The sequence below is a fragment of the Triturus cristatus genome, chromosome 5_2, assembly GCF_964204655.1.
Source record: "Triturus cristatus chromosome 5_2, aTriCri1.1, whole genome shotgun sequence".
In the NCBI taxonomy this organism is placed as follows: domain Eukaryota; kingdom Metazoa; phylum Chordata; class Amphibia; order Caudata; family Salamandridae; genus Triturus; species Triturus cristatus.
Genome location: NC_140588.1, coordinates 919,475,047 through 919,547,135, shown reverse-complemented (window position 1 = coordinate 919,547,135; position 72,089 = coordinate 919,475,047).

The window sequence follows — 72,089 nt, the reverse complement described above, 5'->3', positions numbered from 1 at the left end:
TAAAATGATATGTGAAAGAGAAACAACTCAAATCTATTCTGAAATCACAATATCGAATCCACATCCCGTGTCTGGAAAATGAGTATTAAAGTGGAACTGTGAAATGATCGATCAGTAGGTCACAAGAATGGAGGTAACAAAATGTACCTGTTTATTCAGTCTTATTTCTTACAATATTTGTAATAAAAATCAAAATCAAAATCTCTGTAAGTTTATTTTTTTTTTTGTCTATGATGCCTATATATCTTTCTCTGATTTATTGGGAAAATTCATTCATATACCAAATGGCATTTAGTTCAATTATTATAGTCCCATTCCCATTTGGCTTCTTGACAGAATATTCCCTCTGAGGTCCTAACAAAACACAGTCTGTCGAAGGAAGGACTTTATACCATCTACCCTATTCAGAGTAAAGCCATGCCTGGGAAAGGAAAAAATAGATAATGACGTTGTCACCCCAGGAGAAAACTCCCTGCATATGGGATCACTAGTATTTCAAAAACAAACTCCTGCATTGTGAGTTTTTTTTAAGTTTGCTTGCCAACCATCATGACTGACTGTACTATCCTTCAAATGTTTGAACATAGACAGAAACCACCATGACAGCAGTCCCTGTCAATTTAAAGAGCTGTCCACAGAACCAGCAGACTGCTCTAAATTTGGTGGGCTGAGATCCCTCAGGGTTTCCAAGGTATTGTCCTCCACCATTCTGATGGAGTTATTTCATTCTCAAAAATCGAAATCAGGCCCCTGGTTTTTCTTCAGTTCAGTCATGAGATTGAAATGAGGGGAACTATATAACTGTTTCTATTTTCATAAAATCCCCCTAAATATTAGATTTCCATTTCTAATTTTTGAAAATCATTGTTTTCAGGTGTTTTAGTCTGATTTGTTTACCAGAATTAATAGTTCTAGAAATTACTGATCTGCTGCAAAATAAGAGGTGTTCTTATAACATGAAGCCTTTTGGAAATCCTATAACTGGCCCTTGTGCATTCCCATCTGCAGGTAAATGTAAAAGAGTAAGATAATCTGTGAGGCATGAGACTGCTCCATAAAGGGCTTCCCAAGTCTTAGCCCAAGGTGTAATGGAGTGTTATTCTGCGCCATGTCTGTCAAAATAACTTGGAAACATTCAAACATTTGGGACCTTTAGACCTATAAGTTAGTTCCTGCATCCAAGCCTGTTTTAGCACTAAAGGCCTCATTTCGCAAAATTCCACGTTTTGTGACCACAAAAGTACTTCTCATTATGTAAAAACCCTTTTTATGAGTTAGACATTTCTTTAGACTAGTAAAAAGAACTTTTGCAATGTTTTTTATTTGAATTGCATATAGGAAGGTTCATGAAAGTGGTTTCACCCTCACCTTTCGAATTCGGAAAGGAATATATTGATAGTTTGTGACTGCAATTGCTGTCACAAACCACTGATGACCTAACGACCATCGTATTGGGGGGGGCTACTAATATGCAAAAGGGAAGGGTTCCCTTAGGACAGGATGTTGGCAGTCTCAGCAGCTGTAGAAAACTACTGACCAAATAGTGCAGATTCTCCACTATTCAGACAGCGACTGGGAAATAGTAAAGTTTTTCCATTATCTACATTGCTGCTGGCCAAACAGTTCAGTACCTCAACTGTTTAGCCAGTGGCTGTGTATATATTGAAGTTTTTCTGCTATTTGCACAGCTGCCTGCCGAACAGTACAGAATATTTACTATTCAGACTGCAACTAGGTAAATATTTAGGTGTTTGTTGGAAACGGCCCTTTTTGCAGGGTTATCCCCAAACTTTTTGCTTCTTCCTCCTTTATTTTTTTCTAAACCCGTGGTTGTTGGCAATAGGACTCTGAGCACTTTACCACTGCTGATCAGTGCTAAAGTGCATATGCTCTCTGTATAAATTGTTATATTGATTGGTTATCCATGATTGGTATATTTGTTTCACCTGTTAGCCCCTAGTAAAGTGCACTGAGTGTGCCAGTGCTGGTGATTCAAATGCTACTAGTGGGCTGCAGCACTGATTGTGCCACCCACAGGAGTAGCGCTAAAATGATGTCTTAGGCCTGCTTGCAGTGCCTATGTGCAGTCCAGGACTGCCATGTCGACCTGGCCAGTGCACCCACTGGCCAGGCCTTATACTTCCCTTTCTGTACATGTCAGGCATCCCTATGGTGGCCCTAGGTACCCCCCTGGGCTGGGTGCAGTGTATCTGAAAGGTAGGGCATGTACTGAGGTGTGTAACATGCCCTGGTAGTGAATTACAGCCATTTTCGTTTTTCACTGCTGAGAGGCTATCTTGCCCATAGGATAGAATGGGGAAGGCTGTTTACATGCCTCTCTTCCCATAAGGGCAAGATAGAAAATCCAAGTTTGGTATCTCTGTGTTCAGAATTTAATTATACATCTTTTTAGCAAGATGATTTTTAAATTCACTGTGTGAGAATAGCACTTTTTAGAAAGTAGCTATTCTACTGTTTAACCTTCCTGTGTGCCTGTGTGCTGGTTGGCTGACTGGTGTCATGTGATGGGCTAGGTGGCTCCAGGAGCCTGGATGAGTCAGCAGCAGGGTGAATAGGGAGATCTGCTTTAGATGGGTGGGAGGAGTAGTCCCTGGGTTTGAATAGGGCTGCCCCTGACAAACACAATGCTGGCTCCACCCCCTGCTGGCCAGGCTGAGGACTCTGCCTCTGCTGGCACAAAGAAGGCTCCACCTCCTGCTGAGCGTCTAACGACCCTGCCCCTCACTCTGAAAGGAACCAGGTGCTCCAGAGCAGAGCACACCCAGGAACCGGTTTGAGCAGGGGAATCCCCCCACTGGAACAAAGAGAGACAAAGACATGGAGGGGTATAAGAAGAGGACCCCAGACACCTAAAACTTTAGATCACTTTGGAACTAGGAAGGAACCTCTGCCAAGGAGAAAGCTGAAAAGAACTGAAGAGGAGAAGACTGTCTGCTTGCTGTTTTGCTTTGCTGCCAAGGAGAGGGGAAGGACTTTGCTGTGTCCCCTTCTTTTGATTCTGATCTCCAAGGGCCTGAGAAGAGCTGGCTCCCTGTTAAGAAGTCCCAGGAACAAAAGGACTTCACCACCAGCTCCCCTGGAACTCTGCTGAAGGAGTTCTGAGCTGCCTTGGAGTGTTTGCCCAGTCTTGGGGCCTCAGGAGGTCGTTTTGCTGTGTTTTGGGAGCTGGGAAGCAGAAGCGTGAAAAGAGTAACTGGTACCCAACGCATCATCCGATTGCGTGTCGCAAGAACGAGAGTGCGTGAAAAATTTAATCGCGGCACCATCGCAACACGCAGGGTCCCCGCATCGCCGAGTGCGTCGAGCATCGTCCCGAAGCGTGAAGATTCCTGACATTGCGAGGGTCGTCGCAGAACCAGTTTGCGGGCTGCACCACTGCCGGTATGTGAAAAGTCTCCAGTCATCGTGTGCGTCGACGCAGAGTCCCGTTCCGTGGCGCATCAAGAGTTGCGGCGCCGGAAGTCAACGCTGCACCGCGCATCATGCCACATCGAAGCGTGTCGCACCGAACCTGTGCATAAAGCTTCCCCCTAAGAAACCTACGCAACGAAAGCCAAAGTCATCGCATCCTCCCCCTACAGATCGGAGCCGGCGCATCCACCTCTGCTGCGTGAAGCAGGGCTGCTGCAAAGCCTCCCCAGGATCTCAGGAGTATCGCATCGCCTTTGCCATCTTCCTTGTTATAGCTTTTGGGAACCTTATCGCAACTACAGGTACTGTTGGGCACGAGAGTGTCGCATTTTGTGCATTGAGAGTCGCATTGTGCAGGACACTGACTTTTACATCCTGGAGTACTTTCTCCAAACTCTGAACTATTTTTAAAGTAACCTGTTTAATTGTATGTTGGTTTTTCTATAGTATTTGGTCTTGTGAAGTTTTTAGGAAAGATACCTTATTTTTCTAAAACTGGTGTGGAGTAAATCTGTGGTGTTTTCACTGTGTTACTGTGAGTGTTGGTACAAATACTTTACACATTGCCTTTGATAGCCTAGACTGCTCAGGCCAAGCTACCTAGAGGGTGAGCAGGGGTTATCTTAACAGTGTATCCCCCTTTCCCTGACTAGAAGCAAGGGTCCCTACTTGGACAGTGGTACCTACCCTGCCAACTAGAGACCCCCAGATCTAACATTGGTGGTCAGCGGTGAGGATTGAACTTGTATTTGTACTTGACCCACAGTAATTGGTGTACATCACTAGGAGTGCAGACCAATAGACAACCACATACTGCATTTCTATTTTTGAGTAACTCTTCAAGAGCATCATGTCTCAGGTGGCAACAAGTGAGAGGGCAGAATTGGAGTTTTCCATTGAGGATCTGTATTCGTACAAAGTTGAGGAGCTCAAGCAATTCTGCAAAGACCTTGGTTGCCCTGTGAAAAGCGGATCTAGAAAGGATGTGCTACAAAGATTATTGAAGGCCTGTTGGGAGGCCCAAGAGGAAGATGATGCAGATGAAGAGAATGGTTTTGTTCCCCCAGATCTGCCCGTGATCGGAACAGTCTCAAGGGCTGGCAGCTCCCATTCCAGTAGGGGGCTCACTCTAGAGGAGTTGGAGGAGAATCAAAGGGTGAGAGACCATGAAATGGAAAAAATGAAAATGGAAATGGCAAAGAAGGAGAGCAAGAAGATGTATGCCTTGGAAGAATTGAAATTGACCTTGGCACATGAATTAAGAAGGAGGGAGCTTGATTTGGAGCTAGAGAGGCTTGAGGCCATGAGTGTCTCAGCTGAAGAAGAATGGTTAGCTCAAGAAGTGAGCTTTGCTGAGTTGGAGGTGGAGTCCAGCTCAGATGGTGGCAGCAAGAGTGTAATATCCAGTGCTGAGGGAGAGGTACAAACACCCAGAGATGTGGCGCCTAACTTGAGGGAGGGGGTTGACATACACCAGGGGGTTCAGGTTTATGATGTAGTTCCAGTGGAGTGCAGTGTCCCTGAAGTGGATTGGGGAACTGGCACAGGGGACCATATTCCTAGTGGTGGGAGGGACACTCTACTGACCCTAGATGAGAGGTACAGGGAGAGGGGTTCCCCCATGGTAGAAACCTTGGTGTGTGAGTGTGAAGACCGCCCAGAAGAGTGTGAGTTGTGTGACAGAGATAGTCAGGTACTGTCTTGCCAATCTCAGGAGAGTGGTGTGGGGTACTTGTGTGAGGCACTGGAGGGTGAGGCAAACGGTAGCTTGGTTAACAACTGTGGGGGGCTGTGTGATTCATTTGTTGGAGAGCATATTTTAAGTCCCTGTTTTCCAGAGCTATGCCAACACCCGGTGGAGTGTGAGTTCTCTGGTTCCAGAGAGCTTGCGTTGGAGGCAGACCTTTGGTTGGATGCCAAAAGGTCTGGAGAGGCATTGGGGAGTGATCCCAAAAGGAGTGGCCCAGATATCTTCCAGACCTGTGAGGTGGAAGAGGTTCAGTGTAGCCCGGTTAGGTCCCAGTGTAGTGGGAGGGATGTAGGGGCTCACGTCCTGTCTCTGTGGAGAAGGGGTGAGTGTGGGACTGTGGGTCCCAAGGTGCCCGAAACCCAGTCTCAGGGCCTGGAGGGTTCCTTAAGGGAACACCAGGTTGGGGGCCTAGACAGTGCTAGTAGGCCATTTGAGGAGGATCTCCTAGTGTCCGGAGAACCTGGAGCCTCTGTAAACAGAGCTCCAGTGGTTCTGGTGTCTGGCGGTACCGCTCCAGTTGGGAGGGTACAGAAGTCCAGACTGCGGGGTGAGAGGGGGATGTGTTCCCCAGTGGGAGAACCAGTGGGTCAGGGACCAGCCAGAAGGGCTGAGTCCCCTAGGAGTGACCATGGTGACACCACTTCTGTCCTGGGGGATCTTCACGCACTGTCAGGTGGACAGGGGCCGGGAGATCTGCACCAGGCAGACTGTCACGAGACACATGAGTCATGTGTCACCCTCGGGGAGATACTGTGTGAGTCCCCAGAAGTCCTGGCATGCCAGGCAGGTGTGCAACCACAGGGTTTAGCCCCTGGGTTGGGAGGCCAGGTTCAGGATCTGCCTGACCTGGGGGGAAGGACATCTGTAAGCTGTGTCCTGACCGGTTTGGCTTCCAGGGGTACCACTCCAGTGGGGAGGGTGCAGCTCTCTGGAAGGGGGTGCAGAGGGAGAGAGTCCTCGCCTCTGACCCCGGTGCAACCTGAGGGTTTAGACCCTAGGTTGGGAGACCAGTTGCTGGAGAGAGATCCTGAACTGGAGGGAGGGACATCTGTAAGCAGTGTCTCTACCAGTTTGTCTTTGAGGTGTACCACTCCGAGTAGGAGGGTGCAGAATTCTGGAAGGGGGTGCAGAGGGAAGAAGTCCTCGCCTCTGACCCCGGTTCACCTGGAGGGTATAGACCCTAGGTTGGAGGGCCAGGCCCGGGGTGTCCCCCCTGACCTGGGATCCCAGTTGCAGGATAGAACCCCTGAACTGGTGGGCGAATGGTGCAGGACACCTGCCACAGGTGCCCTGACTATTCTAGAAGGGGGTACCGATCCAGGTGGGAGGGTACAGAGCCCCAAGGAAGAGGAGGACTGGGTATGGAAAAGCCTACCCCAGCCTCCTGTCCAGCCACGGGATACAGGCCCGGGGCTGGTGGGTCAGTGCCAGGTTGTCAGACCCGACCTGACAGGAAAAGAGAGTGGACAAAGGTTGCCAAGCACCTGGGGCTACTGCCCCCCACCTTCTGACGCCACAGGGGTTTGAGGGCCCTGAGAGGCATAAGGCCTGGGTCTCATCCCTGACCACTGTCACTGGTCACTGCGGCTTGCTGTCTGTCTGTTGGGACACACCTGTGAGCAAGTTAAGGCTAGGTGCTGCACAGGTGGTGTCCACAGGTGAGGAGAAGGGTTCCACATGGGTTGGCGTGGTGGACCCTGAGAGTATGGATGGAGAGATCCCACCGGGTTCAGGAAGGTGTAGAACAGGAATAGTGCCCTGCTGTTTGGGCCAGTTTCCGTGTTCTATCGCCCTAAGCAGGGAATCCCATCGAGGTATAGCTTGGTCTACCCTGGCTTTAGGCTGGAAGGGGGTTGTGTTGGAAATGGCCCTTTTTGCAGGGTTATCCCCAAACTTTTTGCTTCTTCCTCCTTTATTTTTTTCTAAACCCGTGGTTGTTGGCAATAGGACTCTGAGCACTTTACCACTGCTGATCAGTGCTAAAGTGCATATCCTCTCTGTATAAATTGTTATATTGATTGGTTATCCATGATTGGTATATTTGTTTCACCTGTTAGCCCCTAGTAAAGTGCACTGAGTGTGCCAGGGCTGGTGATTCAAATGTTACTAGTGGGCTGCAGCACTGATTGTGCCACCCACAGGAGTAGCGCTAAAATGATGTCTTAGGCCTGCTTGCAGTGCCTATGTGCAGTCCAGGACTGCCATGTCGACCTGGCCAGTGCACCCACTGGCCAGGCCTTATCCTTCCCTTTCTGTACATGTCAGGCATCCCTATGGTGGCCCTAGATACCCCCCTGGGCTGGGTGCAGTGTATCTGAAAGGTAGGGCATGTACTGAGGTGTGTAACATGCCCTGGTAGTGAATTACAGCCATTTTCGTTTTTCACTGCTGAGAGGCTATCTTGCCCATAGGATAGAATGGGGAAGGCTGTTTACATGCCTATCTTCCCATAAGGGCAAGATAGAAAATCCAAGTTTGGTATCTCTGTGTTCAGAATTTAATTATACATATTTTTAGCAAGATGATTTTTAAATTCACTGTGTGAGAATAGCACTTTTTAGAAAGTAGCTATTCTCCTGTTTAACCTTCCTGTGTGCCTGTGTGCTGGTTGGCTGACTGGTGTCATGTGATGGGCTAGGTGGCTCCAGGAGCCTGGATGAGTCAGCAGCAGGGTGAATAGGGAGATCTGCTTTAGATGGGTGGGAGGAGTAGTCCCTAGGTTTGAATAGGGCTGCCCCTGACAAACACAATGCTGGCTCCACCCCCTGCTGGCCAGGCTGAGGACTCTGCCTCTGCTGGCACAAAGAAGGCTCCACCTCCTGCTGAGCGTCTAACGACCCTGCCCCTCACTCTGAAAGGAACCAGGTGCTCCAGAGCAGAGCACACCCAGGAACCGGTTTGAGCAGGGGAATCCCCCCACTGGAACAAAGAGAGACAAAGACTTGGAGGGGTATAAGAAGAGGACCCCAGACACCTAAAACTTTAGATCACTTTGGAACTAGGAAGGAACCTCTGCCAAGGAGAAAGCTGAAAAGAACTGAAGAGGAGAAGACTGCCTGCTTGCTGTTTTGCTTTGCTGCCAAGGAGAGGGGAAGGACTTTGCTGTGTCCCCTTCTTTTGATTCTGATCTCCAAGGGCCTGAGAAGAGCTGGCTCCCTGTTAAGAAGTCCCAGGAACAAAAGGACTTCACCACCAGCTCCCCTGGAACTCTGCTGAAGGAGTTCTGACCTGCCTTGGAGTGTTTGCCCAGTCTTGGGGCCTCAGGAGGTTGTTTTGGTGTGTTTTGGGAGCTGGGAAGCAGAAGCGTGAAAAGAGTAACTGGTACCCAACGCATCATCCAATTGCGTGTAGCAAGAACGAGAGTGCGTGGAAAATTTCATCGCGGCACCATCGCAACACGCAGGGTCCCCGCATCGCCGAGTGCGTCGAGCATCGTCCCGAAGCGTGAAGATTCCTGACATTGCGAGGGTCGTCGCAGAACCAGTTTGCGGGCCGCACCACTGCCGGTACGTGAAAAGTCTCCAGTCATCGTGTGCGTCGACGCAGAGTCCCGTTCCGTGGCGCATCGAGAGTTGCGGCGCCGGAAGTCAACGCTGCGCCGCGCATCGTGCCACATCGAAGCGTGTCGCACCGAACCTGTGCGTAAAGCTTCCCCCTAAGAAACCTACGCAACGAAAGCCAAAGTCATCGCATCCTCCCCCTACAGATCGGAGCCGGCGCATCCACCTCTGCTGCGTGAAGCAGGGCTGCTGCAAAGCCTCCCCAGGATCTCAGGAGTATCGCATCGCCTTTGCCATCTTCCTTGTTATAGCTTTTGGGAACCTTATCGCAACTACAGGTACTGTTGGGCACGAGAGTGTCGCATTTTGTGCATTGAGAGTCACATTGTGCAGGACACTGACTTTTACATCCTGGAGTACTTTCTGCAAACTCTGAACTATTTTTAAAGTAACCTTTTTAATTGTATGTTGGTTTTTCTATAGTATTTGGTCTTGTGAAGTTTTTAGGAAAGATACCTTATTTTTCTAAAACTGGTGTGGAGTAAATCTGTGGTGTTTTCACTGTGTTACTGTGAGTGTTGGTACAAATACTTTACACATTGCCTTTGATAGCCTAGACTGCTCAGGCCAAGCTACCTAGAGGGTGAGCAGGGGTTATCTTAACAGTGTATCCCCCTTTCCCTGACTAGAAGCAAGGGTCCCTACTTGGACAGTGGTACCTACCCTGCCAACTAGAGAACCCCAGATCTAACAGTGTTTCTGCTATTTTCACAACTGCTGAATGAACAGTGCAGAATTTCTATTATTTAACCAGTGGGCGGGTAAATACTGAAGTTTTTCTGCTATTTACATGGCCGCCAGTCACTCGGTGCAGAAATTCTAGTGTTTAGCCAACGGTGGGGTAAATAGTGAAGTATTTCTGCTATTGGCAGGGCTGCTAGCCAGACAGAGCAAAATCCCTATTTAGTCAGCGGCCGGGTAAATATTTACATTTTTCTGATATCTGCACAATCAACCGCCAGGCAAACAGTGCAGAGCTTCTGCAATTTAACCAGGGGCAGGGGAAATAATTATATTTTTTCTGCTATTTGCACAGCTGTCGGACAAGCAGTGCAGAATTTCCACTATTTAGACAGTTACTGGGAAAATAGTGATGTTTTTCTGTTATTTGCATTGCTGCTGGTCAATCAGTGCAGAACATCTACTATTCAGCCAGCACCTGGGTAAACATTTAAGTTTTTCTGCCATCTGCACAACTGCTGGATGAACAGTGCTGAATCAGAACTATTTAACCAGCAGGCAGGTAAATACTGAAGTTTGACTGCTATTTGCACAGCCACCAGCTGCTCAGTGCAGAATCTCTACTGCTTAGCCAACAGTCGGATAAATAGTGATGTTTATCAGTAATTGGCAGGGCTGCGAGCCAGACAGACCAAAATCTATTATTTAGTCAGCAGCCAGGCAAATATTTACATTTTTCTGCTATTTGCACAGCTGTCGTCCAAACAGTGCAGAATCTCAACTATTTGCAAGTGAATGAGTAAATAATGATGTTTTGCTGCTATTTGCATCGCTACCAGCTGATCAGCACAGATGGGGATTGCCTTTGGAGTTTTGGGGGGAAGAAAAAAGGCAGCTGTTAGCTAGTCTGAGGAACTCATGGGAGCTCTTTAAAAAAAAAACTTGAAGTCGCCATTTTGGATTGTCCCAGAATGCTGTGCGGGGGGTTGGGCCTCGGATGGTGTGATGATGTGGCAACCTAGGATTGGCCAGATGCACCTGCATTTTAGAACATTACACCCCCATTCAAAAACCCCTGCATAAGGGAGAGACAATTGAGAAGACCCTGGACCTGGATTTGGCAATGGCAAAATAATTGCCCGCTGGAAGGAGAAAAAACCTGATGCCCTGAAAGGTTGGCATTTAAGTCTTTGAATGCAGCTGACCCCCAGGAATAGACAAGAGATGTGGATCTCTTACGTGCCCTGAGAAACAATCACTTATGTAAGTCAAGCAATGAGTGACAGAGATTCTAATACTCTAGACAGCACTCTAGTCAAGACCTACAGAATCATGTTTAACATTCCAAACTACTTAGCAGCAAAGATCCAACTGGGGTTTGGCCTATCTAAACAGTCCTTGGCAAGGCAAGGATCATTTATAGTCTGCTGGCATAAGATGAGGAGTTCCTAAAACTCTGAACCACCTGCTCTGGCAAGAGCTGCAGCACAGAAATACATCACCTGCCCAAAGCTTCCATCAAAAATCCCTTGCAAGTACCAGGTAGTCCCAACTTTGGGACATCCCAACTAGTCATGCAGTTTTTAAAAAAGTGGTCTGGAAACCAATCAAAAGTCTCTCATTGGTAGAGGACAAGGCCACATTCTCAGTCTGAAGTCACACCTGGATGAAGATCAATGGCTACAAGACACTTGCCTGTCAAAAATACTTTATTCTGGCTTACTCTAAGTACACAAAGAGAAAATTCTTGTAACACCATCTGGGCATACTTTCATCTGCTCTGCATCTTCCACCTTGGCAGAGGGGCAAACATCAACTTGCTGCCTCTTGTATGATAAATGCACAGAGGACCTGCTAGACTTGCTCTACTTCTGAAACAATCTGAAGGGAGAAATGACTCGACTGCTTAAAACTCAGTTCAGCTTAAGAGGGATCTGCACACGAAGACAGTGCTGGCCTGCTTTAAGCCAGAGGGCCTGCTGCTTAACTGCAGGCTGGTAAAGTTTCTTTCACTGGTAGAAAAGAAAATGCCAAGAGCCAGCCTACAGACAGTAGTCTCCCAATCCCCAACCATCACAGAAGCGAGCAGCCTTTAACCTACAATCCTCTAACTCAACTCATAAACACCGTAGATTAGTCTCCATGATAGTGTGCATAAAACACAACTTTTCCATAAACACATTGATAGGAAATCTCCCTTCCTTTGATTGACACACCGAACTTTGCCACACAATGAAGTGTTGTAACACTGGTAAATCTGTACCCCTGGTTTGGGAGAGCACTGCTTTCACTAACCAACCATCTTTACCTGCTAGTACTACAGCTACATTTAGCTCTGTGTAATTTCAATTGCTATTTTAATTGTGTTTTATACCTACTGTTTAACTGTGAGTTTTACATTGTATTTTATGTCTCCTTTACACCGGCTGTATTGCACTGGTTTTAACTGAATATGTCTCCTTTTCACGCATGCCGTCACCCCGCATGCAATTACAACGCAGTCTTTACAACGGCCGGGTTGTAACTATGCATACCGTTACCCCGCAAGTCGGAACAATGACTTGCAGAGGGGGTACTGGATGTTGGAATGATATAATTTACTATTCCATCTCCAGTCTGTGGGGACAGTAGTGAAGGTGTTTGTGGAAACAGTACTTCCATTGATGCCATGGTTACTGGGCAATGCATGTCGCAAGACTCCACTTGCAGCATAGTTACAGTGGGTTGGAATGTTAGCATTTGAAATGTGGGGAGAGCACAGTTGATGTAGCTACATGCCGTGCCTGGATGGGATCATCTTCCTATGGAATAAACCTACAAGTTACACCTTCAACCTGCCTTGCGTGATCCTTCTTGCTGTGAGCAAGGATCTTACAGTATTGGATTTTAAATCCAACACCTTCTCCCCCCTCCGTAAGACTTTGTTTTGACTTGCGGGGTGATGGTATACGTTGTTACAACGCGGTTGTTGTAACGACCGCGTTGTATTTGCAAGCGGGGTGACGGCTTCATTGTGAGGACTGTTTACCAATTTAACAATCTATGCAAATAACAACATTTACTTTCCTTTACTGAGAGACAGTTGGGAAATAGACTTTCTGGGGGACCCTGGCTGGTTCCCCCAAACAGAAGAGACCATCAAGAGTGCAGGCAAAAGAGAGGTGTGGTCCAATTTGACTGGATCTCAGTAATCTGGTCGGTGTATATCTGACTAATTTTTGAGCCAGATAGCTGGGACCCAAGTTGTGCAAGGATTTGAAAACCATACAGCAAACTTTAAACTTGACTCTCTTTTTAATTGGGAGCCAGTGAAGGTTGCGGAGAAGAGAAGCTGAGGGGGTCTTGGGAGGTGCGTTGCTGACTGACTGGACAATCTGCAATTTATTTAAGGATTTTTCTTTAGCTGAGATCAATAAGGCATTACAGTAGTCCAGTCTACTGATGATCAGAGCTTGGATAAGGGTTTTATGGGTTGTTTGGGGAAGTAGAGGAAAAACCCTTCGGAGAATGCTGAGCGTATGAAAGCAGGTTCTGGCGGTGGTATTTACGTGTTCTTCTAGTGTTAGACCCTGATCAATACGAACTCCCAGATTCTTTACTATATCCTTTGGGGGCGGGCCGAACCTAATTCCTCAGGCCACCAATTGGGGGACCATCTTAATTTTGCATCACCGAATAACATTATTTCTGATTTGTCCGTGTTCAACTGTAGAAAGATCTCCCTCATCCATTGAGCAATACCTTTCATTCCTTCTGAAAAGATATCTTGGATGTGTGGATTTGATTTGTCAAATGACAGCAAGAGTTGCGTGTCATCAGCGTAGGAAATAGGGGTGAATCCGAGTCTTCTTAGAAGCCCTGCCAAGGGGGTGACTTAGATATTGAATAATGTGGGGCTCAGACAGGAGCCCTGTGGGACCCCCTTGTTGATAATGGTGGTCTGAGAGTGGTAAGGACCAAGGTTGGTAGTTTGCGTCCTGTTAGTGAAGAAATCAGTTAACCAGCTCAGGGCTTTGCCCCTAACACCTATATCCTTAAGGCGGGTGATGAGAACCTGATGGGATATGGTGTCGAAGGCAGCCGACAGGTCGAGCAGCACCAACAGCACTGCCCGACCATTGTCAGCTGCCATTCGGATGTTGTCAGTGACCTCCACTAATGTTGATTCTGTGCTATGCTTTGGGCGAAATCCAGACTGTGATTGATCCAGGCAGTGGGTAGATTCAATGAACTCGGAGAGGTGTTTATTTATATGTTTTTCAAGAAGTTTACTATATAAAGGGAGCAGAGAAATGGGTCGGTAGTTAGTAATATCTTCTGGTAGCAACTTCAAGTTTTTCCTTATAGGAATAATCTGAGCTGCCTTCCATTTGGCTGTGAGGGCACCTTCGTCCAAAGACCTATTAAGAATAGAACATATAGGCCTGGCAAGAGTAGCGGACAAAGTGGCGGTGATTTTGGCCAGCATAGGGTCTAATGGTGAGCCTGATTTAGCGCTCCTTAAAAGAGAGTCAACTTCGGTGTTGGTGAGGGCTGGAAAGGTATCTAGGGTTTGTAAATCCACCTTAGCGGGAGGTAGTTCTATGTGCGGGCCCGAACAATGAAGGGAAGTCGAAGTGATTTTTTGATATATTTTTTCAATTTTCTTGACTAGGTGATTCGCAATATTATCACAGAGGTTTTGTGAGGGGAGTCCATCGGTATTGCACGCTTTGGGATTGGTGAAAGTGTTTAGTATTTGGAACAGTGTACGGGAGGAATTTTCAGCTTTTTTGATCTGTGTAGCTATATGTGATTTGCGAGCGAGTTTCAAATTTTTGTGGTAAGCCGCTAGAGTACTTCTGAATTGATCTTTATCTACGGGGTTATGTGAGATGCGCCATGTTCGTTCTAACTTTCTACAAAGGCATTTTTCCTGTTCTCAGGTTGGGCGAATACCAAGGGGCCTGAGCACGTTTGAGGGAGTTTAATTGTGGTTTTGAAGGGGCCAAGATATTTATAGTGGCAAGAAGGTTGGTATTTAAGGATGCTAGTCGTTCCTCAGTACTATCTGATTCTTCATAACGGGGAGGGATGAAGGAATCCTGAAAGGATTGAGGTGTAATTTTATGACACTGTCTAAATTCTCTGGTGGATCTGGTTTTATGGCCAGCCAATTCATGTTTGCCCTGAATCGTGAAGTCAATTAAATAGTGATCAGACCACTCAAGAGGAGTCGTGGTGTTATAAATAATATTCGGGGAGTTGGGTAAAACGAGATCAAGCATATGTCCAGCCTGATGGGTGGGATCGGTGTTAATTTTTCATAGGTTTAGAGTGGAGAAATCGGTTAACAAGGAGATTGTTTCTTTATTTCCAAGATTTTCCCCCTGCACATTAAAATCCCCCAATAGTAGAAAGTTGTTGGTGGAAATCACGTGAGGAGAAATTATTTCCAGTAAGTGACATGGAAAGTTGGATAAGGGCCCAGGGGGTCGATAGACCAAGGCACCTTTCCAGCATAGTTGTGGATGTATATCCGCTCTGAAGATTAATATCTCCATCGTGTCAGTGCAATGTTGCTCAATGATAGCTACTTTAAGAGGGTCTTTATATATGACTGCCAGTCCTCCCCCTGCTTTGAGAGGCCTGTCTTGTCTTAGGACGTGGTAGCCCTCTGGAAGAGCGATAGCAATATCGGGATTAGAATGGGGCTTAGTCCAAGTCTCTGTCAGGAACCCAAAGTGGGGGAGAGTGGAAGATAACAAGTCCCAGATATTGATGGCATGTTTGGGTAGGGAGCGCACATTAGCCAGGAAACAATTCCAGGCTCTGATGTTTGGATGTGCCGAATTTAAGGACTTCTGTTGTGTATGTATTACCTTTGTTGAAGTTTCATTTTGTGCTGAGCATTGAAACCTGCAGTATCTGCAAGAGACAGGGCATTCAAGGGCTTCAGGGAGTGAACACGAACAAGTGGGGGGATGCTAAGATGACACCAGTTTCTGATATATCTGAGATCTGATTGGAATAGCTCTTAAGTACGGGATCAATTTGAGCAACTTGGAAATCGCTGGAAGTGCAGCCTGACTGCCTTCCGGTTGGTGTTGCTCCCTCCACACGATCGGAACGTTCTGCGGTGGACCTGGGAGGCACCTACAGCACTACAGAGATATCGTAGCAGGTACAGTGAATTCAGCGAAACAAAACAAATTGTCTGTGCACGTAAATTCAATATGGTGTGATTATTTTAAAACAGAATACATTAAAAACAGAGTGAGGACAGGAGAATTTCACAAACGGAGCCCTTAGCCAGGCGGTCACGTCGTCTCTTAACTGAATGTCTTGCCTGCGAGGATTAGCAATCACAGGCGCGTCCGCTGCGCATCGTGCCTTGCATCCCTTTATGCTGCCAACTAGAGCGGTAACTGTCCAACTTGGAAATCGCTGGAAGTGCAGCCTGACTGCCTTCCGGTTGGTGTTGCTCCCTCCACACGATCGGAACGTTCCGCGGTGGACCGGGGAGGCACCTACAGCACTACAGAAATATCATATCGTAGCAGGTACAGTGAATTCAGCAAAACAAAACAAATTGTCTGTGCACGTAAATTCAATATGGTGTGATTATTTTAAAACAGAATACCTTAAAAACAGAGTGAGGACAGGAGAATTTAACAAACGGAGCCCTTTGCCAGGTGCTCACGTCGTCTCTTAACTGAAGGTCTTGACTGCGAGGATTAGCAATCACAGGCGCGTCCGCTGCGCATCGTGCCTTGCATCCCTTTATGCTGCCAACTAGAGCGCTAACTGCCCAACTTGGAAATCGCCAGAAGTGCAGCCTGACTGCCTTCCGGTTGGTGTTGCTCCCTCCACACGATCGGAACGTTCCGCGGTAAACCGGGGAGGCACCTACAGCACTACAGAGATATCATAGCAGGTACAGTAAATTCAGCAAAACAAAACAAATTGTCTGTGCACGTAAATTCAATATGGTGTGATTATTTTAAAACAAAATACATTAAAAACAGAGTGAGGACAGGAGAATTTCACAAACGGAGCCCTTTGCCAGGCGCTCACGTCGTCTCTTAACTGAAGGTCTTGCCTGTGAGGATTAGCAATCAGAGGCGCGTCCGCTGCGCGTCGTGCCTTGCATCCCTTTATGCTGCCAACTAGAGCGCTAACTGCCCAACTTGGAAATCGCCAGAAGTTCAGCCTGACTGCCTTCCGGTTGGTGTTGCTCCCTCCACACGATCGGAACGTTCCGCGGTGGACCGGGGAAGCACCTACAGCACTACAGAGATATCGTAGCAGGTACAGTGAATTCAGCAAAACAAAACAAATTGTCTGTGCACGTAAATTCAATATGGTGTGATTATTTTAAAACAGAATACATTAAACACAGAGTGAGGACAGGAGAATTTCACAAACGGAGCCCTTTGCCAGGCGCTCACGTCGTCTCTTAACTGAAGGTCTTGCCTGCGAGGATTAGCAATCACATGCGCGTCCGCTGCGCGTCGCGCCTTGCATCCCTTTATGCTGCCAACTAGGGCACTAACTGCCCAACTTGGAAATTGCCGGAAGTGCAGCCTGACTGCCTTCCGGTTGGTATTGCTCTCTCCACACGATCGGAACGTTCCACAGTGGACCGGGGAGGCACCTACAGCTCTACAGAGATATCGTAGCAGGTACAGTGAATTCAGCAAAACAAAACAAATTGTCTGTGCACGTAAATTCAATATGGTGTGATTATTTTAAAACAGAATACATTAAAGACAGATTGAGGACAGGAGAATTTCACAAACGGAGCCCTTTGCCAGGCGCTCACGTCGTCTCTTCACTGAAGGTCTTGCCTGCGAGGATTAGCAATCACAGGAGCATCCGCTGCGCGTCGTGCCTTGCATCCCTTTATGCTGCCAACTAGAGCGCTAACTGTCCAACTTGGAAATCGCCAGAAGTTCAGCCTGACTGCCTTCCGGTTGGTGTTGCTCCCTCCACACAATCGGAACGTTCAGCGGTGGACCGGGGAGGCACCTACAGCACTACAGAGATATCGTAGCAGGTACAGTGAATTCAGCAAAACAAAACAAATTGTCTGTGCACGTAAATTCAATATGGTGTGATTATTTTAAAACAGAATACATTAAAGACAGAGTGAGGACAGGAGAATTTCACAAACGGAGCCCTTTGCCAGGCGCTCACGTCGTCTCTTAACTGAAGGTCTTGCCTGCGAGGATTAGCAATCACAGGAGCATCCGCTGCGCGTTGTGCCTTGCATCCCTTTATGCTGCCAACTAGAGCACTAACTGCCCAACTTGGAAATTGCCGGAAGTGCAGCCTGACTGCCTTCCGGTTGGTGTTGCTCCCTCCACACGATCGGAACGTTCCGCAGTGTACCGGGGAGGCACCTACAGCTCTACAGAGATATCGTAGCAGGTACAGTGAATTCAGCAAAACATAACAAATTGTCTGTGCACGTAAATTCAATATGGTATGATTATTTTAAAACAGAAAACATTAAAAACAGAGTGATGACAGGAGAATTTCACAAACGGAGCCCTTTGCCAGGCGCTCACGTCGTCTCTTAACTGAAGGTCTTGCGTGCGAGGATTAGCAATCACAGGCACGTCCGCTGCGCGTCGTGCCTTGTATCCCTTTATGCTGCCAACTAGAGCACTAACTGCCCAACTTGGAAATTGCCGGAAGTGCAGCCTGACTGCCTTCCGGTTGGTGTTGCTCCCTCCACACGATCGGAACGTTCCGCAGTGTACCGGGGAGGCACCTACAGCTCTACAGAGATATCGTAGCAGGTACAGTGAATTCAGCAAAACATAACAAATTGTCTGTGCACGTAAATTCAATATGGTATGATTATTTTAAAACAGAATACATTAAAAACAGAGTGATGACAGGAGAATTTCACAAACGGAGCCCTTTGCCAGGCGCTCACGTCGTCTCTTAACTGAAGGTCTTGCGTGCGAGGATTAGCAATCACAGGCACGTCCGCTGCGCGTCGTGCCTTGTATCCCTTTATGCTGCCAACTAGAGCGCTAACTGCCCAACTTGGAAATCGCCAGAAGTTCAGCCTGACTGCTTTCCGGTGGGTGTTGCTCCCTCCACACGATCGGAACATTCCGCGGTGGACCGGGGAGGCACCTACAGCTCTACAGAGATATCGTAAGAGGTACAGTGAATTCAGCAAAAAAAAAGAATTGTCTGTGCACGTAAATTCAATATGGTGTGAATATTTTAAAACAGAATACATTAAAAACAGAGTGAGGACAGGAGAATTTTACAAACGGAGCCCTTTGCCTGGCGCTCACATCGTCTCTTAACTGAAGGTCTTGCCTGCGAGGATTAGAAATCACAGGCGCGTCCGCTGCGGGTCGTGCCTTGCATCCCTTTATGCTGCCAACTAGAGCGCTAACTGCCCAACTTGGAAATCGCCAGAAGTTGAGCCTGACTGCCTTCCGGTTGGTGTTGCTCCCTCCACACGATCGGAACGTTCCGCGGTGGACCGGGGAGGCACCTACAGCACTACAGAGATATCGTAGCAGGTACAGTGAATTCAGCAAAACAAAACAAATTGTCTGTGCACGTAAATTCAATATGGTGTGATTTTTTTAAAACAGAATACATTAAAAACAGAGTGAGGACAGGAGAATTTCACAAATGGAGCCCTTTGCCAGGCGCTCAAATCGTCTCTTAACTGAAGGTCTTGCGTGCGAGGATTAGCAATCACAGGCGCTTCCGCTGCGCGTCGTGCCTTGCATCCCTTTATGCTTGCCGCTTTTGCACACGACACTTCATGCTTCTGTTCTCATAAATAAAACTGTTTGCTTTTGTTCACGTGGGAACAGTCTGTTTTTCACAAGTACAGGCTTACACTGCAACCTCGGTCTGCACAGAGTGTTCAAGGTCGAATAACAGGGTATGCTGTTAATTCATGTTGATCAGTCCCACTCACTTAGACATAACACAAACACAGCTGCAAATAACTGGAACTCGGGTGCTTTTAATTTTGCATTGCATGCATGTAGGGAGCACTTGGAGAAAACCTTTCCATCTACAGAGAGCTGTGATTGTCCTGGGATGTGAGTCACTTCATCTGATCTTGGCGGTATGGGGTTCCCCGTTTAAACCTAGAGATCTTCTATTATTAAATAAACTAGCTCCTTGCCTGGGGAGGGTGGTACACGGCACTATAGTCCTGGTTCCACTATCATTATAATATGATTTCTCCCTTTCTGTTTTATGGAATTGTAATAATGCTGATTGTATTAATATTTGTATGTATCTTTTTACTAGTATTGGTGAAAGTACTGCATCTTAGAGCACGTAGTTATAATAAACCTTTTTAAGCTATATCGTGTCTCTGATTACTCACGTTGTGGACTGGTATAAGTGTTAAACCGAAAGAGTGTTCTTGATTCCCACTATTCCTGAGAGTTCACTAAGTCGCTTGTTCTGGGTTGTCTAATCATTGGTAGCTTCGCTGTAGCACGGAGAATGAATGAGACACTTATGCTAGTCGGATTGGGGTTCTGGGCACTGAGGTGGGTTTTTGGTACCTCACAATACACCGAGGTCCTGGTTTCCTGCGCATAGTTCTGTGCATGAGCAGAATCCCTGCACCACTGATAATACACAACAAGGAGTTACGAATTCCGTACCTTTCTGGAAATGAGGCACAACGCCTGGTGCATGTTGATAATGGCTGCACCAGGCAATTCTGGTCACACACAGAGGCACAAGTTCAGCAGTGCCACATGGGTTAGAATGAGGCACCACTATGGGTACACCCTCACCTCCGAGGGTTGCAACCTGTGCATCGTCCATCACATTCAATGAGCATGCAGTTGGCATGTCGCACAAGAGAAGTGCAGCACGATCGATGAAGTGGGCCACGTGAGATCACGCAATCGTCCGCAAGACGCTTATGGGTGCTGAGTCCCATGATACAGGGACCACAGTAGAATAGGTGACAAGGTAACAAGCCTTTAGAAACCATGGTTCAGGGTGCCACACACCAGCAGGTAGTCCCTTTCCCGCACAGTCCCTTCCAAAGACAGTAATCCTCCTTGTGCGCAACAGATTCCTCTTGCAGTGTGCACCATGTAGTTCCAGGTTCTCCGGGCCTACGTCCCCACAAGTGTATCTCTCCCCTGTTGAAGTATGGTAATAGTAGTTATACTGTAGCGTGCCTTTGAAGTGGGGGGTGGGTCAGAGGATTTCCCATTGAACAACAGATATCTCCCCTAAATTTCAGTCCTACCTGCCATTAGGTTGTGGAATGCTGATCTTAATCTTTAGGGGGGCCTTAATCTGGCTCCAGAGGACAAGTGTCAAAACCTCTCTCTCCAATCTATCCAGCGCAGCCCACAAATGGCAGATGTCTGTTGTTGCAGTTTCATGCCCAATGTTTATAGCTGTCACTGGGGAATGCACAGATGTGCTACCTCAGCCTCCAGTGTAAGAGGGAGTCAAACTAAAAGGCACACAAAGAATTTTGAGCAGAGAAATGCCCACTTTATAAAAGTGCAATTTCTCAGCTAGTAATTGCAAAACCACCTTTACCACAGGAGAGGGGAATCCAATGATCGAAAACATTATGAGGCTGCTCCACTGAAACCCATTATTGCAGCCTGAAGGCATTTCCACCATTCTCCCATATTAACCTATGGGAAGTGCAAACCTCATAGGTAGCGAAAACACACATGGATTTTCTTTACTACCTGGGCAGGATACACACATGTGAACCTGCTCTGCCTTTCACCTTCTACTTGCTTCAACCCTCAGGATGTACCCTGGGGGTGCTTGAGTGGCAGTGAAAGGTCCACTCAGGATGGCTAGTGATTTAGAAAAGCCCCGAAACCGGTCCTATGATGCTTGTTTCCAGTCCAGGGAGGACCTGGCCTGGCAGTTTGGGCTGGACTGTTCCCATTGGGCACAGGGTCAAGACTGATTGCATATGGCTGGGTCCAAACTGGAATGGCATGGTGAGCAAAAAAACGATGGATTTAGGCCCAGATCTCTGTACTGGGGTGAATGTATGACATTGTTCTGCATTCTGTCCATCAATAGTTCTTTTTGCATTTGTCAGCCCGAGTGGGACGGGTATGCTCAGACGTGAGTCCCGTGCTCTCCATGCCACTGGATTCAAGCTATCCTGGCTGAGGAGGGGTGGAACCCCGAAACTGGTCCTAGGATGCTTGTTTCCAGTCCAGGGAGGACCTGGCCTGGCAGTTTGGGCTGGGCTGTTCCCATTGGGCACAGGGTCAAGACTGATTTGCATGTGGCTGGTTCCAAACTGGTTCTGCATTCTGTCCATCAATAGTTCTTTTTGCATTAGTGATTTAGAAAAGCCAGCCTGAGCCTAAGCGCAATTTTGCACACACAGACCTGCAAAGGCTTGTGACGTTTAAAAACATCAGGTAAACGCCACTTCCTACCATGTGTAGGAAGGGCGTGCACACTTTCACACTGCATTTACAGTGGGAAAGTGGCCAGAACCCTAAGGCCACAACAAGAGACTCAGCAAAACCCAGGAAGCGTCCCTTGGGAAGAGCCGACCCTCCTAGGTATGGAAAACCCACATGGGGGTTGTTCACTACCCGGGCAGAGAACATGCATGTGTACCTACCTGGCTGCTCACCTACCATGTGCAGCACCCCTCAGAAATTACTATAGGGGTGCTCTGATGATAGTGAAAAGCCCACTCAGGGTTGGCTAATGAGTGAAGAAGTCCAACCTGAGCATGATACATGCTTGACAGGCTACTCTGGTGGGTATCGCAATCAGTGCTGCGTCCCACTACTAACCAGTGCAGTACTCACCCTGGGTATGTGTTGTTCCTTTTTACCGGGCATTCACAGGTACAGCACCTGAACCAATCAACTAAGCTCCCCTTCCAGGCATGTGTAGGAAGGGCGCGTTCGCTTTCCCACTGCAGCACAGTGGGAAAGTGCCCTGCATCCTAAGACCATGAACAGAGAGTCAGCAAAAACCAGGAGGATAAAAAGCAAAGTGTTTTAGGGAAATTCCCTAAGAAGTCCGAGGTCTAACAACATCCCATGCTATGCTCATAATGCCAGTTTTGAAATAGGACAGACATACAAAAACAGCTATGAAGTCAGCATAGTAAGCATTAGAAACAGGCAAGTGTAGTTACAACCAATATGCTGATCGCAGTAGAATTCCATTAAAATTCTAGTTACTTACAAGCTCATCAGTCCTTTTGAACAAATTGTGAATCTCACCACTGTACATTTAAAATTGACACAGTCAATGGAAATGAATACTGTAATCCATGTGTCTTTGTTGAAAACCTTTTCTGCAAAGATACAGCCTGTTCCAAATCCTACACCAGTTCTGGTGAATTCTGAAAAAAGATTAAAATAAAACTTTAAATGCACAAATTATTAGCGACAGTGGCAGCATTTAGTAGATTGGAAGGGGTTTGACTGTGAGAAGCAATAACGGGAAACGGCTCCTATCTTGATGCCTCATGCAGCAATCTGTTTAAACCTGGAATTTACCACTAAGTTGGGAGGAATGGTCATGATCTGTGGCCCACAGCTACCTCAACTAGCCTGGAAGCTCAAGTATACATTCAGATGTAGGAAAGGCTGTCATTGTGCACAATTGCTAGACCACAGGGCCTTGGGGCTCCCTCTGCAGGTCCTAACTCCTAACATTAGACATAAAATATGGGTGCTTCCGATGGGCACCAGGGCACCCAGGATTACAAATAAATGGCTGGCTCCTGCCGGGTTGCTGGCTGGGGAGCAGGCCAGGGACTTGGGAGCCTTGGGGCTCCCCGTGGCCCCAAAGTATAAAATACACTGGGCCTGATTCACAAAGGGACTCCGCACTTGGTGCAAAATCTCAGCAATAACAATTCTCATTGAGGAGATTCTGCCCCGAGTTCGGAGACTCACCCACGACTGCAGCGCTCCTACTACGAATGCAGAGGCTCTTTGTAAATCAGTCCCAAAGTTTGGGTGTCCTGAGTATGAACGAGACACCTAAAAATGTAATTAAAAAAATTAAAGAATATTAAATGAGTAGCTGGAGCCTCTAATTTATTATCCTCTGCTCTATGGAAGGAGACACCCATAATGCCCTGTGAGGACTTTTAAATAATTTTTTGGGATGCTGGTGGTGCCCCCCGAAGGGACACCACAAAACATTTTCTTTTTTTAATGCTGTGGGGGTTGCAGGAAGCTCAACAGAGACCAGACAACAACAAAAAACATGCAATAAGTCTCCTTGGTCATTAAATCCATGATCCCAAGAGAGCTTACCCTATTGTTTTGAAACAGTGCAAGCTGGAGCTATATGTATTTGAGGTTCTGGACTTTTAAGAGTCCAGAGGTGTCAGGGAAACAACACCCGAAGACCCCTGAGTTCCTCCTGTCCCGGTGCACAAATAAACAGAGACACGGGCTTCTCGATGGTGGCGTCAAAGACCAAGGTTTATTTACTGCAGGGACACAGAAATCATAGGAACCACACAGAGGCAGAATCTACGAGACTGTTCAAATTGCATTAAGTGGGTTACTCTTTAAATACACGCAAAATGTCTTTAGGCTACATTACACGAATATTTCTCATGCCCAACCCGGTATCCCAAACAAACAGTAAATTTGACATCAAACAATAATTAGTCGCAGGTTTTCGGTATTCGATCAGGTCCTCTCGACAGTTTTCCATTCGTTGCCCGATCCTCCCCATCATAAAAATCGTAACCTCCCCATTGTAAAAGCCCAGAAGGTAAGGAGCAGAGCCAGGTGCAAAGGATTGAAATGTAGGATAAGAGGTGTTTATGGATCATAAACGGGCATGGCTACCGTCTTCGGCCTTTCAGTCAGGACAACGGACACGAGAACCAGTATAGCAGGAGTGGCCTCAGGCAAGGGAGGTGGCTTGACTCTGCCTCGTCATGCAGCGTCAGCCTTTCTCGGGCTCGAGCTTATGTGTCCTTAACAAGGTGACTCTGCCGGGGTCATCGTCCGTTCATTGACTATGTGAGGGCAAGAAACAAGATGGATGCCGTAACTAAAATGGATGCCATGACTTTTATGACAGAATGCCCTATTTTCCAGTGAATTCATGCTAGTTGCGCAGCGAAAACACTGTCATGTATATAATGGATCATTTGCGGTTCATTGGTACCGAAATCGTGTCAGTACTACGATACCGAATTCACGGGTTCGGATCGCTACAGAACCTCAGACCGTCCTTTTGCCCTTACATAGGCAATAACTCACTCTATGTCAGAGTCCATTTCTATGTTCATCAGGTCACTGATATGTTGTTGGAGCATTACTCTATCCCGTGGCGTATCTCTAAAAACAGGTGGTCTTCTTACGCATGTAGAAATGCAGAGATTACATAAGGCAGGACCACACTGAACAATGAGACAGCACGAAAATAAAAATACTAATGCAACACCAGTGACTATCAGAACCTTCCATCCCCACGCAGACAACAGGCTCCAGAACCATCCCATTAATGACCAGTCACCTTCCTCTACATGAATAGAGTCAGAAATCTTATGTAACTTAGAGATGGCCTTGTACACCGTTGGCGCATTATCTGGAATAAAAATGCAGCAACTTGATTGGATCATCTTACATACTCCACCTCGATCTGCAAGTAACACGTCAAGGACCATACGGTTCTGTAACGTCATGAGGCGATCCGCTTGAAGCTCAGCTGTCAGGTTACTAAGAGCACCCGCCGTTTCAGTGATAGTGGATTCAACTACCCGTGTTAGTTGACGTAAGTTTCTACTGTTGGCCATAGGCCCCCAGAATGGAAGGAAACCCTTGAAAAAGTCTCCTGCTTCTTGGCCAGCAGTATCTTCTTAACTGAAACCACCTCTCACAACTCTAGTTTTGTGATAGTCCAGTGCAGCACTATATGTCGGGGGTAACAGTTGAGCGATGTAACATGAGCCTGAGAAGTCAGCAGGCAGCCATGTGTATGCTCTGTCTTGGCAAACAAAATAGGTACCCTTAGCAGCTAAGAATGCCGGGGAAGACTGTGATGGAAAAACATATGTTTCGATACAGTCACTCTTCCCTAGTCGAGCTTTCGGATTCCTCCCATTTCCTTGCAAACAGACTTGACCTTGGTGGGGTACGACCCAGATCGGGGTTGAGCTCTTACGTTTGTTCTCACCCAGAGTAATGCCATATTCCGTAACATTCCAACCCATGTAAACTCGCAATTCATCCTTGGGAATGAACGGAGTATTATTGACATCTCTCACCATGTCAGTGATTCCTTTTACCAAGGCTCTGTTAGCAGAGTTATACCGGGTGGAACGCGGAGGTCGTGGAGGATAGGTCTCTAGGGCATAAGCGAACATGGTCTGAAATGCCCAGAATGATCCATTATAACTAAAAGGCAGGACCAGATAGGGGATGCCCTTGTCCATGGTATGTGGTATCAAACCACACACCCAGCAGTTTGTTGTATTAACCACTAGTTGATGTTGGTGCAAGAGTTGAATGAAAGTGTTATTTATAAACTCAGAGCGTCGAGCTTGCTCGTGGGCAGGAAAAGGATGGAAAGAATGAAGAGAAACAACAGTCGGAGAAACAGGACCATGGGGAGATACTGTAGATGCAACAGGTGTAAAGATCAACTGAATACCAAAAATAATTCCGCCTACCAAAGTTATTAAAACAATCAGAAGTGTCAGAGTACATTGCATTAGGAAACATTTACTGTACAATATGTCATATAATTTTGTCTTGTGCACATTTATGACATTAACCCGCCGTAATTCAGGAAGCTCCATCTTCTACAACCGTTCGCAACGGATGGTTTGTACCTGTTAAAAACTTGCCTCTGTTTATCCTGGGAGTTCCCAAGACAGACAGAAGAAACCGACCTAGTGTCTGATTCCCTGCAAATTAAAACAAGGCACACGTTACGACCCTACGGTAACCCAGATGGCAAGGTGAGAGAAACAATAAAAAAACAAAAGATAAAAATTTTGAGCAAACTTCCTGACTGAATGGAATGCAGTAAGATCAAAACAGTTTTCAAACAGAAGGGTAATTATGCAATGTCATTAGTTCATAACATGAGAACGTAGATTATATCTGTACTTTCCGGGTCTTGTCTGGTCTTGAAATAGCTGGTCTACAGGTGCGGAAATGTTCGACTCCACAGGTGACAAATGTTCACTTTGTACAATACTCGGTTCAGGATTCAAAGGAGCGGTTCCTGCTGGGCTGTCAAAGTTCTGTGTTTCCGTTCGTGGGTGGTCCGTTATGTACTCTGCATCACTGAAAGGGATGTGCCTAGGAACAGGTTCTGTCTCAGATATACCAATTCCCTGTCTAACCCAGTTATCATAGGGGAGTGGAAGAGGGACACGCTTCGTATGGCTGGCGTGCACCCAATTTTTCCTTCCAGCTAGGCGGACTGCAGTTCTTGTTGTGAGGAGGACTTGGAACGGACCCACGAATCTTGGCTGGAGGTTCCGAGTACGTTCAAAGTTCCGGACTACCACTTGGTCGCCTGGTTTCAACGTGTGGCCTGGACTCTCCGGCAGTTTAGGCAAGGATTCGAATACCTGTTGATGAATAAGGCTCAATTTAGCAGTCAGATCATGAAGGTAATCAATCAACATTGGGTATTCAATCTGTTTGAATTCCTTTGGCCTAGGGACTCCCCAAACATTAGCAGGGCGGCTGAACACAATCTCATATGGGCTAAGCCCTACTCGAGAGTGTACAGTCGCTCTGGTGGACAGTAAAGCTAAAGGCAGTGCGTCTGGCCAAGAGAGACCAGTGGAAGCTTGAATTTTCGCAAGTTTCAGCTTCAGGGTGCCATTGTACCCTTCAACCAAACCCGCTGATTGTGGGTGATTCGCACTGTGGTATTTTTGGGAAATACCCAGACCCGCACACACACTCTTCATAACTTTCCCTACAAACTCACTTCCATTGTCCGACCAAACAATCCGTGGCATACCATACCTGGGGAAGTATTCTTTTAGGAGGATTTTGGCAGTGGACATAGCAGTGTTGTCCTTTAACGGATATGCCTCAATCCATCTTGAGAAGGCACAGACTACCACTAGGACGTATTTGAGATTGTTACATCTATCCATGTGGATATAATCCAACTGAATCGCTTCAAAGGGACAAGAAGGGGGAGCAAAATGGCCAGTTGGGGTTGGGGTTCCCTTGCCAGGATTATGCATCAGGCATACCATACAATTTTTCACCACTCTTTCTGCACACTTAGTAATTCCATCGTTCTTCCATACTGGAGCTAACATTTTACAGATCCCTTTCGAACTGATGTGCGCCGCTCCATGCGCCATCATGACTACTGCAAGTACATACGCATCAGGTAACATCCAACGCTGCTGCTCAGACAAATCGACCCAACATCCACTTGAATCCATTTTACCCGTTTTCTCCTTCCATTCATTCTTCTCATTTTCAGTTGCTTCATTCTGGATTGCCTTCACACTTTCAATCGTATTCTCAGACATCCCTGATTCAGCAATCCATCTTGCAGACGTTGCAACATACATTCGGCTCGTCATGTTCTTGGCCGTCTCTTTGGCGACCTCATCAGCAAACGCATTCCCACGGCCAACATCATCCGTAATCTTCCGATGTGCACTGCACTTCACAATTGCAACTTCATTCGGTAGAGTCAGGGATTCCAATAGATCGCTGACTAACTGCCCATGTTGGATCTTAGTCCCATGGGACGTGAGAAAACCTCTTTCTCTCCAGAGACGCCCAAAATTGTGTGCAACGCCGAAGGCGTATTGGCTATCAGTAAACACATTCACTCTCTTTCCCTCAGCTAAAACACACGCTCGTGTCAATGCAATTAATTCTGCAGCCTGGGCAGAATTCTGACTCACTCTTGCGGTCTCAACAATCGTACTCAAAGTCGTAACTGCATACGCGGCCGTCACATCACCATTCTGTAGCTTATAACAAGATCCATTGACGTATAAAATGCCATCTGGATCTAGTAACGGAGTGTCTTTTAAATCAATCCTACCTTTTGTTTCTTCCTCAGTTCTGAAACAACAATCATGGGGCTCTGAATCACTCGACTCCTGAGTAGTCGGCAACAGTGTTGCTGGATTCAATATGTTGCATCGCTTGATCTGAATATGACTTGCCAAAAGCGTCAGCTCATAGCCTGATAGTCTAGCACTGGTGAGGTGCTGAGTTTTCGTTCAATTCATGAGTGTATCCACAGCATGTGGAACCATGACTACTAACATGTTGTTCATGACTAGTCCAGCAGACTGTCGAATAGACACTGCAGCTGCAGCTGTAGCTCTCAAACAACTTGGCAATGCTCTGGCTACCGGATCTAATGTGGATGAGAAATATGCACAAGGCCGCTGTTTGTCACCAAATTGTTGCGTTAATACACTCAATGCACAACCTTCTCTTTCATGGACATATAAAGTAAACGGCTTACTGTAGTCAGGAGTACCCAACACAGGAGCTGAACACAGCGCATCACGTAAGTCAGAGAAGCTCTGTTGACATTCATCAGACCATGGCAAAGGGCTTGGAACACCTTTTCCAGTCAGGGCTACCAATGGTTTCGCCATGAGAGAAAAATTTGGGATCCATTGCCTACAGTATGACGTAATACCCAAAAACGCACGCACTTCTCTTTGTGTGCTTGGTACAGTCATCTGTGAGATTGCTTTGATTCTCTCTGGGGTCAACCTTCTTCCCTCCTTTGACAAAAGATGACCTAAGTAGGTCACTTCTTGGCAACAATATTGCAGTTTAGAAGGTGACACCTTGTGATGTAAGTCTGACAAATGACGTAACAAAGAAATTGTAGCTGCTTTGCAAGTTTCCTTGTCATCAGCGGCTAGTAAAAGATCATCTACGTATTGGATCAGAGCAACACCATGAGGTAGTACAAGGGCATCTAATTGACTCTTCAATGCTTGGCTGTAAATTGAAGGGCTCTCACAATAACCTTGTGGAGCGCGTTTGAACCTGAAGCTGCGACCTCCTAAGGAGAAACCAAATATGTCTCTACTTTCCTGGGCTATGGGAATGCTGAAAAAGGCATTTTTCAAGTCGATCACTGTAAACCATGAAGCTGAGGCAGGAATCAACGTCAGTAATGCAGTGATATCTGGGACTACAGGAAACTGTGGAATCACTATTTTGTTAACTTCTCTGAGGTCAATCACAAATCTGTAAATTGGAGGTTTGGAAGGGTCAGTACGTTTCAAAATCGGCAGAACAGGACTATTGCAGACGTTCCCTCTAGTTTCCTCAATCACATCTTTCTGTATTAAGTCTTTCACAATCAATAAGAGTGCTCGTTCACCTTCATTCGAAATCCGATACTGTGGGATTCGTGGGAATTTAACATTAGCTTTCAGACTTACCACATAAGGGGGAATTTCCAAGAGGCCTACATCGTTAGGACCAGTCGCCCAAAGAGTATCAGGGAGAGAACGCAGCTCCGGTGGGAGCTTATCCATCGACATATACATTGGAGAGATGACTCTTTTGCCTAAAGTGAGCTGTACTCCTGAAGGGGAACAGTACAGTGTCGCGTGCAGGCGTTTCAACAGATCTAAACCAAGCAGATTCTCATTACAACCGGTTGTTAAGATAAGGGGTGCTTCTAGTTCGCATGGCCCAACAGATATTGACAAAGGACTAGAGACAGGATTGTGAACAGGGGCCCCTGAGAATACTACCGAAGTGTTCGTTAAGCCAGACAAAGGTGCGCCAGGGAGTTTCGCATGCATAATTGAACTTTTTGCCGCACCAGTATCCAACAGAAACGGTTCGACCACGCCTGAGGTAACTACTGCGACATAAGGTCCACTCTGATCAACTGGAACTGATACTACTCCCTCTCTTTGCCTGCGGCTGTCCTAGTGCTCGCTTCTTTGAATCTCCTCATTATGATCATAGTAATCTTCAACATGATACTGTGGAGATCTACCTGTTTGCGCAGATTGTGCATTTCGCTGATCGAAATAATTTGATTGGCGATCAGCCTGTGGTGTCATCGTACCACGTCCTCTACCTCTAGAAGCTTGCGTAAATCCAACAGTACTTCTCTGAGCTGGGACACCACTAGTCTGTGGGTGCAGTACTGGACACTCATTTTTATAATGACCCTCCTTTTTACAATAAGCACACTGATTCCATGCTAACTGTTGTCGCGGAAAATTATAATTAAATCTTTGGGCCGTCCCTTGCTGGAATTGTGGTTGTTGCTGAAACTGGGGTCGCTGCTGTGAATCTGACTGATTCGAACGAGGCGGATACGCCTGTTGCAAAAGAACTTTAGTCTTTAAATCTTTTCTGACTTTTCCTTCTCTTCTTTCTCTCTATTCTCGTAATACTGAGCAGTTGCAAGTATCTGTGCTGTCGTCGACACTGCCCATGCACTTTCAGAATCCTTTAACTTGTTACTAAGCTCAGGTAGTAAATTAAACACGAACTTGTCGACAAACAATCTCTGGCCTCCCTCAGTACTCATATCTTGCCCACTGTGGTCTACGAAGGTCTCTTCAAATCTAGTGAAGAAGTCAGAGACGCTTTCGTCCTTCTTTTGCTTGCATGCCGATAATTTATCCCAATTGACTCGTAACGCTGGCATCAGCGTTTTCATCAGAGTAATTATTCTGCCAGGTAAAGCAGCAATCAGAGGTTCAGGTTTAGCACCGCCAATTTGTTGCGCATCTGCCGCTATAATAGCTGCCCAATCGCCTCCTAAGGCGACTGGGTGGTTCTCTTGCCGAATTTTGGCCCATATAGGCTGTGGCACCACATTACCAAATAGCATTTCAATGTCTGCTAAATTCATGACACACGCTTGAACTGTCTGCGTTAACTCTTTGTAATAACCAGCAGGATTTTTACGTGGGTCTGGTAAACACAACAAGGGCTTTGATTTTGATCCTTTCTTCCAATCGCAGCCAACCGAGGGATTTAAGAAGGAGGGACATATGAGACCTTGGTTTGGGTCTGAGGATTGCTCTGGCCGCGGTGATTTGCACTACTTGCAGGTGCTGGATAAGCCAGCTGGGAAGCCCCAGATACAAGATAGTAGTGTAGTCCAGTCTTGACGTCACCAAGGCTTGGACCTCATTGTTTTAACATTTGCAAAATACCATAGCAGGTGCCTATCAGAGATTGGACCTGGGACCTCATGGAAAGGGCGTTATCCAGAAAAGCGCCTAGGTTTCTCACAGATGACTGCTCTAAGTGCGGCGGCGAATATTCTTTCGGCCACCATACGTTCCAATTACTAGCTACAGGTTGGCCAAAGAATATAATCTTGGATTTATCCGAATTGCATTTCAGCTGATTCACCTTGAGCCACTGAAACACCTTTGTGAGACATGCTCTGATGTTGACCCCGTGGAAATCAGTTCCTTTTTCGCCGGTGAACGTACCATTTTAAACCAACAAACCAGTGAAATTCACTATAGTTATCTCAAGTAATTATATCATGTGCCCTAAAATAACTCTAAATTACTCCCTCGCTAAAGCTGTTTAGGGTGAGACCAATGAAATTGCCTCAGCTTTAAATAGCCGTCTGTGCCAACATCCCTTTGAGCTCAAGACAGAGTATGTGAGTTTTTCACAGGCCTCATTTTTTTTACAGCAAGTGGCAATTGTACACTGGATGTTGATGCCTGGCTTCTAAATAACCTTGTTTATCTTTGAACATAAGCCCGGAGGAGCGTCCCTCTGCTGTTTTTTAATTTTTGCCTGTCTTAACACAAAAGACAGCTATATTGGCTTTGGCATCGTTTGCACTACAGCGTGTTCTAATCCTCAACCCATTCTGGCTTGTTGTTCAAAATCTCTAAATGATCTTGATACTAATAAAAGAGCTTTGTTTTCACATATTGAGCACCCAGTCAAAAATATATTCATATTTAATACTTGACTGTGTGTCTTTTCAATCAACTTCACCTGGCTTTTCTCCATGGTGATCATTTCAGTTGCCAGCTTATTTATAGCATGTTTTCGCCAAGGTGCCAGGGATGTTTTGCAGAGAGCAGCTTCTTCATTAGTATAGAAAGGGACTTATTTATCATTCCATTCTTTCAAAGATGACAAATGGGCGAATCCTTTCAATAGATCAAGCTGCTAGTCTTCTGCGGCGGCTGTAGTTGTTAATTTGATGAAACTTCATTAACTCTTCATTACATAATATAACAGAATGACATCCCCGGATGAGTCCTTACCTTGCTTCATTCATCATCCTCACTGTTGCTTTTCATCAGTGTATGCTTTTCTCATGCTGGCTCTTTTCCTTTTATTATTTAGAATGACACACAGTTGCTTAATATGCACCAAACTATCTTCCTCATCTTATTAGCCATTCAGAGATGCACTCTGAGTCTTGCGGCATCAAGAGTGTGCCTTGATTTTTGGCCATAATATTTAATATGTTCATATCTTTTCTCTCTGACATTGACATGCCTCTTTCACCCTTCTTATCTTTTAGTTTCTAAATGCAGCAGTATGAATATATTTTTAACAATAGGCTACAGAAATGTTAAATTTGCCTTAAAAATAAAAGTTGTACTTTAACCACGCTTTTTTCTAAAATACGTGTTTGCTCATTGCGAAGGACTACTTCTATAGCTAGTTGAACTTTAAGTTTTTTTTTTGCTTGTTTAATCACGCCTACTGGTAGGTAGACGTCTACCTGATTTTCGAAGAAGTCACCCAACACAGAACAGCAGGTGAAGTTGTTGCACTGCGTTGCATGAAAGGGAGAGAGCAGAACAGCGCCATATCTACTAAGCTTCCCTTTCCATGCTCTGGTGCACTTTTATCTGCCATGTGCCAATGCAGAGACCCTTTCACCATAGATATGGTGGTTTGCATTGTAGGAAGCACAGGTTTTGTGCTGGAAGGTGTCCCTTCACGACACAAACTATGCTTTACAGACAGTAAGGGGATTTCTAGGCTCTACAGGACTTAGGGGCAGATTTACAAGCCCCTTGCGAGACATTTACGCCGCCGTTGCGTCACTTCTGTGACGCAGCGGCGGCGTAAGCCATGCGCCATGTTGCGCCTTATTTACAACGTGACGCATCTAGGGAGATGCGTCACGTTGTAAAGCCCTGCGCTACATTAAACTTGCGTCAGGTTTAATGTATGCAGGGTGGGTATTCCGTCGGAAAAAGCCTCGGAAAAGTGACGCAGTGAAATCTACAAGATTTCACTGAGTCACTTTTCCGACGCTGCTGCGTCAAAACCCTGCGCCTGCTTGAAGCAGGCCTAATGCATGACACAGCATGTTCGGTATGGGCAGCCCCTGAGCATTACTGGAGTTGCGTCGTGCTTGCGACACGACTCCAGCAATGCGCCGCCCTTATGCCATCAGATGCGTCACGCATCTTTTTATCCTTGCGCCATGATGCGCTGCATTGTAAATGGCAGTTCGGGCTGGACTGTTCCCATGAGGCACAGGGTCAGACTGATTTGCATATGGCAATGTCTGAACTGGGGTGACAGAGTGGGCTAAAGAACGGTGATGGATCAAACCCAGATCTGTTGACTGGGTGTGAGTGTTTGATTGGTTCTGATGCTCCGTCCATCACCACCCCCTTTTGTACCGCATTGTAAATGTGGCGCATCTGTGGCGGCACAAGGGTAAACTTGCGTGACGCATCTTTCCTGGCGCATCCCTGCTGATTTGCAGGGATGCGCCAGGAAACATAAATCTGCCCCTTAATATCTTAGTTCTTCTCTGGAGAGTCAGGAAGGTGTGGGAGAATAATGTGGGTGAGTTGAACAAGGGCACTTGATGGGAAACCAAAATGGCATCCGAGACACTCTACATTTCCTGTGATGACTTTGACATTCTGTGCAGCAGCCAAGCACCCAATGTCGTCCCATGCAGAGTGCATTGTAGCCTCTCCTCTCGGCCACTGTGCATATGTCAAATGGGCGGCAGGAAATGGGGTCAGCTGTTTTAAACCTGGGGTCCACATGAATAAAAAACATATGAACTGCTGCCTCAGTTTATCTTTGTTTTGTGATACTCAGTAGACTGACCACACTGTTTCAGCTATGATGGTACTTTTAACATTCTGAAGTGAATTCATAATTCTACACCTCCCTGATAGTACAACAATACTATTGGTTACGCCCCAGAGATGTTTGCAAATAAATATAATTAAATTATAATGTTTTATAATGTTCTCCAAAAATAAGGTGTAGAGATGTTACTTTTATCCAATCACTGCAGTAGGCCTCCCTTACCTGGCACGTTAAGCACGTAAATGCTAACTAGCGCTCACCAGAATCAAATTACAGAGGAATTTCCAGATATATGTCATCGAGACCCTGGTTTAAAAGCTGGTTGAAGGCTTTTGTTCCTAGAGGGTCCATAACAGCCTTGTGTCTATTTGACTTTTTTCTTGTACATTGCTTTTTTGAGCCCCTGATGCCCAGATGTCAAAGAACTGTGCTTTTTGTGGTGAGAGGGCCTGATGATATTCGGTGGCAGAAATGTCAACAGAGGTAGCTCGCAGGACAGAGGTGGCTCGTCATCCCACTGCTCACAGAGCCGTGTAAAAGAAAAAAGAAAATGATAACTGAAGTTATTATCATTTTATTTTTATCAACATGTTATGGTGGGGTGGTGCTTGGCACCCCTGACATAAGGGAGGAGGAGTGGTTGCTGCACTCCTAAGTGCACATGACGCTTTGGCCGGCCGTGTGGGCAGGTCAAAGCGTCATGCGCACTTTGCATATTCTCCATCCAGGCTGCATTTCAGCCAGGGTGGAGAAAATGCCCAGATCCCCATTCCATTTCTGAGCACTGAACCATGGCGCTCAGACCAATCACAACGCTGCATTGCAGCGTTGGGGTTAGCTATGGGGAACCTGGGTGTTTACCAATCACAATGCTGCATTGAAGTGTTTAGATTGGCTCAGGGGAGCCTGGGTACTTCCTGGAAGATGAGTGCAAGTGGAGGAGACACGTCGTGAGACAGATGAGAGACGTGCAGATCAGGTAATTGATTCTGAATTTTTTTTTGTCCGCTTTACTTCCCACTTCCCCTTTGCCTCTCTGCTCCCATTCCGTACCGGCCGTCACTGCTGCAGAAACACAGAAGTCAAATGCTAAACATAGCAATGATACTCCATGCAGACAATCATTCTACTAGGGCCGAAACCCAGTTATCCATTGAATACTTGTTCCGTTTCACAGATATATTGACAGCATTTACTTCCTACAATGCAAATCTTATTTGCTATCTGCAACTTAGCGGTCGGTGCAGTGAGAAGAGCATTTACGCTTTGTTAGAAATGGGGGTCTCTAGTTGGCAATGGTTTGCACCTTTTTCCAAATAGGGACCCATCTTCCTAGTCAGGGTAAGGGGTATACACTTCTAAAATAACCCCTGCTTACCCCCTTGGAGCTTGGAACGAGCAGATAGGCTAAAGAGGCAGTGTGTAAAGCACTAGTGCCTAAATACAGGTAAAACAGTGAAAACACACTACAAATGGACACCACACCAGTTTAGAAAAATAAGTTTAACTGTATCTAAACCAAACAAGACCGAAAATGACAAAAATCCACAATACAATACTATAAAAATAGTTACTTTGCAAGGTAACCTGTGAATTGCAGAAATAGCTGAAAAACACAGTTCTTATGAGTTGTTACCTCCGTTCGGGGCTGCAGCGATGCTGAAAACTACAGTATCTAACAATTCCTGCAGACTGCATCGGTGCAGGTCAGCTAAAGCACAGACAGACTCAAAAACAGTGCCTTTGTCGTTGCGGCAACACAATGGTACTAGCCGGTTGGGGCAACCACTGAGGTTGCGTTGTAAAAATGGAAGCAGGCAGCAACTCGGTGACGATTGTCCAGATGACGTTGGTGAGGCCAAGGCTTACGTTGCAGGGTGAGACGGTGCTCGATGCGGTGCTGGCAGATTGTGGTGCAGTCACAGAGCCAGTCGATGTTCCGGTCGAGCAGCGACAGTGTCGGTGACGTCCAGGCAGGGTGAAGCGAGGCAGTGCAAGAAATGGCTCGGTGACGATCATCAAGACAGCATCAGTGAGACCAAGGACGTGGTCTGAAGTGCGGCGGTTCCTTCTGCTGGGCCTTCGGGACATGGAATCCTGCACGGACTAGGTGATAGAGTTGGTTGCCCTTTTCTTCTGCGGTGACTGAAACCAGCGATTCCAGAGCCAATGCCCAGAAGGATGGTGAGGTCTTTGCTGTTCCTGAGACCTCTTGAACAGGGGGCGAGCTCCACTTCCGAGTCCTTGGAGATACCTTCTAAAGCAGGATACACACACAGTTTTCCACCTTGGCAGAAAGAGCTACTGCAGGCCAAGCCCAGACAGCACACACTTACTACCATTTTCGTATTCACAGAAGACACTTACTCATTTTGGTATTCACAGAAGACACTTACTCACTTCGGTGTTCACAGAAGTTAGGAGTCCTAACTTTAGGTCTCCTAAATGCCTTCTGTGAATCCCAAAAGTCTTAAAATTAGGATTTTTCTCAGTTTACTACTACTAAACTGAGAAAAATCCTAATTTTAAGCCTTTCGGTAGTCACAGAAGGCATTTATGAGTCCTAAAGTTAGGAGTCCTAACTTTACTACTACTAAATTGAGAAAAATCCTAATTTTAAGACTTTCGGTATTCACAGAAGGCATTTAGGAGTCCTAAAGTTAGGACTCCTAACTTCTGTGAATACCGAAATGAGTAAGTGCCTTCTGTGAATACCAAAATGAGTAAGTGCCTTCTGTGAATACCAAAATGGTAGTAAGTTTAGGATTTTGTCTTAAGTTAGTTCTGTGAATCGGGCCCAGTATGACCAAATTGAGAGCACTGGAAAAATTATCACATACTGAACTATTGAAATGGTGGCAGAGTAAATCTCTTCAAAGGTACATGGAGGTCTGCAGAATCCCAAGAGGATTATCCATCCTACAAACCATTTTACAAGAAATCAACAATTAAGCATGGAATTAGCACAAAGGAGAGATCAAGAGAAAGTGAATGCATTCAAGGCAGAAATGAAAGTCAGGATTGGCAAGCAAGAAGAAACCATTATAAACTTAAATATACAACAGCACCGAAACCGCCCTCATCGCCACCACCGATGACATCAGGTCCCTGCTAGACAATGGAGAAACAGCGGCCCTCATCCTGTCAGCCGCCTTCAACACGGTCTGCCATCGCACACTATGAACACACCTACACAACGCTGGGATCCAAGAGAAGGCCCTGGACTGGACCACATCTTTCCTCTCTGGCAGAACTCAGAGCGTCGGCCTCCCCGCCTTCCGCTCCAAATGCCACCGAGATCATCTGCGGCGTACCCCAGGGCTCATCCCTCAGCCCAATGCTGTTCAACATCTACATGGCACCTCTCGCCCACGTCGCCCGACAGCACGACCTCAACATCATCTCCTACGCCGATGACACCCAGCTGATCCCCTCCCTCACCAAATACCCTCACAGAGCCAAAACCAACCTCCACGAAGGAATGAAGGCCGTCGCCGAATGGATGAGGAACAGCCAACTGAAGCTGAACTCGGACAAGACAGAGGTCCTCATCTTCGGTTCCACCCCTTCGGCCTGGGACGACTCCTGGTGGCTGACCACACTGGGAACAGCTCCAACACCCACCAATCACGCACGCAACCTAGGGTTCATCCTCGAGTCAACCCTCTCCATGACTAAGCAGGTCAACGCCGTCTCCTCCTCCTGCTTCACCATCCTCTGCATGCTCCGCAGGATCTACAAGTGGATCCCCACCGAAACGAGAAGAGCGGTCACCCAGGCCCTCGTCAGCAGCAGGTTGGACTATGGAAACACCCGCTACACAGGAACTTTGGCAAACTCCTGAGACAGCTGCAACTCATCCAGAACGCCTCTGCACGTCTGATCCTCGACATCCCCTGCCGCAGCCACATCACACCCCATGTGAGAGACCTGCACTGGCTCCCCGTCGACAAGAGGATAACCTTCAAGCTCCTCACCCACGCACACAAAGCACTCCACAACACCGGACCAGCATACCTCAACAGATGACTCAGCTTCTACACCCCCACCCGCCAGCTCCGCTCCACTGGCCTCACCCTCGCCGCAGTCCCCCGCATCAAAAGAACGACTGCCGGCAGCAGGTCTTTCTCCCACCTTGCCACCAAGACCTGGAACACCCTTCCCACCCACCTACGGCAGACCCAAGACCTACTGACCTTCAGAAGACTCCTCAAGACCTGGCTATTTGAGCGGTAGCAGCACCCCCCCACCCCCAGCGCCTTGAGACCCTCACGGGTAAGTAGTGCGCTTTACAGGTGATATGATTGATTGACTGATTGATTGAACAGGTTGAAAGGGATTAAAAATATTTATGAGCCAGGACAGTTTTCTTTTTGCTTGCTGGTTCGACACTATCAGAAGACAGAGGCTATCAGATAGTAATCAACAGACATAAGAACAAAATCATAGTGACACAACATCAATAGTAAGCTTGGAGGTAGTGATAGAATAAGTAATGTGCCAACAGTTGTAGATGAGTTGCATTTTTTACATCTGGACAGGACACAAAATCGTAGACCAACAAAGAAAAGGAAGCACAGAAAAAGAAATGAAACAAATACTTTAAAACCACCAGCCAAGGATAACAAGGGGCTGCACAAATACAACCGCAAATTTATTCAGCCAGAGCATGAAAAATCAATCTGTCAGACATAACCTTGAGTCAAGCATAGAACAAATCTTAAAAATAGGATTGTCGTTCTGCTCTGAAAGAAGTTTGAAATATGCAAAAACATGTGTAGATGTGTATGAGTTTCTAAGAAAACTGAAACTTCAGAAGTTTTATGCTACTCAAGTAGAACAAAAATCTCAGGATTCAATACAAAAATAGCAATCTCAAAGTTTCTGACATGAAGTTAGTGATAGAACTCAAACAGGTGAAAATTAAATCCAAGGAATACAACAAGGTTTCACAAAAGAATATATAAACCCCTCAATGGGTTTGGAAGTATACAGGGAAGTAAGTACACCATTTAAATCTGCATCAAGTTTTGTGCTGAATTTGCCAAGGGATATCCTCAATATCTTTTCAGAGCTTGTAACTTAAGGAAACAAGAATCTCCAAATGCCCAAGAGTAAACGGCAAGAGAAGTTTGGTGCAAGAAGAGCAGCATATGATAAATTGATGAAGAAAGTAGAAACATTGTACTTTAACCTTTACAGCTATATAAAAATGAAGGCAATCACCATCAGAAAAACACACAGTGCTACATGAATACTACCACCCTTCAAGCCAAAGGGGTCACGGTCGATTTTCACACGAACTCACAGAGTGCCAAAACATAAGATTGCTGACACAAGAAGATTTTAACTTCCTTAAATATTATAATCTCAGGACACCTTTTTTATTTAATTCTAAAGGTATATAAAGATCTCAAGCGACTTCCAGGATGTCTGATTATCACAGCCACTGAAAACCTGTTGGACAAATCAGCCAAATATATAGACTATTTTCTACAGGACTATGTCAAGAATCTCCTCTTATATGTACAAGATAAAGGGGACTTTCTCAAACGAATATTTGATATCACATGGGACAAGGGCTTTCTTTTGATTTCAATGGATGTAACCTCACTATATAAAGTGATGGTCTTCAAGCCATGAAACACTTTTTTAGTGCAAGACCGTTGGCACTGCTAAGGCATATAAATATTTTTTATCAATATGGTAAAATGGTGTTTGGACGATAACGATTTTCTATTTAACAAACAAATTTACTCACAGCTGAGAGGTATGGCAATGGGCACCTGCTTCGCCCCCAGCTATGCTAATCTGCATAAGTGCTGGGGGGAGAAGCAGGTGCTCCAGACCCAATTCAGCATGGCATGGAATGATAATATTGTATTGAGGAGCAGGTTCATTGATGACCTGTTTGTTATATGGGGGTCAGAAGAGAGAGCCAGAGAAATTATCACAGGAAAAAAACAAAAACAATCTAAACCTCCATCTCACCAGTTCAATTCAAAGGTGGTTTTCCTGTATCTACTGCTATATGTTAAAGATCACCAGCTAGAGACCAAGATCTATAAAAATCAACCTTGGTAATATGATATTGCACACCAGCAATTTCCATCCTTCCAATCTAGTAGCTAGCAACCCATATGGAGAGGCACTACTAGGGCCATAGCCACGGGGGAATTTTGGGGCCGGGCAAACCCATGTTATTAATTGTCCCCAACAATGCAGGTAGCTTGTAGGGTATTAATATAATTCTTCATATTTGAATGTGCAATATGTAAAATGAAAACATTTAACCTTGAAATGAAGCCTTACTAAAAGAAAAATAACCTCTGCAATGTGTCCCCTTTGGAAGCACAGCTGTTTGTTGCATTGCTGACAGCAGCCTGCAGAAGGAGGAGGGCCATTTTTCCTGGGTATGACCTCTGAGGGGGAGGCATGATAGACCACCTGCATGAAAAGGTAACTCCTCCCAGCATTGTCTCTGTGTGCGTGCCGGGCGTCTGACCTGAGTAGAGAAAAAGAGCAGGCAATTCCAAAGAGGGACAGAAAGTCTCTCTCTTTGCCTGTAGCCTGTCTGAATCTTTCAGACACACAGGAAAGGAACTGAATCTTTCCCTAGACATGACACCCTCTTTAAATCTGTGGTGTGGGTACGTTTTGCATTTCTTTCACTGATGTACTCTAGCAGAAAGGGAACCACTAAACAACTTTCTTGATACATTGCAAGGAGCAATAAATACAACAAAAGAAATGTTTGAAATGTAAAGTTAGTCCTGCAGGCATGATCCCTGAAATCCTTGCATGTTATAGTTTGGAGCTCTAATGTACATTTTAACAAGAACAATCGACTACGCTGTCAGGGTGATAACTGCAATTGGTGTTTTAATGTATTCACAGAACATCAGGTATTACTTGCACACTTCAGGATTGTTGCTTGCACACGTATAAAAGGTGCCAGTGGGCCCCATTATGTGTAACGCAATCAACCACTCAAATGTGTAATCCAATCACACTTTGTATTTCTGTTTTACCACAAAAACCATGACTGTAAACATCAGTTCATTTAAGGCACTGTTGTGTGAAATCAAGGATAGATCTAAAGCCTGCTACTTGATCTAATGCCCCTTGATAGCTTTGCACACCTGTCCCTGCTAGCAGTGTGTACATATATGTGAGGGACTTTGAAATGATGATTGCTTCCTGTCTGTCTAATTTGGCAATGTTACACAGTTGTTATCAATGGTGTATATTTTGTAAAGGTGTGTTTCAGCACCTGAACATCCTCCTGGGAGATAGTGCGCTCTACAAATATGCATGCTATAACTTTTACTTCCAGTGATCTACCTGTTTTAAGAGCTACTGTCCATGCTGCTCATGTTTTGTGCAAAGTTTTACACTCATCTCCTACCATTCTCTACCTATATTGTGAGAGAGCATTCTCCTGCTACTTCATATAACTATGTGAAGGACACTCATACAACTCTTTACTGTGATGCACCATGTTGTGGGAGAGATGCCTGCCCAACTAATTTCCATGGATCAGCTACTTTTCCTAAGATAAGAGCATGCGCCTCGCTTACGAGACACTCTTGTATAGAGAAAAAGGCTCGGAGCCCGCCAGTTTCCTACCATTTGTTGCCTTGCATGGCACTCTTCTTTACAGCCTAGTAATTTGTCACTGCAGGCCTAACATAATTTCCGTTCATCTCTGTGCAGCAGGAACCAAGCACTCATTGATTCAACTTAATCAGTGTCCTCAATCGCGTCCGCTGCTCCTGACGTGATTGAGGTACTATTTTGTTCTTTTTAACTTTTAGTGCCCTGCAAACAGAAGGCGCAAACAGAAAGAGTATGACTGACATATGTAATGAATGTGCTTTTCGCTAAAAGGACACACCCAAACCCTGCACTCCCACTTTGGAGGCAAATATACCACTGCACCTTTATATAATCCTCTTTGAGCAGCACCCCCTAAAGAAGAGGAAAGGACGCAGCACTCCCTTTAGGCGAGGAGGCAAGAAAACAAATTCAGGTGCATTTAAAATAACATGACACACCCAAAAGCTGCACTCCCAATTTGGAGGCAAATATACCCCTGCACCTTTAAATAATTCACTTTGAGCTGCACCCCCTAAAGACGAGGAAAGAACGCAGCACTCCCTTTCGGCGAGGCAAGAAAACAAATTCAGGTGCATTTAAAATAACACACACAAGTATATTAATGCAATGTTTAGAACGGTAGGCCAAATATATCAGTAAATGGAGATTCCCAAATGTCAAGTGACTAAAATGTACTATTTAGAATAAAATGCTTTATATACAAGTAGCAAAGAGTAGACAATATATACAAAATGGTTAGGAAACCCTCACCGATTGAATTTGCATCATCCTTGCCAACTCAAGCTGGGGAAGGAGTTCAATCAGGACTCAAGTTCTGTCACCTCCACAGCAATACGTCTATTCTGTGGTGAACATCCACCTGGCCATCGAAGGTTCCCAGCTTAAATATCATTACTCAACGTGAGGTGAAGCTTCTAGAAAACCTCACCCCCTTCTCATTAGAAAAAACCGAGCTGGCTGTACCAGTCTGCGCCGAGGATAAGACGGGGGCTGGTCAAACTCCCGTATTTTGACTCCGTGACTGAGTTGTTAATCCTCACATCTTCCAGCCTCTATCTTGACGAAGTTCCGGCCCTGGCCTTTCAGAGAACAATTAAACAAAAGCAATCACCAGAAAAACAGAAAGACCTTGAATTTGAATAACCAAAACAACTTGCAAACACTGATGTGCATGCAGAAAAAACTGCAGCAAGGCAAAGCCAAGGAAAAAGGATGACATGATGCCATGTCAAAGCCAAGAGTAAGCACTTATGATTCTCATAACCCAAACAACTTGCAAGCACTGCTGTGCACACAGAAGCAAGGTAAAGTCAGAAAACAAGATGACAAGAGGCCATGTCAAAGCCAATAGTACTGTTCTACTCTGTGAGAGCGCCCACTAAAAGAGAGCAAGATAACAAGACAGAAGAAAAGAAGGCATATGCAGGGCCATCCTACATTAAGACTAGGGTAAAATAACACACTAAAGTCAATTAAAATGATGGTAGTCGAAGGCCTTCATAGGGTGCCAAACCACAAGGGTGGCTCTTTCATTACAGCAAAACGTACCCAACAGGACAAACAAAATTGCAGAGATTTAATTTCTATAGTTAACTTAATTTTATTTTGGCCACTCTTCTTTTCTCACTTTGCACTCATATTTTATTTTATTTTTGATCATGGTCACTATTCTCAAACAATTAGGATTATGTTATTGCAAAACGACATTGTTTCTTTCTTATATGAAATTTCTGAAACAATGTTTTAACACATAATTGTGCAGCATACCCAAAACCACCCTACTCAAATTCGCCCCTCACAATTCAATCCACACCAGACCAATCCAATCCATCCCACACTAATCCAAACCACTCACTCTAATCAAATTCACTGTAATCCTCCACACTCCAATCCTCCCAACCCACCCCACTCCCGTCTGCCCCACTGCAAACCAAAACAATCTGTCCCACTCCAAAACAATCTGCCCCACTGTAATCCCCAAAAATCTGCCCTATTCAAATCCAAAACAATCTGCCCCACTTCAATCCAAAACAATCTGCCCCACTCCAACCTCCCCACTCCAGTCCAATCCACCGCACCCCAATCCACACACTCCATACCAATTCACCCAACTCCAATCTAAAACAATCTTCCCCACTCCAATCCATCCCACTCCAACCTGCCCCACTCCAATCCAAAACAATTTACCCATCTCCAATCTGCCCCACTCCAATCTAAAACAAGCTGCCGCACTCCAATTCACCCCAGTATCAAACAGATTGCCCCACCAGTCTGCCCCACTCTAATCCTAAACAATCCACCCACTCCAATCTGCCCCACTCCAATCCAAAACAATCTGCCCCACTTCAGTTCAAAACAATCTGCCCATCTTCAATTTGCTCACTCCAAACTGCCAAACTCCAATCCAAAACAGTCTCCTTCATTCCAATATGCCCCACTCTAATCCAAAACAATTTGCCCCACTCCAAACCATCCAACTCTAATCCAGTCCACTTCAATCCACGCCACTCCAATCAAAAACAATCTGCCCCACTCCAATCATCCCACTCCAACCTGCCCCTTTCCAATCCAAAACAATTTACTCTACTCCAATCTGCCCCACTCCAATCTAAAGCAATCTGCCCCACTCCAATCCACCCCAATACCAAACAGATTGCCCCACCAGTCTGCCCCACTCTGATCCAAAACAATCCACCCCACTACAATTTAAAACAATCCCCCCCCACTCCAATTCAAAACAATCGGCCCCACTCGGTCCAAAATAATCTGCCCCACTTCAAACCAAGGCAATCTGTCCCACTTTAACCTAAAACAATCAGCCCCACTCCAATCCACCCCACTCCAATCCAATCCAAAGCAATCTGCCTACTCCATTCTACCTTACTCCAGTCTACCCCACTCTAGTCTGCCCCACTCCAATCCAAAACAATCTGCCCCACTCCAATCTGCCCTGCTCCGATCTCCCACTCCAATCCAATCCAATCCACATCACCCCAATCCACCCACACTCCAATATACCACAATCCAGTCCACCCCACATCAATCCAATCCTGCACAATCCAATATACCTCACTCCAATACAATCTACCTCATCCCAATCCAGTCAACCCAACTCCAATCTAGTCCACTCCAATCTGCCCCACTCCAATCTGCCCCATCCCATTCAAAGCAATCTGCTTACTCCAATCCAAAACAATCTGCCCCATTCCAATCCCCAAAAATCTGCACCACTCCAATCTGCCCCACTCCAATTCAAAACAATCCACCCCACTCCAATCCAAAATAATATGCTTGCTCCAAACCAAAACAATCTGCCCCACTCAATCCAAAACAATCTGCACCACTCCAATCTGCCCCACTCCAATTCAAAACAATCTGCCCTACTCCAGTTCAAAACAATCTGCCACACACTAATCTAAAACGCTCCTTCGCACTCTAATCTGCCCACTCCAATCCAAAACAATCTACTCCTCTCCAATTCAAAACAATATGCCCCACTCCAATCTACCCCACTCAAATTCAAACAAATCTGCCCCACTCCAATCCAAAATAATTAGTCCCACCCCAATCAGCCCTACTCCAATACAAAACACTGTGCCCCAATCCAATCCAAAACAATCTGCCCCACTCCAATCCACTCCAATCCACCAACTCCAATCCAAAACAACCTGCCCCACTTCAATACAAAACACTGTGCCTCAATCCAATACAAAACAATCTGCCCACACTCCAATACAAAACAATCCACCCACTCCAATCCAAAACAACCTGCTCCACTCCAATCCAAAACAATCAGTCCCACTCCAATCCAAACATCTGCCCCACCCCAATCAGCCCCACTCCAATCCAAACTAATCTGCCCCACTCCAATCAGCCTCACTCCAATGTGCCATACTCCAATATAAAACAATCTACCCTACTCCAGTCCAAAACATTCTGCCCCACTCGAATCCACTCGAATCCAACCCACCTCACCCTAATCCAATCCACCCCGCTCCAATCCAATCCATCCCACCCAAATCCAATTTACCCCATTCCAATCTAATCCACCCCAGCCCACCCAACTCCAATCCACCGCATGCCAATCCAATTCCCCTAAATCCAATCCACCCCACCCCAATCAGTTCACCCCACCCAATCCAATCCACCTCAATCTAATCCATACCACTGCAATCCAATCTAATCCAATCCACCGCATGCCAAACCAGTCCACCCACTCCAATCTACCCCACTCACTCCAACCCACTCTTCCCCAATCCAATCCACCCCAATCTACTCCAGTCCAGTCCACCCCACTCCCTCAGTACACTCTACCCTATTCCACCTCACTCCACTCCACTCTGCACCACTCTACGGCACTGCACTCTGCCACTGCACTCTACAACACTCTCTGCCACTGAACCAGTGAACTCTACTCCCCTCTACTGAACTCTATGACACTCTACTCCCCCCTACTCCACTCTATAACCCTCTGCTCCAACAAATCCAGTGTGCGACCCTCTACTCCCCACTTCACTCTAGGACACTCTGTGCCACTAATTTGTAGCCATGCTAGACAGGAGCCACACTGGCGTACAACAAGGCAAAACCACATCACCAAAGCCAATAGCTCTTGTATAGGCGAGACGTATTGGCTTTGTCAATGCTTGTTATAGTTACTGTTTATATTGGGCCTTTTTTGTCATAGTCTGAGGAAAGCTTGCACTGATTCTGCCAATGTTTTTATTTTGAAGAAAACTTGCAAAGGTTCTTTTGTGTATTACCTCTACTGCTTCTGTGAGCGAAGCCTCTAGTCCTGCAGCCTAAGGTATACCTCTTCTCTGTGTGATGAAATATCACCTTCTAACCTGTGTACTATCTGGTTTGTGTTGCCAAGAAGCCTACAATGCTGATATCTGTGCAGTACCATTACTGCATATAAGTTAAGTTTAAAATGTTGCTGCTTGTGTCACCCTGCATCCTATGAGAGATATTCTTGCACATTTTTCCCTTAAATCCATTTAGAATTGGCCATGCATGATTTCTTTTTACAAACATATCTTATCCTTTATCAAGGAGAGATGGTTGGTGAGCTTATTAATTGTTTTTTTGAAGCTGTCTTGTGCGATTGTGGTGTTCTAAATCGGTGTTATACCAAATTCTTCTATCGCTGTATTTAGATAGGACCAGACATGTAAATTTCTGTTATTTTTTACTTCCTGTCACAATAAACGAGACATTTGATTATCTTGATCATTTTTTATTCTATTCCATACTTAAAGTGCTTGCCCTTTCCTTGCATATAGCTGATTATTTAGCCCAAACTCCAACCTCACCTGAGCTTGTGAGGCATTCTTTGGCAGGGAGAATAAGATTCTGTAAATTTTAGCCACCGCACTTTTAATGATCTCCGCATCTTTCCCATTAATTGCCTTGCTACCATACGTTAAAGTAGGGAGTAGTTTTGCAGCGATTATTTTAAAAAAAGGGTGATAAGACAAATCACCTATGACTTTCTGACTAGTCCTAAATGCCGCAACAAGGGTATTTGCTTTCCTTGTGATATCCAGTTTTTGTGGTAGGAAGTTTCCATTATCATTAAAAATAACACCAAGGTATTTATAGAAAACAATTTGTTCCAATTCATTATCTTCCAAAAACCATTTGTGTTTATGATTAAGTTGCATGTTTTTGTAATAACCATTACTTTGGTCTTAGCTTTATTTTTTACCATACCATTTGCCTTTGAATACTTAAAAATGCCGTTGATTAATCGTTGCATTCCATTGACTTAAGGGTATAACATCATCTGCATACAACAAGTTGTATACTTGTTTATCTTCTAACTTTGGAGGATGTGCATTGATTTCATTCAAAGCCATAGGGAGATCAGCTAAAAATAAATTAAAATGTAAGGTGGCCAAGATGCACTGCTAGATGTTGGAATTTCGTTAGTCCATCACCAATCCTCACCCTGACCCAAGTATCAGAGTGCAGGAGCTTAATCATTTTTAACAATGTATCAGGAATTCCTTGTATTTTAAGTTTAGCCCACAAAAGTTGTCTGTCAACACAATCAAAAGCAGATTTAAAATCCACGAAACAAAAGTATACGGGTTGTATTGCTAAAATTGCCTTATCAATTAATACAGATAATATTAGTATATTTGTAGATGTTCCAAGACCTTTAATGAAGCCTGTTTGGTTCGGGGGCAGTACCTGCTTCTCCTTTGCCCAATCTGTTAAAATCGATAATAGAATCCCAGCAAACAGTTTTGCATCCGTATCTTGAAGGGTAATTAGACGATAGTTTTCCGGCAATTGCCAATTCCCTTTCTTAAAGATAGGTGTTATTAGTGAGCCTCTCCACGATTTCGGGATTAATCCACTCTGAACCACTTCATTAAAAACATCAGTTAGGTAGATAGACCAAAATCTGGTGCTTCCTTGTACAGTGCAAACTGAATACCGTTTGGACCGGGGGCCCCATCCTTCTGTGTCTTTATCAGCTTGGCCACTTGCGATTTGGTTATATAAATTTCACAATCACATTCCAGGTGAGTTTTTTTCTTCTTTTCCTGTTTGCTACATTGAATATTTGCTGAAGTTTCTGGGTTTAGATGTTTTATGAGAAACATAACCCATTCATCTTCGGATAAGGCAGATCCTACAGCAGATTTATTTGTTCTAGGTAGACCATTAATCAATCTCCAGAACTCCCTTGAATTTGTTAGGGTACTTGCGTGAAAGATTTTTGTCCACAGTTCTTGCTTGCTTTATTTTTTTCATTCCAAATTAGTTTCCTCAGGTTGTAATTAGTGTTTTTAAATAGTACCCGTATTTCCTCTTTAAGCGGAAACTTGATTAACTGTTTCCTAAGTCTATTGCGCGTGCGTCTAATTTTTCTCACAGTATACGGGAGATAGATGTTAGATTCTCTTGTTTCAGTCTGGGTTGCATGTTTTCTGTGTACACATGATGTGTTTTCATTATAACTCACTATTATCTGTGTGAATTTTTCCCATTGCTCAATTATTGTTCTAATCGTTGTTTCTTTGAAACAGTCTTTAACTACACTGCGCTTTTTCCTTAATGTCATCCGCATTATTTGGTTTCCATATAGGTTTCCTATAATTGATGGTACAAGTCTGACCATGCATTATCAAATACTTTGAAGTTTTTGGACAGGACAGTTTTATCTCAATAATTTGTTGGCTATGGTCGCTATCCGGGACTTTATTCAAGCGGTAGGAAATCACTTTTTTGAAGGTACACAATGATGTCATTGTATAATCAATGCGTGAATTACCATTATATGAATGAAATGAGCAAGCAGGTGGACTGTCCGTTTGGAATCTTCCGTTTAATATTCTTAGTCCCAGCGCTTCCGTGTCCATTAAAAAATCCCTCCCAATTCTATTTTGTGTGTTAGTTGTTCTAGGTTCCATTATTGGTTCAGGGATTTCCCATTGTTGGTTTTGGGACTAAACAAAGTCATTCCATAGGAAAGGTCTTAACAAGTTTACATTGAAATCACCTGTTACGATATAATCAGCCAAGGGCTCTTCAAAGATTTGCTCCAGAAGTAAATTATTAAGAGCAACACACATTTCTTTCCTGGAGGTCTGTTTAGGCGGTATATATATGTTGATTAGAATTAGGGTTTTTTGTATCCTACTTGTTAGATCTGGGGGTCTCTAGTTGGCAGGGTAGGTACCACTGTCCAAGTAGGGACCCTTGCTTCTAGTCAGGGAAAGGGGGATACACTGTTAAGATAACCCCTGCTCACCCTCTAGGTAGCTTGGCCTAAGCAGTCTAGGCTATCAAAGGCAATGTGTAAAGTATTTGTACCAACACTCACAGTAACACAGTGAAAACACCACAGATTTACTCCACACCAGTTTTAGAAAAATAAGGTATCTTTACTAAAAACTTCACAAGACCAAATACTATAGAAAAACCAACATACAATTAAAAAGGTTACTTTAAAAATAGTTCAAGAGTTTGCAGAAAGTACTCCAGGATGTAAAAGTCACTGTCCTGCACAATGCGACTCTCAATGCACAAAATGCGACACTTTCGTGCCCAACAGTACCTGTAGTTGCGATAAGGTTCCCAAAAGCTATAACAAGGAAGCTTGCAAAGGCGATGCGATACTCCTGAGATCCTGGGGAGGCTTTGCAGCAGCCCTGCTTCACGCAGCAGAGGTGGATGCGCCGGCTCCGATCTGTAAGGGGAGGATGCGATGACTTTGGCCTTCGTTGCGTAGGTTTCTTAGGGGGAAGCTTCACGCACAGGTTCGATGCGACACTCTTCGATGTGGTGCGATGCGTGGCGCAGCGCTGCCTTCCGGCGCCGCAACTCTCGATGCGCCACAGAACGGGACTCTGCGTCGACGCACCCGATGACTGGAGACTTTCCACGCACCGGCAGTGGTGCGGCTCGCAAAATGGTTCTGCGACAACCCTCGCACTGGCAGGAATCTTCACGCTTCGGGACGATGCTCGACGCACTCGGCGATGCGGGGACCCTGCGTGTTGCGATGGTGCCTCGATGAAATTTTCCTCGCACTCTCGTCTTGCGACACGCAATCGGATGATGCATCGGGTACCAGTCACTCTTGTTCACGCTTCTGCTTCCCAGCTCCCAAACACAGCAAAACCACCTCCTGAGGCCCCAAGACTGGGCAAGCACTCCAAGGCAGGTCAGAACTCTCTCAGCCGAGTTCCAGGGGAGCTGGTGGTGAAGTCCTTTTGTTCCTGGGACTTCTTAACAGGGAGCCAGCTCTTCTCAGGCCCTTGGAGATCAGAATCAAAAGAAGGGGACACAGCAAAGTTCTTCCCCTCTCCTTGGCAGCAAAGCAAAACAGCAAGCAGGCAGTCTTCTCCTCTTCAGTCCTTTTCAGCTTTCTCCTTGGCAGAGGTTTCTTCTTAGTTCCAAAGTGATCTAAAGTTTTAGGTGTCTGGGGTCCTCTTCTTATACCCCTCCAAGTCTTTGTCTCTCTTTGTTTCAGTGGGGGGATTCCCCTGCTCAAACCGGTTCCTGGGTGTGCTCTGCTCTGGAGCACCTGTTTCCTTTCAGAGTGAGGGGCAGGGTCGTTAGACGCTCAGCAGGAGGTGGAGCCTTCTTTGTGCCAGCAGAGGCAGAGTCCTCAGCCTGGCCAGCAGGGGGTGGAGCCAGCTTTGTGTTTGTCAGGGGCAGCCCTATTCAAACCCAGGGACTACTCCTCCCACCCATCTAAAGCAGATCTCCCTATTCACCCTGCTGCTGACTCATCCAGGCTCCTGGAGCCACCTAGCACATCACCTGACACCAGCCAGCCAACCAGCACACAGGCACACAGGAAGGTTAAACAGGAGAATAGCTACTTTCTAAAAAGTGCTTTTCCCACAGAGTGAATTTAAAAACCATCTTGCTAAAAAGATGTATAATTAAATTCTGAACACAGAGATACCAAACTTGGATTTTCTATCTTGCCCTTATGGGAAGATAGGCATGTAACCAGCCTTCCCCATTCTATCCTATGGGCAAGATAGCCTCTCAGCAGTGAAAAACGAAAATGGCTGTAATTCACTACCAGGGCATGTTACACACCTCAGTACATGCCCTCCCTTTCAGATACACTGCACCCAGCCCAGGGGGGTACCTAGGGTCACCATAGGGATGCCTGACATGTATAGAAAGGGAAGGATAATGCCTGGTCAGTGGGTGCACTGGCCAGGTCGACATGGCAGTCCTGGACTGCACATAGGCACTGCAAGCAGGCCTAAGACATCATTTTAGCGCTACTCCTGTGGGTGGCACAATCAGTGCTGCAGCCCACTAGTAGCATTTGAATCACCAGCCCTGGCACACGCAGTGCACTTTACTAGGGGCTAACAGGTGAAACAAATATACCAATCATGGATAACCAATCAATACAACAATTTACCAAGGGAGCACTTGCACTTTGACACTGATCAGCAGTGGCAAAGTGCCCAAAGCATCTAAACCAGCAAAAACGAAATCCAGCATAGCATAAAAAAAAACACAGGAGGTAGAGGCAAAAAGTCAGGGGTAACCACGCCAAAGATGCCAGGTCTAACACTACTTTTGCTAGATATATATCTTAGCTTTACTGCAAGAAGATTAGAATTATTTGTCAGTAATCGCTCATGTTTTGCTTATAAAACAATCAGTATGAATATTGCTAGGCCCCCACAAGGACGACCAAATTATTGGTATTAGATTGCAGGTTCAAAATATCCTTTATACAGTTTTGACATAAATGGGTCCATTGCCCATGTTTCCTGCAATAATACTACATGATTAGAATTTGATAATGTTTGTATTTGGGCACCTATTAGTTTTTTACAAATCCCGTTTATGTTCCATGAGCAGATCCTTATTATAGGAGTGTCCATATTCTGTTCTTGTAATACTGCCTGTGAGGAGATTTGTCAATGTTCTTTATTACCATGTAAGGCTGTCACGATCCATTTTTCATTTACTCAATTTCTGTTTTTTCCTTTTATTATATTAGTCAAGTTTTTATCTTCAAGACTTGTTTTGCCTAGGAGGTTTTTTAATATGGAAAAGACAGAGTCAGTTTTTTCAGACTGTGATTTTTTTATCGGGCTTCCTTTTTTTAAGAAAGATGTTGGATAGACCTTTGGAATCGGTTGGCTGATTAGAATCCCCCAATTTTGAAAGATCCCATGCTCTTTCAAGATTAAGTCCGCTGTAGACACAGTGGCCACTGTTAACAATGTTAGTGGATATCTTCCTTTCGGATTAGGTAAAAAACCTACACATTCAATATCTTCAGATGTTACCTTTTCTAGTATTGTTATGGTTTTCATTAGCCGAAGGATATTTCCTTTATTTAAAATATCATGTGTTCCCCTCGATTCGTATAGTGGTGTAAAGATAATTTGAGCAGACTTTTTTGGGAGCCCTATTTCACTTTTTTTGTCCTGACTTCTTCCATATTCCTCATATGTAATCTGCCTGTTCTGGCAACTTCTTTCAATCACTAGATTATCTCGTGCTTTTTTGTACGTCGTTTCCTCTATCATTTCCTTTACTTTCCAAGAATTAATCGCTGTTCTGTCAGCCCTCAATTCGTTCTTAGCCGGATTATCTTTTTGTTGGGTCGTATTCCTAAATGGGCCTGGTGCAGTATTTTGGTCTTGATATATTAACTTCTGGACCGATGGACCTATATAATTTTGCTCATCATTCTGATTATGCATTGTAGGTCTAGGTTCAAGTATATTTCGGGGCCTCATGTCTTGGGTCATATTTTTTGTTTGTTCACTTTGAATATCACAAGAAGTGAACTCTTTTACTACACAACCATTTCCATTGATTTTATGTTGTACTTCTTTTTCATGGGCCCTATTTACTTCGGATTCTGGGGCACAAAGAATTTGGTTGGAACTTTCAACTGGTGTACTTATATTTGCCCTGGCAAGATTTTGTTCGCCACAAGATTTCGCAGACTTAGCAAAAATATCATAATATTTTTCTTTTCCGTCAATTGTTTTTGTAAATTTTGTAGATTTCATCCCACTCATATTACCGTCTTGGTTTCCTATATATTTTGTCCTTAGTTTTCCTCCTACTTCAATTGTGTTAGACAAAGGATCCAATTTAGTATCTGTTATTGCTGTTCGTTCCTTTTTTGCATCCAATTTAAAATCTATTTGTGGCGTACTTTCCTTTCTCGCCTTATTTCTTGCTTTACGTAGTTTTTTTCTCTGTCTTTTTGTTATTTCGAAGGCTATTGAGTCCTCATCGTTTTCTCCTTCTTTATTCAGCTCGTCTGATGAGTCCAGCAATATTTTGTTACCTTTTGTCTTGTTTATGTCTTGATTTATACTCTGTATTATTGCCGTGCTTGATTTAGTAAGATCCTCGGTATCTGTTTTTACATTCGGTTGCTCCTGTTTTCCTGCTAGAGCAAGTACCCTTTTATCCGAATGGCGCCCGTCCTGCTTACGATAATCCGTTTTTTTGCAGACTATATCTTTGACATCCTCTAAGATTGTATTCACAACATCTGGAATAGTTACCAATTTTTTAATTATGAGAGCACATGTTCACTCGATATAACTTGACGCTGCTTCTTTTTGGGCTTTAATTATGAGACTATTCAATTTGGCCATTTTATTCTCAATCCCGGTAACTACATTTGCCATAACTCCTAGTATGTCAATTTGAGTGTCCATTTTGTTAGATTGTACTGATAGTGCTTCAAGGGTTAATACTGATGTTTGAATATATCCCATATGGATCCTACATCTTGGTTATCTTGATTTTTAGTTATTTTGTCCATGTTTGTTTCCTAAGAACACGATGAGATATTAATGTCATCATGTCCACTTTCTTTATCTGCAAATGCTAATGCATTTTTTGGCGTTGGCACACTAGTATTATTAGTGATATATTCATTTGTAAGTACAAGTTGATCATTGCTTCCTAGAGTTTTATTTATAATAACAGATGTTTTTAATTGATTTAACGCGGCCTGTTCTAGTTGGTCACGCTTTTCATAACTCTGTTCCGTGATATTTTCTCCACCAGCATTTATTTGCACAGTTGGCCCATATATGGAGTTAATTATACCAGTAGAGCCTTTTTGTTGATTTCCTGATATATGGTCAATTTTTTCCTTTTCATTGTCATTTCGGTATAGAGCTTTAGTGGTCAGTGCATGTTCGTTGATTAAGTCCTAATTTTTTTTCCTAATGTCAACTTTAACTTCTAGTGGCAACGGAACTCCTCCAATATGTTCATTCTTGGTGTTATCGATTTGTTTACATTCCTTTGTCGTTACTTACATCCTATTTTTATCCGACACTCTACTTCCCGTTTCTGGAGAGAATATTTGAGACAAGGGATGTACTAGATGTAATAAGTCCACATCCTCTGTTTGCTCTTTTCTTTGTCCTTCAGGATCTTTAGCTTGCTGATCATTAACCTGATCCAAAACCCAATTTACATCAACTACATAAAGTAAAACAACATTCTCTTTCGACTTGTTCGTTGGCTTGATTGGGGTCTGTAAACTTTTTGATTCAGGTTCTGATTGCAATGACATGAGTGCAGTTGTTGGATCTCTCAAATAGTCAAGTTTCTGTGGGATTTTAGTAGATTTTTCAAACATCCTAGCTATTTGTGCGATTAGCATCAGATTTGCCCCCTTAATTTGAGCCTTAGCCTCTTTTAGCACATTTGGTGCTTGATTTTTTCGAGCACGTTTTTTTGGAGTACCCAAAGATCTTTCTTTACATGAACGCATTTCCAGTGACTTACTTGATCTACTAGTAAATGCGTATTTACTTGTGCACCATAAAATGCTCCTCAGTATAGTAAAAGCAGGTCAAGGGCAAGTATATGAAGATTCACAAGGTATATTCCAATGAAGGTGCTTATACAGCTCTGAGTCTCCGCTAAATATTCTGGATGTCCTATAGCACCCCCAACGGGAGCACTCTCACATCCCCGCAAAACCCGCAATCACAATTGAACTCGACACACAGTCTTTTGCTCTGGGTCATCAACAACTCCTGTAGGGCTCGGTGTCAGGACTACTTGTTGATTTCTCAGCATCAGCGATTTTTAGTCTGTCAGCATGACCCCAGGTCTCCCACTCCTGCTTTCACCCTGCTTGCGCTTTTCCTAGCTTTTCCTAGCGCTCCCTTTTCCCACACGCTTGCATGCCTGTTAATGTCCCCCCCTACAGTTCCTGTAATCATCAGGCATCTTCAGAGGTCTTAAGAGGAGTAGCCACAAACCTTGCAGCCTTGCAGCACCAGGCAAGGATTTTTTTTTTTTTTTTGGAAGCAGCCAGAGGGCAATGCCTTCTGTCCACAGATGCCTTCCGTCCACAGATGCACACCAGCGTTTCCTCAAACCTCTTGTACACACTTGTACATGCTTGTACACGCTATCTGGCCGTCAACTTCACGCTACCTCGCTTTAGATCATCGGTGCCCCTATAGCTCTTGCGGCGCTCAACAGGTTACTCCCATTGCTCACCTCTGCACAGGACATGAGGGTGTCCTCACCGGTATGTACTTGTGTGTAAAAGGTTGGGCATGCGAGGTCTAGGGCGCTGGAAAGACACACCGCACGACTCACGCCCTGCTGCTCGCCTCAGCTCCTCAGCGGCACTGCTTCAGCCGTTCAGCCCTTTGACCTTTGACCTTTCATCCTCTGACTGCTCTCAGGCTCGGGGCTCCTGGCTCAGGGCTCCGGGTGCTCCTGGGCTCGCACGATCAAGGCCCAGGGTTCAGCGATCGGGGCTCGGAGCTCAAAGCTCTGAAGGCTCACACTACCCCGCTTCGCCCTGCCCCGCTCCACTCAGCTCTCTGCACCACTCTGCACAGCTCTGTCTCGGCACCCACTCCTTCCGTGCTAGAGAGGGGGGCCGGAGACAAGAACAACCGCAGGCAAAAAACAGAGGGCAAAAAGCAGAGGGCAAAGACCGCCAGGGACCGAGTTCTAGTGCTGCCGGCGTCCTCCTCACGTCCTCCTCGCGTCCTTCTCGCTTCGGCTTAGCGGCTCAGCATGAAAACTCGGACTGGATCAGCGTCTCAACCCGCAGCGTATTCCAACCATTTCATGAAGCCTGAATAGGTGTGAAACTGCTGAACCGCACATTTTAGCTGTGTGTGAGCATATCTAGTGGTTGTGCGTGATTTTGTTCCAGAGTACACATTCAACATAGAAAGACAGACGTGACGCACTGACTCACGACATGAAAAACAGCCTCACTTTGACGCCTCATGGATCCCATCATACAATGCTATACCCAATTCTGACCCTGAAAAGGAGTGGAACGCCGAGACAACTGTTGCGATAAATGAAATTCCGGCTCCTGCGTATACAAAATCGGCGTTTGTACTCACGTTTGTCTGGGGCTACATATCATTGTCACCTATGTTGTGGACCGGATCCAGCCGTTATGCGGTGTGTGGAGAGTCTTACTCCTACTAGTAGGAAGACGGGGGAGTGGTCACGTCCTCACATCCTCACGTGATCGGGAGCCTCAGGAATTAGAGTGCTGATATTCAGCACGCTGTGGCACCATTTGAGGATGCGGTTGCGCATTTGAGTGCCCGTAGTTAAAGAGCTACTCAAGTGGAAAAATGTAGATGCACATTAAAGGGGGCTGTGATTTCTAGGTGGACTTAAGGAAAGAAAAATGTGGGGACCATGTGTTACATTGTAGAGACCATGATATGCATGGCTATGGAGTAATTACAAACGGTATTAGGGCCGCGTTAGCCCATGTGCAGGGGTTGTCATACCAATGGGTCCCTAGTAAAAATCTTTAGGCATACTCCCAACCATGGGAATTGGTGGCAATTTAGGAGAAAGATTATTGTGATTCCACCTCGAACGTAATTTTAGGAGATATAATCATTACAGAGTAATATGGCATGATGTGTTTATGGGAACTTTTAGATAGGTCTGTCATCTAAGTGGGCCCATCGACTAGCACCTGGCACCGATTATCACTAGTGTATACTAAAAAGTGATTATTTTCTCAGTATTGTGTTCCATGGAACATTGCCGTTAAGGCCTTTGGTGTGAGTTGAGAGCCTATAAACCCAACTTTGCTCTTTTTCCAAAAGTAGGTCTTGCAGGTTTCCAGTTTGTGCTTCTAGTTGTTCAATGACCACCCAGGTCATGTCATTGGTCGTGTGTCCTGCAGTTAGGAAATGATTGGTTAGTTTTGTAGTATTTTGCTTACTTCCGGCTGGTCATGCCTACATATCTGAGTTGACATGGGCATGTGATTAGATAAACCACATTGGCCGAATTACAACTGGTGTGTCTTCTGATATTCCATATTTTTCCTTGTTCAAGAGATAGGATTTTTGTAGTCTTAGTTAAATGGCAAACACTGCAATACCACAGGGAAAGTGGCCAGTGACATTTGGTAGACCCCATGCATTCAGCACCATATTGTTTTTTAAAGCCAGTTTTTAAGGGCGTGTGGACACCAGACTATCTCGTAAAGTTTATGATCTTCTGTAGGAGAAAAGTGGTTTTTCCCATTGTAGTTTGCCCGATGTGACGATTTTCCAATTGCTCTGGATGGTTTTGGCAACTTTATTTGAGATTGAATTGTACGTGGTCACACAAGTTAGCGGGATAGTGGATTCTGCGTGCTGTGTACTTTCAAGTAGGCTTTCCCGATTCTGGTTTCTTGCTCTTTTTTGGGCTTTTTTGGTGATTCTGTTGGGGTAACCTCTGCTCCTCAGTTTTTTTGTGAGTGAGTCTGACTGTGATTTAAAATCCTTGACTTCACTACAATTGCGTCTTAATCTGAGATATTGACCATACGGTAAATTTTCCCTCAGTGGTCTAGGGTGAAAACTTTCTAAGTGCAGGAGAGAGTTTTTTGCAGTTGGTTTAAAATGGGTCTTGGTGGTAAGGCCGCCTCTCTGTGCCTCTATATCTAGGTCAAGGAAGGTGATACACTCCCGACTTATTGCATGCCTGAATTTCAAGTTGGGGTCTAGGGAATTGACCCACTCAAGGAATTCTAGCAATCTGTTTTCGGTATTTGTCCATATTATATCCTTGCAAAAGGGAGACAGGGGGTTCAGAATGTGTAGTGCTTCAAAATTGGACACATATAATCCGGCCACGCTCGGCGCGAATGTGTCCATAAAAATTCCGTATTGTTGTAAAAAGAGGATTCCTTCATATTCAAAAAAGTTGTCTTTTAAAGCTAGTTCAGCACATTCCATGACGAATGATTTGGGTGTCCTGTAGTTCCATTCTGTACTGTCAAGTGAAGTGCAGAGGACCTCAAGTGTGTCATCTTGAGGTAAGCTGGTATATAGGCTTTCAATGACCATGCTTACTAGAATTGATGTTGCAGGGTTGAATTGAAGGGTGTATATGTGGTTTAAAAGGTATTTTGTGTCTTTCAAATAGGCAGGGGTTACCTGTATTACTGGTTGTAGAAAGACATCGCAAAAGCGAGACAGAGGTTCCAAGTGTGCGCCGATGCCGGACACGATGGGTCTGCCAGGTGGGGGTGTTTTGTTTTTATGAATCTTTGGGATTGTATAAAAGTATGGTGTCCGGGTGCCACCTGAAGTCAGGAATGACGCTTTTTGTTTGCTGATGTCTCCATTTGATTCAGCCTCATGTACCAGTATTTGTATTCTTGTTTTTAGGGTGTTACTTGGATCTTGTTTCAGTTTGCGTCACCTAGGAGGGGTAAGCATTCAGGGCCCGATTCACAGAACTAACTTAAGACAAAATCCTAAACTTACTACCATTTTGGTATTCACAGAAGGCACTTACTCATTTCGGTATTCACAGATGTTAGGAGTCCTAACTTTAGGACTCTTAAATGCCTTCTGTGAATACCGAAAGCCTTAAAATTAGGATTTTTCTCAGTTTAGTTGTAGTTTATTTAAGACTCCTAACTTTAGGACTCCTAAATGCCTTCTGTGAATACCAAAAGTCTTAAAATAAGGATTTTTCACAATTTAGTAGTAGTAAAGTTAGGACTCCTAACTTTAGGACTCCTAAATGCCTTCTGTGAATACAGTAAGCCTTAAAATTAGGATTTTTGTCAGTTTAGTAGTAGTAAAGTTAGGAGTCCTAACTTTCGAACTCCTAAACTGAGAAAAATCCTAATTTTAAGACTTTCGGTATTCACAGAAGGCATTTAGGAGTCCTAAAGTTAGGACTCCTAACTTCTGTGAATACCGAAGTGAGTAAGTGTCTTCTGTGAATACCAAAATGAGTAAGTGCCTTCTGTGAATACGAAAATGGTAGTAAGCTTAGGATTTTGTCTTAAGTTAGTTCTGTGAATCGGGCCCTCAGTATGGTATGCACTCTTGTTTTGTAGGACTATCCCTCCTCCCTTGTCCGCCGGTTTTATAATAATGGCATCATTATTTTTCAGTTTTTTGATGGCGGCAAACTGAATCGCACTTGTATTTTTGAAGATGGATTCTTCTGTGGTGTTTTCTATCCCTTTGTAGATAGCTTGTTCAAAGGCTATTAGTTCCACAGGTATAGGGTGTGGTGGTGGGTTAAAGGTGGATTTCAGTTTCAAGGTAGTGTTGCCTTTATCCTGATTCTGGGATTCTGTTGGTGGTTGATTTTCAAAAAAGGCTTTTAGTCTTAGTTTGCAAAAGAACTCGGAGAGTTCGCAGTGGAGTTTTAACTTATCAAGTTTGGCAGTTGGTGAGAAGCCTAGGCCTTTATTGAGTACTTCTTCCTCTGCATCTGTAAGGATGTTGTCCGATAGGTTAGTTACTAGTGTCTGTTTACACTCGGTCCCGCCTGTAGTTCCTTGGTTTTGCTGCGTATGCTGGCGCTCAGGTTCATTTCTTCCTCCCAATGTACTTGTCCCCTTCGGGGTCTTCTCCCTTGTCCTCTCTGGCCTGATCCTAAAAAAGGAAACCTTTGGTTGGGGTTCCCGAATTGTGGTGGTGGTTGGGCGAAATTGGGGTTCCAGCCATACATCATTGGTGGGGCCATTTGTGGTAGCATTGGTGGGAAAATGCCCTGATAGTTCATTTGTCCGCCTTGGAATGTGTTAGGCCAGGGTTGTTGCCAGTTGGTGTTTTGCCCTCTCTCTCTTTGTATATTTCTGTAGTTTCCATTATTTGATCCATAGCTGTCATTGCTAGATCCGCTACTAATGGAAGATCCATCATCTGTAGAGACTGACTGTGATGTTCTGGTCGGTGCTTTATAGTCTGCATCTGAATTGGGGTAGGTTTTTACAAAATAACATTTCTTTAAATCCTTATGGAACTGGTGGATTTTAGACTGTGTCAATTCATCTTTGTATTCAGACATTTCTTTATTTACTTCATCCAGTCTTTTTTTATATGAAGTTAAGGTGGTCTTAAAATGGTTCTTGGTGGCTTGGATGTCTATCAAGATAGCATCTGATAGTCTTTTGGCCGTCTGGATTATTAGCATGATCCAGCCCCTGGTGCAGTGCCAGGTGATCTGGGCCCAGTCTCTTCGGAAGGCGGCAACATCTAGGAATATGCGAGGGGCATTTGTCACAATCAATCCTTTTGGGGCTGTGTTGGAGTGTAGATATTCTGTTAATATTACTCCATGTGGTTCTTCTTTTTTTCGGACAGATTTTCCCAATCCGTACATTGTGAGATAGTTTGTGCCACATTAAAGTCTGACATCAATGGTGTTGCTGCTAAGATATTGCTGACATCTTTGTCAGTGAACGTGAGTCCCGAGTTCTCATTCATGTTGTCAGTGAATTCTCGGGAATTACGCTTTAGTTAGATATCAAGTACATTTTGAAAAGAGAGGCTCAACTCTCACAGCTGTGTGCTGTCAAAATACAAAAGAACAACTAGAGAGTAAGGAAAAATGGGAAGGCTACTTGTTCTTTTCCCGAGGGAGTATACAAACAAAGAGTACACCAAGACAGTGTGAGATAAAAGCAACATCAGTTTTGCAAAGGATTCTTTCATTAGGATTTCCAGCCCTACCCCAGTCAGTGTGACTAGGTCATTGCCACCACAGTGCCCAATTATGAAGTGAGCAACTTGGGAATCCACAATGGATTTAACCAAAGTCAGCAACTGCTGAATCATAACCCTTGCTGTAAACCAAGTAATCTGCACATTTGACAAGTCCCTGTCAATACCTCTTTTTTGCAGCCCCTTTAGTCCAATAGATACAGCTGTGACCCACAATCCTAATCCTAATATAAGTTTGAAGTGTAGGAGCAATAGTAGTCAGGAGAAGGCTGGAGCTGAATTAGGTAGTCTTCCATAGGAAAGGAGTTAACATTGAGGTGTTTAAAAAAACAAACAAAAAAAAAAAATATATATATATATATATATATATATATATATATACATATATATATATATATATATATATATATATATATATATATATATACACACATATATATATATGTATATTGTTTTTTAATTTATTTTCAGTGGATGCTGTCTGCAAGAAAGTGAATAGAATTAGGTAGTGTGTTGGATGCCTTAGGAAGAAGTCTTATCATAGGCCGTTTAAAAAAAGAAATGTATTATATGTGGATATGCTTTTGAATCTGTGAAGTAAAGCACACCTGCTGTATCTCATAGCATGTTCCTTCTAGAATGCGCTTTAAACTTGAAACCGACTGGTTCCAGTGGGTTGCTAGGTATACAGAGCTTAAAGTTGAGGAGTGATGACACAATTTAAATAATGGCAAGCTTTAATTCCCAACACAGGACTATGTAATAAGCTGCTGTGTAGTATTTAAAATTTGTTCCAAATGACACTGTATATACGTTTTAACCCCTGTTTTCTTTTCTCACAATTACAACGCGATGATTGCAGAAACACGTCAACAGGAACCTCGTTTTGAAACAGAGAGAAAGTGTTAACAGATGCTAACCATTCACAAGTGGAGTTAGAGTAGTCTAAAATGATTTAATTAGCTGCCTTTCCCTTGATCATTGAGTGGAAAGTTGAAGAGGTTGCCATTTTATAGTTGCTTTCTAAAGAGTGGTATACCTTTATTGTGCTTAGTTTTTACAATCCTTAACAGTGTCAAAACTATCCAGAAAGATCTAAGAGAACAATTTAATCTACAAGCACAATTCACAGATATGCATGTAACTTTTTAATTTTATATAAAATGTACATTGGAAATGATGATGTATAAGGGAGTTTGATTAAAAAGTGTATCACAGTGATGTGAAAAAAATATATCAGATGAACTGTATATGGCAGAGGGAATGAGTTTAAGATGATAGTACTGTTAAAAATTACCATGAGCAACGCCTTTAAAAATCACAATCTTTTAAGTATCTAAGCATTATGTGCAGGATAGATATATCTAATAATATTATGTATTTATTCGATCAACAGCATGATCATATACAGAGAGTAAAAACACATACACATATTAAAAAATCTCAGTGCATACTTTCATTAATAAAAGTACAAGTAAAGATTAAAAACCTCACATACATGTCAGAAAGATGAAATTACAAATTGTGTTGCATAGTCAAATATAAAAACATTATAAAAGAGAAGATAAAAATAGATAAAATCAATTCTATAATGTTATAATGAGGGGGTCTGCTGCTTTATCCTACATAATGTTTTTTGTTTTTGGCTAGGCTTGGTGACTAAGCCTCCACTTTAGTTATCCCCACACTCCTGAAGTGAGGGACTATGTAGCCACTTTGGACTGCTGCCACCAGGTGTAGAGGAGATATCTAGAAAGGACAAAAACAAGCCATTTGGTCGTATCAGAACTAAATACACGCAAGGCATCTGAAGGGCGTGAGCAAGACAGCACTCGACATGCAGGAAGGATCAATTTTTTCCTCAGAATAGCATATGTAGGACAAAAGAAAACCTAACGTTTAATGGTTTCAAAGGTAGTTTTACAGAATGGACACTTAGGAGTAGTGGAAGAATTTACCCACCTACTTCTCATAGCATTCAAAGATAAAGTGCCAAATCAAAATTGTATATAAAGTGCACGTGCTTGGAATGGTTCAACATCGTCGATATATCGGTTTCAAAACTAAAACAACTTTTAGCATTTAAAAAAGATGTAATTAAAGTGCCAAGTGACCTAGCCCCAGTGCAAACAGTATTAATACAATTCCAATATGTTATTTTTAACTGTGGTATCACTTTTTTTGTAATGGAATGAGGATCATCCCACATGTTCCCCAGCCCTAATTTAAAGAACCACCCTTTAAACTTTTTTAAACCACTGCAGAAAACCTGATTTCCCTTGAGTGATTAGGAATTCCTCTACAGCATCGTTCACTGGTACTTGGGTGTTACTAATCCATACTTATCTAGAACATAAGCACCTCCAAGACAGCACAGTGGAAATTAGATTTTAGCCCAAGGTCAAGGCGTAAGGTTAGTATGGGTGTACTCTTTGGGAGATTTAAAAGAGCTCTTAAGAATTTATTCTCAGTGACTTCTAATTGGTCACTATGCTCCAGACCCCACAGTTCTGCCCCATAAAAGGCTGCGCCCAAAACTTTGGCCCTGTGTATTTCTAGTGTAGGAGAGATTGGGCGAAAAGGTGAGCGTTTAACTCTTTTTACGATTGCGCAATCCACATGCTGGAGTGTCAAGACACTCTTCTGGATTTGGGGGGACCACGCCAAGTTGTCGCTAATTCTCACGCTCAAATAGTCAAAAGCCTTGACCTGTTCTAGTAATTGTGCTTCAAACCTCACTTTCCCCTTGGTAGATTTATATGGATTGAAAACCATAAACTTGGTTTTAAAGCAATTGATTCAAAGGCCCCGAACTTTGCATGCTGTTGCAAATTTGGTTAACACATTCTGAATGCCCATAAGAGTTTTTTATATAAGTAACGTCTCGTCAGCGAATAAGAAGCGATGGTATTAACTTGCCTCCCAGTTCCGGTGGGTCACCTCCACAATCATACAGCTCTTTTATGAGCTCATTTATGTATAGGGTAAACATAGTAGGGGCCAGCACACACTGCTGGCGCACTCCTCTCCTAATGGATATTTTGTCAGTCAGACTCTCATCAGGGTTACATCTGACTCTAGCATAATTGTCATCATGTAGGCGGATTAGGATTTGGAGTAGGCCGGGGGGGAGACTCGTGTCCCTTAAAACTGACCAGAGCCTAGTGCGATCAATTGAGCCAAATGCTGTTTTGAGGTCAACAAACACTACATAAAGATGACCCTTCTTAAGCTTGCCCTCTTTCCATATAAGCATAGGGAAATGAAACACTAGATCTACGGTGCTTGTAGCTGCTCTAAACCCAGCCTGCAGGTTCGAGTGTATGTTGTTATCCTCAATCCAATTTTGGAGGTGTGATAAAATCATTTTGCTAAATAATTTCTGCAACAAATCTATGAGGCTGATAGGCTTATAATTGGCAGGGCCCCTTTTTTTGAATATTGGGATTATTTCGGCATCCTTCCATGTTGCCGGACTATCTCCTCCACGTGTGATGGCATTTAAGTCTAGCTGGAGAAAAGAGCGCCATATTTTGGGTTCAGACTCGTATAGATCTCCCTGAAGTCTATCTAGCCCAGGGACTTTACTGGTTTGCAGTGCGCTGATTGCATTCATGGTCTTCATAAGGGATAAGCTCACTACTTTATTTTGATCAAGTACTTCATTACAAGCCCGGTTACCTCCTCTGCATCACCTACAAACTCACAATCCTTCACAGAATATAATGCCTGAAAGTACTCTTCCTAGATATGTGGCTAAATGTAAAAATCATTTTCACTAACCTGATGAGTTACCCCTTTAGAGAAAAGGTTCCAGAATAGCCGACAGTCCTTTTGCCTCAATGCCTTAACAGGGATACACCCATTGTCAACCTCCCAGCTCTGTTTAGCCTCCCCTTGTATACTCTTATGCAGTCTCCTTTTGTTATTTATGTTGGTGCTTATCCCCTCTTTCACTGCCACCATTAGTGCTGTTCTTGCCTTCGTGCATTTCTCATTATACCATGTGGCATTATTACTTTTGCGCATGGATGACCTTCCCTGGGTGCTAAAATAATGCATAATGTTACCTCACCAGGATAGTATTGTCATTCATGTTGGGGTTAGACATCTTCACTAAGGTCTGAGCCACCTCTTTCTAAATTTTGTGGAGAAGCTTGCCATCAGTGACTACGTTCACCCATTTGACTCTCCTGTTGTTGTTGGTTGTTACCACCGGTGCCTTCGTTAAATTAAACTGAGGCTGTAAGACCGGGAGTCCAGAAAGACTTAAAAGCCATGCGTTACGATCACTATCCTCACGATTGAGGATAGTCATATCGCTTACTTGTGGCCAAAGGTCAAGGTCAACCATAATGTAGTCTTTTCTGCTTTTGACATTCCCCCTCATAAAGGCATAGTCGGCATTGGCATCTAAGTATGTCGTCCCGTTGCATGCATGGACCCCATGAGCAAGAGTAAGCGAAAGGACTTGCTGTGCAACAAAAGTGCATCTTTTAAGGGTTGGGATCTGCAGCCTATTGATGCCTCTAGCGTCTTCTTCCTCCTGAACTATTTCCTGAATGTACTCAACAGGCTCGGATGTGGTGTTGAAGTCTCTGGCTATAATAAGGGGGCATTCATTTTTAGTGGATTCGAGGAAGTTAGTTAGCATTGTGACTGTGTCAGAAGGCTTATGTGGACTTTTAAACCGATTACATACATTGTTAAGCCTAACAAGGGTATCCCCTTTAACTAAAACCAGATCAATACCAAGGATCTTCTGGGAGTCTATGTCTAGGCGCTTAATTTTAAAAGCTAATGTTGTCTTGACCCAGATCAGCATTCCTCCCGCTGTTCTAACATGAAACTGCCCACGCCGCAGCCAGTGCCCGGAGGCACCTACTTCTGCCCCCAGGGATTGCCACAGCACGGGACATGCCTGGTTGTATGCCTGGGTAAAAACTTGGCTAGGTCTGCTCCCTTGGTCTCTCATCCTATTGGCCAGGTACTCCTTCTCTTTCATTCCAGTGACTGTAGCAGTGGCATAGCGCATATGAAGACTATGTTGTAAGTAACTGACTCCTTGTTGTCATTGGACTGTTGTAAAGTCCTTTCTCTTGTTTTCTGTACTATGATCATGGAGAAAAAGGAAGGTAGCCCCAGGTCCGACGCCTACGGTCTCAAACCGTACCACCATTGACTTTTTCATGGCAAAAGCAATGAGGGATATCTCAAAGGAAACTGACCGGGCACAAAGGCGAATGTCAGTAGGACTTGGAGATGCCTCTTTTCCTTCGCTTTTGAAGACACCGCAGTTGGCCCTGCAGTTGGTCACCCTAAATGTGCAGTGGGGCTGAGATGTTTGTTTCCTCGCCAGTCCCTGCTGACCCTGCATCTCTCCCGATCTCGGAGGACCCTCTCTCAGACACCCTTATCAGTAGGGCCACCTTAACTTCACCCTTTAGTACTGACCGGATGCTCCCCCCAGTCCCCAAACAGAAGCATAAGACCAAAAGAACTGACGAGCAGCCAGATACATCGCAGGGTTCCCAGGACCATCCTGTAATTAATTCTCCAGATGCCATGGAAGATATTTGGGCTCCTGCAATACAGAAGTTACCTAATATTGTTATTGGCCTACTGACACCATTCTGGGATAAACTTTAAACGTTGTCTTCGGAATCTAGGGAACTGTAAAATAGATCAGAGAAAAATGTGTACTCTATTGACAACCCTTCTTTTTCCCTAATCCGGAAGTCCAACACTACCACCGTCAATGTACCCTCGATGGTCTGTTCAAGGTGCACTCAGCCTGATGATTGCAATCCTATACTCCCTATATCCTCTGACCAAACAAGACAGATAACCCACACCTTGCGCTATGACTCTCAGCTCTGTAATAATGAATGGTTCTCATTAGTCATCACCATCCTTGCCCACCCACGCTAATGCAGGCCAGTTTACTTGCATTGTTGATAGATGCTTCTTGTCACTGGTAATTAGTTCTCCCGTCTTGCTGTCCCTATACTGTGGAATTGACCGGGGTTCCTTTACTTGTGTCACATAACCAGGAAACAACAGGCCAATTGATTGGTTTCCCATTGGTTAGGTAAACACACTAGATTTAACACTGCAGAACATAAGAACATTTTGATTGGATGCAGGGTTTCTTGGATAGGGCACTCCCGGAAAGCCTTTGAGGGAGATTGTGTGATTGTCAGTGTTAGATATCCAGAATTGGCATGTAACACCTCAAGTGGTGTCTCGCAGACCTACCCATTAGATTCTAGAATCAAACCATTACCCCTGGCCTTTTTTTATAGAGCACCTCATTTGCTCAAATCTTAACAGGTTTTATTGGTGCAGAGAGCTCCAGGGGTACAAATGGAGCTACAAAATTGATTTTCCCCCTGGCGGATCTTAATGATCTGGATTGACTCTCTGATCACAACTCTATCCCCACACCTCAGGGCCTTCATTTTGGGACATCTCCACAGGGCTTGGTAAATCTTGTGGATTTGTCCCCTCTGAAGCCGACGCATCATCACAGTCCCTTTTCAAGCAAAGGACACCTCCTCTGTAGATCACATTCCCCTGGGGTTCCTGTTCCTCCAGCCGGGCCTATAACTTTGCTTATTGGCCCATCACACGGAATGGCATTGGGCCTACTTCCCGTCTTCTGGAATGCGGCAGATTTGGCCTGTAAATTCTTAGATGTGAGATGAATCCAATTTCTTAAGTCCTTTAACATCATCTGTTTACAGGAGATGTGGGAGGTAAAAACCAATTTGTTTTGGGAGAGGTATATAACTTTTTTGGCCTGCCTTGTGATCTCCCACTGGTAGAGCTAGTGGGAGTCTAAATTTTTTTGTTGCCCTCAAACTCTGTTTCAGTGTCTTAAACTGCATATTGGGAAATACTTTTCCTTGGTATTGATTACGTTTTACAATGCATTAAAGGGGCAACGTGAATGCACAAACCTCATAGCCTTAAGCGGTGAGATTGACTAATTATTTGGGGGGGCCTTGCTCGAGGGAAACTTATTTGGTAGGGGATTTTAATTGTCATCCGTGCATGAATTCTATAAATCCCATTCATAATATATCAAACTGAACAATTTCAGAGGGCATTCATATGGAGCATTCTCCTGTTGCCTGGCAACTAAATTGATTTTTATATATTCATTATCTGTTTTTTACGTTAGACAAGTTGACAAACCCAGCTAAGGCTCAAATACCCCCCATATTTACAGGGAGGTGTCACGATCATCAAATTTATTTTTGTTTCAGCTTCCCTGGGATTGCCTTCCATAATTTTTAATATCATACAAACCCTCTTCAATGACCTCAACCCTTTGTCCCGGGTTGATGAGGGGCTGCAGGGCCCAGACGAGTATTCTCGTACAGCCCCAGGTATAGTATCTCTAACCGACCAGAGGAGGCATGTTCGGTGGTCACAGATAGACCCTAAAGCTTTTAACAGTTCACTTTTTGTAGTCTGTTAGCAGGAGATCCTCGCCTGCCTCAAACCTCGTTGCGGGGCAGTGCTCAAGGGCTCTCTGTGTCTTGAAGAAAGCCCTGAAGCAGTCCCCTTGAGACAGAGAGTGGGTGGCAAACTTTTCTCCGACTATAAGGGGGCTCTAAAAAAAGGAGGCATTTGCTGCAGGAGCAGGCATGGGACAAGCTTATTAAAGCTAGCGAATTGAGGGATAGCACACCATAAATGGGCCAGCCAGCATTATGCCACCACATCACCCCCTTCAGTGGGTTGAACATTTTGAAGGTGTGTATAATTTTGGCCAGGCTGAAGGGACACTGAATAATACTGAATTAACATCGAGTAACACTTAAGTCACCTTCTCCCTAGAGGAAGTTCACCAGGGCATTGAAGCATTGGCCTTTAAAAAGGCCCCTGGACCTGAAGGGATTTCTCTGGATGCCTTCTGGGATAATATTGAGGTTTGGACCCCAGTGTTGACAATTGTGCTAAATGCTTCACCAAGGAAAGGGATACCTTCATCTTGGTCAATGGCCTCTATTGTAACAATCTTTAAGAAGGGAGCGAAGGACAACCTGCAGTGTAAACACCCCATCTCCCTTATTGATGCAGTGGTAAAGATCCTTGGTCGGGTCTTTCTGACCAAACTTTCAACATGGGATGACAGGAACCAGATAATATGCGAGGTGTAGCTTGGTTTTCGCCTGGGCAAATCAACTACCAAGCAAAGCCTTAACATTTACATACTAATAAACAACTACACAGTAGACTAACCTGCTGCCCTGTTTTTAGCTTTTCTGGATCTTACATCTGCCTTCGAACGGGTGAACCACAAAAAACTGTGAGACCTACTTATCTCCTTAGGCGCTGACCCGGCTATTGCAACTTTACTGATGATCCTCCATGCCCACACTACAGCAGCAGTCCGATACTCCCAATGAGTGGGCCTCTCGGAACAGTTTAAATGTACCAGGGGTGTTCGTCAAGGATTCATACATTACTTTTTTTATTCACTATCTATATTGATGGCCTACCTGCCGCCCTCTCTTCCCTACAATCGGACTGCCCTAGAATTGTTAATAAATTATTGCCAGTCTTACTATATGCAGATGATGCTGTGATCATGGCCTGCACAGTATTTGGTCTGCAGGTTTTAATTGATGGGTTTGTTTCCTTCATCGATAGACTGGACCTGCCGGTCAACTTTTCAAAATCTTACATTTTAAAAGTTGGCCCTCGGTCGACTAGGTCCAAAACTTTAACGGCGGGGAACCATTCCTTAAAAGGTGCCAGCTTTTTCATGCTTGGGAACTTTTTTTGACGGGAAACTAAATTGGAAACCGCTTTTGGAGGGAAAGCTAGCTGATTTGACCAGAGCAATCGGGGCCAGCTAAGCCCACAGACTGGGTTCATGGTCACCAGGTTTGCTCTTAAAACATCCCTTCCCCAAATGTATTTGTAAGGTTTTATACAGGAGTGAAGTGTGGGAAACACTTCTGAGCACAAGTTACAGCTTGCTCAAAATAAGTTCCTGAGACATATCATGAAAGACCCCCAGAATACACCTTCGTTCTCCGTACATGAAGAACTTGGAGCAAAGTATAATGCTGATCCGGTGGCGGTGAAGCCCCTGCTGTGTTGGGTGAAGATCTGGGCCAGCGAGGAAGCTGAGCTAAATTGCCTGATTCTTTTAGATTGTTTGTCACTAGATCATACGTTTCAAATACCATGGATATTGTATGTAAAGGAGTCTACTATAGGCATGGCAGACATTTTTCTTAAACTGAGGCCTCAGGAGCTCTACATACTAAAGGACTTGTTTTTTAAGAAGGCCGCTGTTCAATGTGAAAACCTAGAGCTCCTGAAACAGCTGTAAGGGGGCATGCTTTGCTAAAATCAGTACAGGGCAACAAGAGTTATCTCTCCCTCCTTAATAGTACCAGTGACAGGTTATTTGTGGTGCAATTTAGGTTTCATCTGCTTCATCATCTTCTGGCTACTCTGTCTGGATGTATCCACTCAAACGAGAGAGGGCCCTGGGGCTGCGACGATGTAAATATTTTTTTTATGGCCCTGTTTGTACCCGTATAAAGATTTTAGAGAGAGATCTAAAATCCTCACCGCTCTCTCCTTAGGTTTAGTCATCCCCACAAACAATGCCACAATTTATATTCTTTTGTAAGTTTTAGGAAGTTTTATAGCAAATCTTTCGATTCTATCTATCGATTCTTAAAAGCCTGGACTTCAATCAATCAATTTAGTTAACATGCATCGATGACAAGAGGCTACTCTAACGTGATAATGATAACTTGAAAAACATATTTGATAGTGTTCTCATATGTTTCTATGCGATTTCTTTTTATCAAATATTTTGACATAAATGATGATCGCTGGAACATTATATTTTAAAGTATTTGTTTGAAATTTTATGATAATATTTTATAATCAAATGAAGTATTTTGATAATGGTCCGGTCACTTTCACAGGGTTTGCAGAGCTGGTAAACACCAACTTAAAAAACAAAGTGCTGACCTAAATGAAGGGGACTGGCATGTGGATCTTTCAAATATGTTCCTGAATCTGTAGATTGACTCCTTGTTTGCAAACAAAATTAGGAATCTTTAAGTCAGGTAACTCTAGGTCCCAAAATAACTCTGAACATGACTCAGGTGCACCTATTATCATATCTGATAGTTTATTTTACCAACAGTGGGGATCAATTTTATCCTAAGCGCACTGGACACACATCTTAAAGCTTATGGTGATCAGGATATCAATATGGTTAGGTTCTTCATAGACACTGTTCTTGTCTTGTCAGGTCAACGTCAAATAAAATCTACATTGAAGTCCAGCGTAGAAATATAGTTGGCTGGCAGGGGGAAGCAACCTTTACAACACAGTCATTACATCGCACTACCATTACATAGTGGTAATTACATCGCAATATCCTTTACATCACATGTCATTATAACGCAGCCATTACATCGCATGTCACTACAGCGCATGTCATTACAACACATGTCACTATAACGCAGGCGTTACATCGCAAGTCATTACA